Source organism: Catharus ustulatus, chromosome 7 (genome assembly GCF_009819885.2).
Source record: "Catharus ustulatus isolate bCatUst1 chromosome 7, bCatUst1.pri.v2, whole genome shotgun sequence".
NCBI classification, from domain to species: Eukaryota; Metazoa; Chordata; class Aves; order Passeriformes; family Turdidae; genus Catharus; species Catharus ustulatus.
In genome coordinates, this window is record NC_046227.1 from 33,840,009 (window position 1) to 33,912,097 (window position 72,089).

Consider the following 72,089-nt stretch of genomic DNA (forward strand, 5'->3'; position numbering starts at 1 on the left):
AACTTCTAGATTAAGTTGCCTGCAGTCATAAAGTGTCATTGCCCACTCAAGACAACTTTTAAAAAATGGTATTTAATCATTCAAGTTTTTGTTTCAAAATCCTTTGAATGAGAGCCATAATAGTAAGAATCTGAAATTTGTCTGAAACAGGAAAATGTTTTTAAAACCAGGGCCTGTTCTGTGTGAAATAAAATCACATTTAGTTTTGTTTACATGGGCAGCATGACATCTGACCTAATCAAGCCTGTCAACGTTGCATTGTATTTTGCTTACCCTGCTGGGTGTAAATAATTTTTTCTTAATCAGATTTTGACTGCAGTAAGATTGTAACTACTTTTTTTTTTTTTTTTTTCCCTGTGATGTTTTCAAAATTGATCTGAAGGAAAAACCAACCACCTGCTTTTAAGCTGTTTCATAAAATGTGGTTGGAAGAGTGGTGGGGACTTGTAGGGTCTGATGGAGCTGGGTATCACAGACTGGGCTGAGATTCTCCCATGGTTTGAGTTTTCCCTGGAATCCTCAGCCTGGGAAGTGGCACAGCCAGGGAGGAGGAGAACCCAGCTCCCCTTTTGATGGGGAACTGACCAAGGGCTGAATCACCAGCAAGCTGCTCTCTCTCCCAGCGTGTTCCTGCTTGGGAATGCTGTCCAATTCAAATTTTCCTCTTAATTTTTAATGTACCTGGTGCAATTATTAAACAGTTAGTGCTTGTCTTCGTCAAAACATGCGCTGCATTTCTCAAATATCATGGAATGCTGCTGAACCTACTCTGCCTGGGCTTGTGCACAGTTCACTATAGCACAAATTTACATATCCTCTAGAAAAACAAATTCCAGCTGGGCAAAAATGTTCAGTGAGATGTTGCTGGGCCTTAGTTTTATTTGTGTCTTCATGCATGCAAAATTTAAAACCAAAAATCAAGGAGGCCACAAGCAAGTGCCAGATTTAATAAACTCTCTTTATTTACATACAAATACATGTACACATATGTTCTGTATATGTACACATATTTAAGTGTATATACATACATGGTTTCCACATACTCTACAATAAATAGCATGTAGGGTTTTCTTTTAATTGCCTACAGTGCTGATTAAAAACACATGGCAATAAAATCATGGCTTACAGCTAAGTTACAAAAGCACCAACCACTGAACTCGTAGCAATAAATCCAAGCTCATGTACAGCTGGGGCGAGGACACGCTATACAGAATACAAAGTAGACCAACTTGTAGGAATTGACAGGAATAGGCAAACTAAAAAACATCCTTATAGACCAGGAGAGACTGTATGAAATAAGATGAAGGAAAACATTTAGATTATTGATCAAACTAAACCACACATTTAAATTTGTCACATAAAGAGGAAAAACAAATCACCCAGTTACTTGTATATTTTTAACAGAGTAATTTTTTTTGTGAGTCTTTACCAAGGAAATCAGAATTAATCTCGTGAGTGAGTCCTTCTGAGCTGCCACAGTCACTTGTCTGTGTCACATCACCAACAGGATTTCAGTAGTGCTTTATTTAAGCTATGTGTAACTTTGTGAACCCTGTGTGCGAGTCTGATTGGACGCAATCAGCACTTCCTCAGCCAGCTCCTTCCACAGGACCTGTGACATGGAACTGTCAGCAAGGAGCAGGAGAGCAAACTGCCAGCAGCAGCAGCAGCAGCAGATCAGTGCCCAGTGAAAGCACAGGGGATGGCCAGAGCCAACCACTCCTGGCTGCAGTGGGACAGCAGCTGGTGAAGCACAACCACAGCTGGAGCCTCCCTGGCTGTAACTGCAGTGCAGGGAGCTGGCAAAGCCTGGCTCAGTATTTGTACTAACAACTGCAAACCTGCTTTATGAGGTGAAGGTGCATAGGTTTGTGTTGTTCCCTCTGTCATGGCTGATACTTTGACTTAAGGTGTGCAGTGCTGGGGGAACAGCTGGTGCCAAGGAGGAGAAAGCTGCTTGTTCAGGTATCATCCTTGTGCTGTGATGTGTTTTCATTGCTGCACTTTAATGCCCAGGGACTGGATAGCAAAATAATTGCTTGCTTTGCCTGGAAGGCAGCCCTTGTTACAGTTCAGACTTCAGAGAATCACAGAATGGTTTGGGTTGGAAAGAATCTTAAAGATCATCCAGTTCCATCCCCTCCTCTGCCATGGGCAGGGACACCTTCCACTAGACCAGGTTGACTTAAACAGAGATTATCTTTTTCCCAGGTATTTCTAGATTCTCTGTTGCTGCAGAACTAATACTGGGGTGTGCTTGTGTGAATGTGTGAGAGGAATCAAACCCAGTGGTGGGCACAGGAGGAAGGAATGTACACCACATGTGCACTCCTGTGGGGTCTAATAAACTAAAGCTCATCAAAGTCTAATTACATCATTGCATATCCATGGGTAGTAAGTGTGAAGGAAGAACTACTCACTCTTCACTTCAATAAACACCTACAGCTACTGTAACTCATAAAAATGCAGATTTCTTTCCTTTTTTTCCCAAGAATTAGCACTTCCTCTTAGTATTTGGTCTTGACTACTTGAGTCCTCTGTGTAACATTCTTTATGAAATCAGTGGGAGAGCTGTTTATTTGAAGTATGAACAGCTTTGAGGCTGCTTCATAATTTGTTTTTTCTATTGTCACCTTAAGTTCCCAATGAGAAATAGGACCTGCTAAGTGCTGTCCAATTCAAGTAAAAGACAACCTCTCTGCCATGGAGTTGTTTAAAAATATTATTTTTAAGATCAATGTTCATTACAGACATAACTTTGTTTGATTTTTGTCACGTGCCTGCCTGGCAGTTCCCTTACGAACGATGAGAGCGCTAAAAAGCAACGGCCTCAAATGAAAACGATCGTTACATAAACAGCTGGATTAGTTACCGTACAGCACGAACACAGCTACAGTTTGTAGAGACTTTTTAACCTGATAGGAAAACATATTCTTCTGCAAAAGGTGCATGGGAATGGTTGTGTTTGTGAGCGCTCCCCAGGCCGGGTCAGCCGGAGGACAGGTACGGCGTCTCGCTGTGGTAGTTGTAGTCGGGACAGACCTTCTGCACCAGTTTGTAATCTACGCTGTAGAAAGCGATGTAAATGCAGATGACTTTGAAGGGTTTGGAACACAACCAGGACACATGGCTTTGGGTCTGCTCTTGGTAGCAGATCTTGGAAGGGTCAAAGTTGCACAAGGCAGTTTTTTTAGCGCGGTCTGTTTTCTCGTACTCGATGCGGCAGTTGAAGGACTTGGACTCCTTGGTCTCCAGCGTGGACTGTGGGGATGGTTCAAACTCCACCACTTTGGAAGGTGGCACCAGGCTGACAGAAACGTTCCCCAGACCCGTGGAGTTATGTCGGAAATAAACGCTGAAGGTTCCATTGCCGTGATCGACGATTTTCCCCGTGATCAGGAGGTTCAGCTTTACAGTTTTGATGTTGGAGTGGAAGTCGCCCCATCCAAACATTTTCTTGAATTTCCCAGTTTTTACTATAGGTCTGCGTTTAGTTCGTGCCAGAGATTCCTGAACCTCCGTGATGTTGGACAACCAATCCCAAAAGTTTTCTATGCTGTCCGAGTAGGACACCTGGCCGTGTTTCAGCACTGGAGACGGCTTCACAAAGAGGCGCAAAGGGTTGATGATCCTGGAATGGACCACGTTGTCAACCAGTGTCTCTGCAGCATCCTTGTCTTCCCAGTCCAGCACATCCGTGGCCTGTACAGCCCGACTGGTGTCACAGAACACCTGCTCCAAACAGAAAGGGAGAGCAGTGTGAAGGGGGGAAATCAAACAGCCAAGACACAGAAGGAGGCATTAATATTGATTTTATACCATAGTCACCTGAACCACTGTAATGAGTAATTTCCACTACCTTATCAAAGTTCAAGGATTTTACTCAAAACAGATTATGGAAGATGCAAAAATCTCAATAGGAGCCATCCACAGGGACAAATGGCTAATGGCTGTGATGTGCAAGGGCAGGCAGGTGCCCCATGCTCACAGATTTGTTAGATGAATACCTGACTGAGGAAAGTGAAGTGGCCCCTCTGCTGAAAGATGGAGTGAAATAGAACAGCATGATTTTCCAATCCCTTCCTTTTTCTCCCCACCACCTTCCAGCTGGTTTAGGCTTAAAATCCTGTTCTGTTGGTATATTTGTCTCCTAAGCCGTTCATTGTACATTTGTCTTTTCTGGTGTTGCTTTTTCCATTTGATCCAAACTTAGCCTGCACATTTGTGCCCTTAGTTTGACACAGTGAACGTGGCCCTGTTTTGGTGTGCTGGTTTCAGCCGCTCAGCTGCCTGTGCTTAGCAAGGCCCAGCCTTCCAGAAGTGCTGAGCATTCCCAGCCACACAGAACAGCTCAGTTTTAAGATCTGTGACAAGGCCAAGCTGAGTCTGCAATCAGAAAGCAAAACCTCCTTCTGGTAGTGACAGAATAGCCTTAAGACTTCAAACACACAGGTCTCAGTAAAACCCCCAACTCAATGCACACACACATTTCCCAGGTGTGTTCTTCCTGGCAGAGAAGTCCTGCTGGAAATGCAGAACTCGAGAGTATGATTCAGAGGTCAGAAGAAAGATCTGTGTTTCAACAGGATAGAAATGATCATCTGATTTTTTAGGTACTTTAGATCTTGAGTAGAAGTTTTGGAGAAGGTGTTTTTGGGGTCTGTTCTGTTTAGAACTGCTTCACAACATTGTCCTGATGTACAAAAGAAAAGCTTTTTCAGCTTCAACTATTTCTACAAAATATGTGAACAGAATAAAGAGATGCTTAAAAAGGGAAGAAGAAAGGACACTTTCTTGTTGTCCTGCCTGTTCCCCAGTGACAAACTGCTCCTGGCCCTTCCTCCAGCCAAAATGCTGCTCTTGCTTCATCACCAACAGTGCCAGGATCCAGGTGGTGGATCCCAGTGCAACTAAGGCAGGAATGGGGTTTTCACTCTCCAGAAGCAACATGACAGGGTGGAAGTTTGCCTAAAGCAGCCAAAACATGGAGCACAGACATGGAATGTGTGGGGTGGAACACTGTGCTTCCTGTCTCAACAGGGAAACCTCAATGCTGGGCTTCTTTTCTCTCTGCTCCTGATCTCAAAGGGTCTCCTCAGAGGGATCTGTTTTTACAATATCCAGTTGTTATTTCTATATAAATTGCAATTTTTAAATTCATCATCTGGCAAAGATTAGAAACTCCAAAGCCCTTAATCTTCACTGGGGCAGCAACAGGCTCCAAAACAGAGCCCAAACCCACTACCACGTCCTTCCTGATCACCCCTAATGCAGTAATTAAGACGAAATGGGGAACAGCACCAACATTCACAGTTTGAATGTTGAAAGGTGACCATCACTATTGCTAAATCATAAAATCACAGAATGGTTTGGGTTGGAAGGGATCTTAAAGATCATTCTGTTCCAAACCCCCTGCTATTGGCAGGGACACCTTCCAACCTGGCCTCAAACACTCCCAGGAACCTGTTCCAGTGCTCATCGCCCTCACAGTAAAGAATTTCTTCCTAATAACTAATCTAAACCTGTCCTCCTTCAGCTTAAGGCCATTCCACTTGTCCTATCAGTTATATTTCACTAGAAATAAATCCATGGCTGTGTGGAAATGCAGTGGGCCAGGTGTGTCTGCAGAAATACCTTATTTCCTTCTTCAGATTAAAAGCGGGGGAAGAAAAGACAACAGTGATCACTCTCAGCCCGAGACCTTGGGTGTCAACTTTGTGCTTCCATCTTATATTTTTTTTATGGCTGAGCTATGAACCCGGGGAAATAGGAGATTCTAATGGAAACAGTGACAGATGCTGATCTGTACCAGCCCAAATAGCACTGTCATAACGATGCTGGGGGAAACATCGCTTCTGCTGTGATGGAAAGTTCCTGGTGAAGCTCTGTCATGTTTATGTGTGGTTCTTCAGCCACTCTTAAGCCTGTTCCCAGCCCAGGATCAGCTGTGTGATGCTGAGAACGCTGGGCACCCCCACTGCCAGGGAAATCACTCCCCTGCTGCAGAGAAGCGACTGCTCACATGAAGCAAGCAGTGCTGCACACATTCACCCATCCCAAACGTGACCTGAGGCCTTCAGAAGCACAAAAAAGAGGCTTTGCTGCTGCATTTCCAGATTACAGCTGGGCCCAGAGGCCTGGAAGTGCTGGAATACCAGGAACTTTCCTCATTTGCATGGCTAAATGAAATGCTATTTACAATGCTAATGATCACTCAAACCATGGGCACCTACAGCTGGTACTGCTGTTAGTAACTGAGTCAGAGGGGAAAGTGGTTGGATATTTTAAGGGGAACTGCATGGAAAGGAAGCTGTTTAGTTCACAGGGCACTCTGGCTTTGCTGGTGTCTGCACCCAGCTCTGAGTGTCCTCTGGCAAGGGCACAGGAACACCTCAAATATCCTTCTGGGCTACTTGAGTTCTGCAATGCTTATTGAAATCCGTGCAATGGCTCTGTGGCTTTTCTCCCCTCGCCTTTTACGAGGAGATGCAGAGGACATTGAGCCATGTGCTCAGTGTATGTCTCTTCTGGGGGCTCTCACACCAGATGAGATGGCAGAGTGCTGCTTTCCCAGGGGTGCCCTGCTGAAGGCTCTGATAGGAAAAGAAGAAATATGTGGGTATAGGGTTGGGGATGGCTGAAGGGTGGGAAACATTAACACATGCTAAAGCCAGGCGGCTTTGCCACATCAATAACGTATCAGGGCACAAGTATTTCAAGACCATGATGGTGAAATCACAGAATTGCACCTTGCTAGACTATTGCTACTTTTATTTATGTATGTGTTGCACCAAATGACGTTTACTCATGGGATAATGAAACACATCCCTGAAGCTACAGTGACCTGGGCTATTTCATGTGGCAACAAAACAGCTTTCATAACACAGGAACGTGAAATCATTGATAAATTGAATTATAAGGATGTAATACTCCTGTTTAAGGCCCAGACAGCAATCCCTAGGCACTGCAGAAAGCTGTACCTTACACTTTGCTTGAGTATTTTTTTCCTTCTCTTTTGTGAAGCATTTTGCCTTAATTCTTGACTCTGCTCCATCCTAGTGCTGTCTTGTTCCACTGATTTCTTTACAGGGGTGAGATTAGGAGCTCTGTCAGCTCAGAGGTTTGCAGGGAAGGGACCTCTTGGCTTGGGGTGGTAAATTGGTTGTGTCTTGCAAATATTCAGTAAAAAAGGTGCTTAACAAAGAACTGCTTGGTTCTGTGCTCAGGGCAGGAACGAGGGGACACCGTTCAGAGATGTGAATAATGTTTGTGCTTTTGTAATGTAAAACCTTGGTGGTGTGCAGATTTTCTTCCTGTTTTGAATAAAGCTGTTTGCAATATAAGAGAACCCAAGTCTAACACTCGGTTTTCCCAAGGCCCTTCCCTCACATTTTGCTGTTAGTGAGGAAGGGCCGATGGCTTTGTTCAGCTGTTTATTCACATTGGTTAGCAATTTCCGGGCAATAAAAAAATCTGTATTAAAAGAATGCAGCACATGCTGGAAAAAAAACTACTTCCTCAGCATCTTTCCATTTCACTATAATACATTGCTATAGTGAAAAATATTGCTGGTAGGGTATTTGAAAAATACCAGCTTAGAGAAGTTAGTGTATCCATTTAAACAGATGGCTATTGCTGGAGTTCTCCTCCGCTGCACCGGTGTTTTCCCATTCCCTCCAAACCATCAATTTCCAAACAGAAATCACCTAATCTTTTTCCCTATTACACAGGCTGTAAAAAGGCACCCAGTTACCCTAAAATTTCCATTAGCCTGTAGATATTTTCCAGTCACAAACACAATCTTGGCTCTCTCCACAGTGCGTCTCGCTGTTTTCTTTCGCTGTGTAAACGGCGAGAGCAGCTCAAATCAGTGCGGTGTGGTTTGTATTTGTGGAGTTGTAAACTTCAAACCTTTGGGTCTTCCTGTGCCCTCCTCTAAAAGATGGTGATTGCTCTTCAAAATCTCCCCCTTCCAAGCACGATCCTGACCATGGCAGAGCAGCACAGGGTTAAATAACATTCCCTGTGAGCTGTTTTTGAGAAATGAGCTGACACTGATGAGACACTGGTATCAGTAAATGCTCTGTTCTCTCTACCTGCCCAAATTTGGGTTCATTTGGAACTCACTCCAGTGCCTTTCTCTGTGGGCAAGGCACTAAATAAAAGCAGGTGTCCCCATGCAAGAGTTAATAGTTCTGGTGCTTTGGGAATTTTATCCAGGTTAGTCATCAATCACCAGCAATCATTCCTTTAGCTTCACCCCTGCCAGGAATCATTTAAAAACTCTCAGCAATTAGCTGAAATGAATTGGTCTGTTGGAATAAACAGCTCTGAAGCACCGTTGTGCTGCTCACTGAGAGCTTTTTATCCCAGTGCTGGAGAGGAGGGGTGCCACCACTCCTATAGTCCCCAGTTTCACCAGTGAAAAATCTCATATGGGGGAGGATCCCAGTGCTCTCCTCACTCTCTGCTGCCTCCATGGCCAAGTGTCCCATGGGTGTCCCCTCTGCAGCAGCACAGCCACCTCTCTGGGCTCCCTGTGCTGATTTTGGAGCCTCACAGGCCATCAGACACAGTGGCACAAAAGCCCCAGTTTGAAGGGGAGTGTGTGGCGGGGAAGAGAAATAACTCTGCTTTATCGGTTTGAAAATTCAGTGATTTCAACACATTTATCAAATTTTAAATAATTTATGTCTTGACAGGGCTTATCAATTTTGCAAAGCACACACATTAACCAGATACAATGATCTCATATTAGCTTTTTCAGCATCTTACACTGGAGCCCAGAAATATTAATAAAAACTCAGCCCATCATCAATTAAATGGAAAAAAACATAAAACTGTGTTCCATTATAGTCTTTTAGTCTTTTTTTCCCCCCAAGAAAATGATGACGGGCTCTAATAATTCATCACAACAAGCTGAGCTTGAACTTTACTGATTATTAAATTTTTTTTTTCAAAGACAGAGGCTGTGGAGGGTTTTATGGCTGCAGATGTGACTGCTGTCAGAAATGCTGAGAGGAATTTGGGAGTTAAGCAACATCTTTCAGCAGGACTGTGTAAGAGTAGTCCATCCAGTCACAGCCTTATTTTTCAGGATGCTGTGGAGCTGCTTTGCAAAGAAGCAAAAAGGCTGAGCTGGATGTGGCCTGGAGCAACCTGGTCTGGTGGAAGGTGTCCCTGCCCATCCATGGCACAGGGTTGGAATGAGATGAGCTTTAAGATCCCTTCCAACCCAAAATTTTCTGTGTAATCCACCAACCACTGAGCTGCTGGTGTTGGTGGGATGTGAATATCCAAAAGAGAGGCTGAACTTGTAACTGAGGGTGCCCTCACTCTCCAGGCACCCAAAATGTAGGTTCTACAGCCTCCTCCTGCTAAACTGTAAGTAAATAAACTTAGCAGGTTCTTGTGCCTGGTTTTCTCTTTTCTGGGACAATGACTGACTCTTCAAAACACTCTGGTTGATGCAAAAATGAAATTAAGTCACAAATTCAGAGTTCACTTGCTTGATTTCTATTTAATTTTGAACTGGATTATACAGAGGGACTGTGGGGTTCAGCGTGCCAAATCCAGCAAAGGGACCCATTCTGGGGGGAAACTGCAGAGCTGGGGGTCAGGGGTGCTGATCTCTGGCTGGACAGTGGCAGAGTACTCAGATTTCTCAAAGTCCCCCAGACAAGTTAGGAAGGTAACAATTTAGGAATCTTTAAATGCTATTGCAGTTTTCTGTTATTCAGGGAGAGTAGTCAGAAATCCCCTGTTCGATAACTAACGGAACTGGATTATTTTAACAATTTTACTGTGTAGTTAAAAATACAATGAGAAGATGCTTCAGCAGAAAAGAAAGCCTTCATGATTGAACCTTGCAGCCCATTACATTTTCTGCTTGTAGACACAATCATTGAATCATTAAGGCTGGAAAAGCCCTCTGGACTACAACCTATGACCAAACACCACCCTTTGAGTCAGACCATGGCACTGAGTGCCACATCCAGGTTTCCTTAAACACTTCCCAGGATCTATCCAACTCCACCACTTCACCATTTCTGTGAAGAAATTCCTCCTCATGCCCAGCCTGGCAAAGCTAAGACCATGACCTCTCATCCTGTTGCTGGTGTCCTGGGGGCACAGCCTGACCCCCAGAGCCTCCTTTCCTCCAGGCTGAGCCCCCTGAGCTCCCCCAGCCCCTCCTGGTGCTCCTGATCTTTCCCTTCTCTGGATGTGCTTCATCCCCTCTCTGTCCTTCCTGAACTGAGGGGCCAGGACTGGACACAGCACTCGAGGTGTGGCCTCACCAGTGCCTGGTCCAGGGGCAGAATCCCTGCCCTGCTCTGCTGGCCACACCTTTCCTGACACCTGGGCTCAGGTTCAGCCTGACAGGACCACTGAAAGGGGCATTGCCATTCCTCCACAAATCATCTGAGGCAGAAAGATCTCTGTGCACACCTGAAATTTCCAATCCAGATACAATTTCACTGCATGTTTTTTAAACAAAATTGACACTTCAAACTCAGTATCATGTTTTACAGGGAAAAAAAACCCCTACTTTAAAATTCTCCAATTTGTGCAAGCAAGCAAATGCTATTTTACTAAAACAGTACTTCAGTAAAAAAACAAAACTGGGAGGGAAAAGCAGCAGAAGAAAAGAGTGAAAATTAAAAATAAAGCCTGCAAAGATTTCCTATATCAAAAATGTGCCTTTTTCACAACCCTGACAAGTAGTTTTAGGTTATCTGAAGTGTTCCCTCCAGCCGCAATCGGATAAATTGCTTAGAGCATAGATTGCTTTTAAATTATATCCATGCATTGAATTGATCTACCTTTTTGCTGAGAGAACAGAAAATTTGTTCTGAGAAATGTTTCTTGCCAAAAATGTGCACCAGTTCTCTTCCTGAAGACTCTTTGGGTTCCCCTCCCCCCACCTTAAATCTAAATTAGAGATCTTTGAGATAAAATCTAGGTCTCTTATTTGTATGTTTGTTGGGGAACAACTTTTAAAATTTTGTCTTAGATATCACTAAGTTGTTTTTAGTTCTTCAATACATATGAGGCATTCTCGAAGGGTGGGGAGCTAACAGAAATGTAAACCTTTCTGTGAAGGGTCCGAAAAAGTCTTGTATAAAAATATCAAATTGAGATACAGTAGATACAGAAAACTTAGATGATGATGATGATTATTATTATTATATTAGCACCAAATAACCCTCACTGATTCTCAAGTGGGTTTTTTTCAGTCACTCTGCATTTTCTTGAAATTCAGGCTGAATTCTCACAGTCTATTTTGACTGAGCTTCATTGGTACTATGAACACATGCACTGTTATGGGACTGAGATGTGCTTTTAGGGTGGAGATCAGGCATTTGGTTATTTTTAGCAGATATTTAGAAGACAATCCTGTTCATCTGGAAATCCTGTGAGATGTGCCAGGTGTTTTCAATCTACACTGAAGTTGTGCTGCTTGCAGGTGCAGCTCACGGAGTCATTTAGGTTGGAAAAGACTGAAAAACATCGAGTCCAACCATTGATCCGGCACTGCCAAGTCGCACTAAACCCTGTCCCTAAAAACCAGGACCAAACCCCAGCCCAGCCTTCTGTTCCTGCAAAGGGAAGCAGGGACACCCAGCCCCTCTGCCAAGCCAGCACCTGCAGTCTGCTGAACTTTACAGTTAATAATTTCCCCTCCTGCTTATTTCCTTAATGCCTGGGAGATTTTGCTTTACGTTTGCCGCGATCAGTTCATTAAAATCCTAATTTCGAGCGGTAATTATCTGTGTGAGCTGCCGCTGGAACCGGTGCTAGTGCTGATACGCTCTCTGCTGCAGGAACTGCCCAGATGCTCAGGTCCCTGGAAGCTCTGGGCAGAACCCCTGGTGCTCAGATGGAGCCTGGCTGGCCAAGATTTCTGGGGGGAAATGTTTTAAGAATCGTGGTTAACAGTGAAGGCTGCTTGGTGTGGCAGGGAAAGCGCGTGAGCAGAAAACTGCTGTATCTGTTAGAAAACGAACCTGATGTTACTGAAGTTGTCATGAGAGGTTTCCATGCCTTGTGAAGTTTAAATTAAAAATCAATTATGGAAGAGCCCTTAATATTCTCTCTGGAGTTGTTTCATGTTTGGATGTGAAATGTGAGACCCCAGTGACCTCCCTCAGTGCTAAATGCGACACAGCAAAGGCTGGCTTTTCTCTCTTCCCACTCATGTGCAATTATTCAATTTTTTACTGCATTATGAAGAGCAGAGTTTTAATAATCGAACCAGATTAAAAGAATGAAAGGATGCTTCAGATGAGTTAGAAACAGAGAGAAGCTGTGCATTTCTAGCAGATTTCAAGCTCTGTATTATTACAACGCGTAAGATGATTAACAAAGAAAAATATTACAGTTATCTACTCCCTTTGAGAGCTTAACTAATGAACCTCTACCAGCTGCTCTTGAAAAATCAGTAACACTATCACTATCAATTTCAAGACAAAGCACAGCTGACAGATGTTTGAAGTGATAAATCAGGCTGCACAAGGATTAAAATAACAAGCCCCAAATGGCCTTTAAAAGACAAAGGTGCTGCAGCGAACTATTTTCAGCCACTTTGGATCCTGTCAAAAGTTAGATCACTGATACAATTATCTTGCAAAACAGTAATGACCAAAGTAATATGTTATGAAAAATCTAACAATGGTGATACTGGAGCCAGGCTTTTGAAAAGAACAGGTTTGATAGTCATTTGTGCTTTTAATGGCAGAACTGAGAATGCCTGCTTCCCTGAATACTACTTCTGGGAATGAGTGATGGAAAGTGAGCACTGGGCTGAAGCATTAAATGTAACTGAATTGCATTCTTGTACATTTTAATTAATCTTTTTTTTAAAGCAAGAAGTTACATTTTAATAGGCAATGAACACCATTATTTAAATCAAGCATAAGATTTTTGTGTTGCTTCACCGCAGGCTGCGTTTTCTAACAAGCTGCCGGTGAGGTGATGGAGATAAAGATCCTGGAGAACAACATGTGTGCTTCCAGTGCTTCTGATGGGAATCAACTGCAGCCAGGGGAGAGTGACCAGAAACAAATCCCAAGGTTCTGGACTTTGCCCCAGCTTTCACAGTTTAGTGCATCTTGTCAGAGCGTGCACTTCCTTCCTAACCCTCAGCTGGGTAAGGGAGGAAATTCTCTGTTTAAAGCATTAAAAGGTGTTTTCTGGCTCAGGCAGGATCACCACAGAGCTCCCAGTGGAAAAGAGCTGCCCGAAGTGCTTTTGGCACTGACATCTCAGGAAAGCTTTGGTCACCTCAGGTACCTGGGCAAGCAGAACCAGTTATCTGGGGATATCCAGTGACGCTTGAATTCCTCCTGAATCCTCCTGCTGTTTGAAGGAAGCATGTGGATGCATCCAAGAGTCCATCAGGGAGATTGACTGATACTCTCAGGTTAAAAGCTCCCTTCCAGAGAACACTTTAATTGTTTTCTTCAGGGGTGATGTTTCTTCCTGGAAATCCTGCTGCCACGTGCACTGTCATTAATGCATGGTCAGACCCAGGCTCTGGGAGCTGCTCCTGGCATCTCCCTAAGAAAAATATTTGTGCTTCCAAGTTTTGTGACAGAAACACGTGGGAAGTGCAGGAGCAGGCTGGACTGGAACTGGCCCAGAGGAACAGAGGCACAGGGGACCCACTGCTGCTCCAACAGTGCCTGGTGCTGTGGGTCAGGCTGCCCAGGGAGCACAGCAAGGCAAACCATGGGCTGAGGCTGCTCTGGAAATGCAGCCCAGGGATTGAGGGTCACACACAGGGGAGAAGCTCCCCCACTGGCATTTTTTCAGTAAGATGGACACCCAGGAAAAGCCTGGTGGTGAGCACCACCCCAGGACTGCACCAAAACCTGTCCCTTGTTGATCAAGCCCTACCTCACTGCCCTTCCCCAGGTGCTCCAGATGACAGCAGAGGTCTGGGATGAAGGCCAGGCTGAGGTTGTCCTCCTCCCCACCATGCAGGCACTGCCTGTCCCCACACCTGCTCACAGCTTGTGTCCTCTCTGCTGAATGCGTGGAAGGCCACAGCAGTTTTCTAAATTAAATTAAAATTCTTTTTCCTTTCAAAGCACTTAGCTTGAGGTAGCACACTGGGGCACTTGGAGGTATTTCACTGCTGCCTACACACAGGCATGCATGCTGCTTTCCTAAATGAATTACTCTCTTAAAAGAAGAGAAAATCATTGACTGAGGCTGCCTGATTATTAAGTTTTAAGGTGAAACAACATTAGCTTTTGCCTGGTATGAGCCAGCCACGCCTGCAGTCATTGTGTTCTTCATAATGGTGTACTAACAGTGACTTCATACTGTAAGGTCCTATTTAAACCCAATTTTAATCCCTTTTAATTTATTCAGCCATTTTTTTATGTCCCCAAGAACAGGAAAATCAGAATTCCTTTTCAGAAAAAACAAAATGACAGGTTTAAGACACTTTGAAAATGACAAGGTTCAAATCTGAAATCCAGTCACCATGTAAGTTTTAACAGGGCTTAATTAGAAGTTGGTCAGTCATCTGCCCTGATATAATAAATCCATGACTTGTGTTTAACAAAGGGAGATGAGTTTGACACCTAGATTGCCCAGAATGTCACAACATGTGCCTGGTTTGCTCCTTTGCACGAATTTACCAAGATAATTAATATCTAAGATCATTGTAAATGCACTGTAAGAACAGAAAGAGGATGTGAAGACAGAAAGGCTTAGATCAGATGAAAATGTTACATTCTAGCACAATAGGAGTTAATACAAATTGCTGTCATTTGCATGCAAAAATATAATTTCAAACCTATTTGCTCCACATCTGTATCAAACAGGAAGGGAGCACATTCAACACATCTTTACATCTTCCAATCTTCCTTTTACTATGAATATCAGCACATAACCCCAAGTGTTAATTTGGTCTCATTTCAGTATGCATCTGATGTATTCCAATTGGCATATAAAGAAAAGCATTCCCAGGTTGTGTAAAAGAACTGTACTAGCAGAGTGCTTGCAGTTGGTGAAACAAGCCCTGACAGCAGATAAATCATCCAGGGGGGCTGGGGGTGAGGGGAATGGCACTTCAGCATGTGGCTTTTAAGGTCTGAAAGATATACCCTAGAAAATGTACAACCCTAGAAACAGGGCAGGGGAAGTGTTCTCTTCGGAGGCACACGGGTGATGTTTTACAGGAAAGGCTGTATAAAAGCATAACCTGAAAAAATCTTTCCTGTGTTAGCACAAATCATGCAGAGTGGAACACAAATATCAGTGGATCCCAAATCTGCAAAACCCCCAAAGGCCTGAACCTGAGGTCAGTTCAGATAAACCCTCAGTGAGAAATCTCAGCTCTGTTGGCTTTTCTGTCTTCATTTACAGCAGACTTTTTTCCCTTCCTCAAAAGTTTAGATAATCATAGAATCACAGAATGGTTTGGATTGGAAGGGATCTTAAAGATCATCTTATTCCAACCCCTAGCCATGGGCAGGGACAGCTTCATCCAGGAAGGTTCCATGGATACTCCTACCAACATTCCCCCAACAGCCCCTCTGACTGTTCCCTGCTCCAGGACTTGACCATGCAGGGTAACAAAACCAAAGTGCTCCTTAAACACCTCAGTTTTCAGATTTCTTTTGGGGTTTTTTTTTTGTTTGTTTGGGTTTTTTTTGTTTGTTTTTTTTTTTTTTTTAGCTGCAGTCTTGACTTCCCTGGGAAATAATGAATTTGCTTCCAAAACGAACTTTGCTGATTTAAGATTTACTCTGAAAATTACCAATTTGCAGTAGTCAGTTCTCACTATTATTTAAAAAGTTGAATAAACCAGTTCAGAAGGACCCAAAATTGCTAGTAAGAATTATAGTCACTGCATAATTCACACACTGACTGAACAGGACAAAGTGAGGTGTTTATCATCAAACTGTCAAATTCTGAGTCTGTATAAGAAACCTAAGCACTGGTCATGAATGGGTTTGGGCATGAATGTCAACAAGTGGTGTGAGTAATCTCAAACCCCAAACATTCAGGGGTTAGGAAGAGCAGGTTTTTGGAGCAAGAGATGTGAGCTGTGAGCTGATAAAGGGAAGCTACAAGAACTGGTGATCTTTAAGTGATGCCAGGCTTCAAAAGTCATGCAATCCTTCTTGTTCCTAATACGTGTTTTCCCACAGATTGTGGAGATCAAAGAAGGAAACAAATCTAAATGTAACTGCCTAGACCAAGCTGGTAATAAGCGTATGACTGACATAAAAGCAACTCCGCTGTAAATGTTTTAAAGTGTCTCCTGTGGATACCAAAGGTGGTTCTACAGGGACAGGAAGTAATTCCCTGTATTAAAATTTAATGTGTTGCCCTATGTGATCAATTACAAAGCTATAAATATGTATGTGCGTGACTGAATCGGTAATAAAAATGTCATTTTATAAGTCTCTGAGTCTCCATGATCAGGCCAATAAACTTTTTACAACAAATTACATTGCAGCTTCTGATACCTACAGGAGTGCCAGTTCTTGTGATGAACCATTTTAGGAAGGGTTTGTTTGCCTGTCCTACCTGCCTGTAAGGATAAATGGAGCATAGCCCTGTGTGCCTGGATCACCCACTGGTACAAACCTAATCTGGACCACTCACTACCATCAAATTCACCAGAGAATATGCAAGGTAGACTGCTACAGATTTTGGCTCAGAAGCTGGTAAATAAATCTGGTTCTTCTTAGCTGTGTTTGAGGCTGGGAACCTTCCAGCTCCTGTTTGAGACACAGCAGCTTCTGCTGTCCACAAGCTATGCATGGAGGAGAGCAGGATGGCTGCACTCAGTGAGAAACAAGGATTGGTATCACCCACCTTCAGGGAACAAGGAGCTTGATTATGTTACTGCACTGAACAGAGTTAGCAGCTCTACATCATGCTCCAGTGAAGATCTCAGCAGATGTCTGTCCAGCCAGCAAAGTGAAACACCTCATTAGTGCAGATAAGTTGTGTGTCTTATAAGATAAGCTATGGTTTGAGTTTGCGTGAAACTCTTCAAAAATTCTGACAGCTGAATATGAATCAGAATTGCCCAAAAACCTGTGATGTGCAGTTCATTGCTGCTCAATACTTGGGAGGAGATGTCTTTTGAGGAGTTCCAACAACATGCTTCACTTGGCTGCTTTTCTCCATCTCCAGGGTTACTACATGGGATAAACAGGCTGGAGGGAGAGGAAGGGTCACAGTGCTCCCAGGCTGCTCCTCTCTCTGTTTGGGATGCTGCTTCCCTGGCCTCTAGCCAGGCACTGATGCTCCCACCACTCTGTGGAAGTACTGAAAGGTCAGATCAGGTCAGGTGTTCTACATTTAGAGAAGTACTTGATTCCCTGTACAGTAAGTCCAAAGTTAATGCACTACACCTGGGTCATTTTTTTATAAAATACTCTTGCATTTTGCATTACTGTAGAAGGAAAATATTCCTTACAGAAGTCAGACCCATCAGACACCCATGATTTTCAGTAGGAGGTAACAGGGAAGCATGCTGGCTGCAGGTTTAACTTCTGTCTGGTAGCTACAGACTAGGAACATGCAAAGAACTGAAAGGTGTGATTGTGGCAAAAGTGAATTGCAGCACCAGCTAGTCCTGAGAGAATCTCCTCTGTTGCAGAAATGGCAAACCACCTTTGGCTTTAAGATTTATATGATGTGGTAAGTGAATGAACAAGATACATGCTGTTTATATTGCTCCACCCATGTCCTCAACTGACCATTTCTTTTTTTTTCATCCTGTGGCTAATATCACAACTAAACTTTGGTGTATGGTCTGAGAATTGATAAAAAACCTTCTCAGCTGTTCTGCACAAAATACTTCTTACAGAACCATTCCTTCCCGATTTCCTTCATGCACATACTGTTTACAGAGCAAAGAACCAGAGGGAATCAAATCACACAAAAAAGTGAAAAGGAGGGCCTTACTTGCTCTCAGTTGTGAAAAAATGTAATGTTAAGACTTGAAACTCATTTCCAATTTTCTGTGTTCTACCCTGGTCTCTAAACAGCGCATTATCTCGCACACCAGATGTGCAGCTGTATCCAGGAACCACAGGGTGCGATAAGTACGGAATTTCAGCCCTATTTCTTCTTTAATGTTTTAAATCAAATCCTTATTCTGATTTTAATTTAGGTTTTTTTCTTGCTTTTCATGTGCTTTGTGGGGTGGGAGAGAAGTGGGGAGTTTGCTGTTCAATTATAGAAATGGAAAAAGGAAATCCTGTGGGACACAGAATATTTTAGCTTAACAACACAAGAGAAATCAACATCCACACCTCTAGTTTAATTTCAATTGGTGTAAAATTAGAGTATAGAAACAACTTAATAAACACTTAAGTGGAATTTGCCCACAAGTCACTCATTGCCCACTCTTGGCTGCATCTGGAACTGAAATAAAATGGAGAGATCTTGAAAGTGATTTGAACCTCTGTCAAGTGCAATTCTAAAATACAACTTGCATATTAAGTAATTTGAACACATTACAATAAATGCTACTCTTATGTAACTAAGAGATTTATTTTTATTCTTATAGCAAAAATACTAACCATAATGATAACAATAATAATAATAATAATAATAATAATAGTACTGTTCTGTCTCAGTTGGGAGGTGGTGACCTCATGAAGGTGTTGCAAATGCCTGTTTTTCATGTATGAGTAGTAACCCTGGAAACAAAGGACATAAAACTTTGCACCAGGATGAATATAAAACCTGGATCCAGCATGCTAGTTTTCTGGGAGATGTTAATAGTATTTGGGAGCTGGAAGGTGGAATATCAGCCCAAGAGAAAATAGAGGCCACAGAGGGAGAAAAGGAGTTTTATTCTTCAAGGCACATTTTTGCCTTGCTGTTTCTCCCGGAAGGCTCCTGAGCCTGCAGGAGTCACAGAGCATTCCTTGGATTCCAAGGAAGGTTTCTGTGGGCTTGGACAACACCTGAACACCAGCATGGGGCTGCTGTTCCCTGGCTGTGAGCATGGTTTCTGTGGGAGCTGACAAGGGTGGGTTCCTCACAGGATCAAAAGGCTGCTCACCTCTAAAGGAGCTGAGCCTATGTGCAGTGCTTGCAGTCATCCACAAACAAAGGAGCTGATTAAATTATTTTTTTTGTGCTCTGGTATACTGCATAGTCCAATTAAGTTGCTAAGCCAATCATCTTGAAATAAATCAAGCATATTGTTACATAATTCTTTTTAACAAACAGAGACATCATTATATGAACTAGGTTCTAAGGGTGCCAGATGCTCCTAAACAGGGAGTCTAATTTATTTCGTTGATTTTAAGAAGCAACCCATTCATGTGTGATAGCTTTTGTCATTCAAAATGCTAATTCTTGTCTGAGTTTAAAGTAGATTTCTGTCTTTCTCATCCATAAATGAGAGCACAGAAGAGCTAAATATGGACCCTCTTTAATTCCCTGTCATACAATCACATAAAAATCTTGTCCCAAAACACAGCTAATAAGATTGCAATAGAAAAGAGGCCAAAACCATTCTCAAAATTATTGTTCCCAAGATGAAAAAAACCCATCTGATCTCTGAAAACAAAGGTTTTGCTGAAGAAAGAGCACTTGCTAAGAGGTTAACATCATGTAGTGGGAAAATGGGATGGATTCAACCTTAGAGCAGAGCAGCCTGGCAGAGAGCTCACAGGCTCTGACAGACTGGGAAACTTCTTTCCCTCTGTAAAAAAAAATAAAAAAAATTATGTGCTTTTGATTTGATTAACGTTCCAAGGATACTATTAAGGGAGATGGGCACCAGAGATGTTCCCTTCCAACACTGCCAGTGACACAGGCTCCTCCAGAGGAGAGCAGAATGCACACACCTAACCCTGCAATCAAGCAAGCCTCTTTTATTTTTTTGCCCTTGGTTAACGCTTTTTTTTCTCCCAGAGAGAAGATTACAGGAAACAAAAAAAAGTGTTGGTTGTTTTCTCTGATGCCTTCATTGGAAGGAGTGACTCAGGCAGAAGTCAAGGTATGCAAAGCAGCTTTGGCTCTCCTAACCCACCTCTGAGGGTTTCCTGAAGAAATTGCTCTGGACCATTAATAACCTGCACACTCAGAGATGCACAACAGCCCTGAGGAGAAAGAAATGGGCATTAATGAATATTTTCTGTGCACCTGTGCTTACCATTCTGACTTGTTCCTGTTCATTTTGGACCACAATAAAACAGCCTTGCTTTGTATTTTCACTTGGCCAGTGATGATTTAAAGTGATTTCTCTGGATAAAAGCTGAAGAAAAAAAACCCCGTGGTTTCCATTTGGACATTAGAAGGTTGATGTGTTTTGCTGTCACATTCTATTTTTAAATGCATGACACTGCACAGGTGTTCAGACTCCAAATCCTTAGTGGAATCTGTCATCTCTCTGCAGCTTGTCACTACATCAGCTCACAGACTGAAGGGAGAATGAAGTTTCTCTATGGCAGAAAGCTGCAAGTGCTTGACTGTGGTTAATGATAATTTCTTTCTGTAGCTAAAAAATATCCCTACATTTGATAAATTTTTCAGGTGTTATAACTGCTTTGAGGTTCATTTGCCTAGCTAGAATTTCTCAAATTATTTTTCTAAAATCCCTCAATGTGTAGGACACAAACTAACATTAAAAATGTGAATCGTTTTTGCAGGAGCAAAAGTTTGTCTGAGTCAAAGACCAGGCTGGAGTTTGCTCTCCATAAAATTCTGACTGAATTCAGAAAGATGAGATTTACAAAGAATCATACATCTTCCTAGTCCTGCCTTAAGCATGTGTTACTTATGTATCTGTTAGCATTGCTAACATGTAATACAACAAATAATTTAATAATCAGTGTTTTAAGAAAACCATTTTTGAATTTTCAATCAGAAAAAAATGGGGTTAACCCACACTAATGCTGTTCCCCAGATGTTTGCTCAATCTCATCCAGTGCTAATGTAGAACAGTATCCCACCCCAACTGACACTGTAGAGAAAGGTGGGGAATGAAGCAGCTCTTACAGGACTGCTCCAAAAGTCACCAAGTGCCCATTTCTGCCCCACCCTGGCATCCCTGTCCACAAGGAAATTTCCTTGCCTCTGTGGGCAATTCTCTGTGGATATTGGAAAATCAAACTCAAGACCTGCTTATATCTCCTAAACAGACATGAAGTGAATCATCCATGTCCTTCCAGCTAAATGAGAGACAAAATTGTGAATGAAAACTATTCCTTTGCAGATAATTATTCAAATTTTGGCTTAATGAGTCAGCATCCATCACTAAACAAAACCAACGGTGCCTGTCTCAGTGAAATCATATTGAACTCCAAGGAATCCATTTGGTCTTACACAACTGATTCAAGTCCTGTGAAATTTTATTCTATTCCCAACTATCAGTCAGAGAGAGCAGGGAATTGGGGTCCCCTGAGCAATCTGAATCCAAACATGGCCCAGAGAGTGGGTGTCATTCTAGTGTGCTGAAAGAACCAGCTGATGTCATTGTGAGGCTGTTCACTACCAGATTTGAAAGATTCTGAAGACTGGGAGAGGGCCCTGACAGCCAGGAAGACCCCAAATACAGCAACTGTTTTCAAAAAGGCTAAAAACAATCTGGAGATCACCAGCTGCTCAGACTCACTTCAGCCCCCTGGGAAATCATGGAGCACATCCTTTCTAAAGTCTGACGTGGTAAGGAAGGGGAAGATGATGACTGGGAAGAGACAGCATAGATTTACCATGGATTTACTAAATTTACCATGACTGACTCAACTGGTTGCCAAATATTTATCAAGAAAGATCTGAGGATGAGGAAGCAGAGGAACATCACTTACTTTGTCCAGGTTTTTGACACAGCCTCCCAAGCACTTCTGCCTCCAAGCTGGGATGTTGCTGCCTTGATGAGGGGACATTGAGTGAAAAGCAGCTGGACTGAGGCTCAGAGGGCAGTGCTTAATGAGTCACACTCTAAGCAGACATCAGGAGCAAGGGGGGTGGTGATCTCCTGTAAGACTGGAGACTGAATTCACAGATGGACTTTGAATCACTCTGCCCATAATCACTGTCACTACTGAAGAGATTTGACGCAGTTACTGGAAATCACAGTATAACAAAATAACTCCCCCTGGAAACTAATCTTCCCAAAGATGATTTCAACAATCTTGTTTGCTTCAGATTTCATTAAGAAGTTATTTTCAAAATATATTGTTGACAGTTGTTGATGTTGGACCAAAGGTGATTATATGAATTCTAGGTTTTGATTGGCAGCATTTAATTGAATTTAGCAATTTTCCCTCTTGTTTCTAATGTACACATTTCTTGAAACAAGTCATATTTGTATTGTGTGGTAAACTTAAAGGACTGCTAACTTCCTAGGATGTGCTTTATCTATGCATACTGAATATGTCACAGGAGGAGATGTTCTTCCTTGCTTGGCAATGCATCCAGGACTGCTTCTGCTTCCTATTTGAGTTGTCAGAAAGACAGAGCATTTCTTGAATAGATGGCTCAAAAGCATTTTGAATGAAACAGAATTCTTTTTTTGCCTGGTTGCTTTCAAAATATCATGGACACAGACTTAGCATGATGTAAAAGAAGAATTGTGTCAAAAGTTAATTTATGATATTTATATTTAAGGAGATTTTAGAAATTATTTTAGCCCTGTGATCTCCTGGTTTAATCTTTTACCCTTCACTTGGATGTAGTACCTGCAGACCCCACTGCTTTCAGGATTCTGACACACCACACAGAGGGCTCAACCAATTGAGACCACATCATGAAATTAGCAACCAGATCAGAAAGAAAGAGACAATTATGGGCTTTTATGAGTTACATCAATCACTTGGATTTATTCATATTATCTTACAGAAGATTAATAGATATAGAGAACATTAATATACTTTTACAGCAGTGTAATTTATAAAGGGAAAAAACTTTCAGGAAAAGCTGTGATGCAATCTACTATTAATATTTTGCTGAGGGGGGATGAGAGCGTTAAACGATTCACCTTGCAAACGCTACTTAAAATTGACAAAGTACAGCCTAGGAAGGTTATTCTATATCTTATCCTCCAGGGTCAATAATTCTACACTTGGAGCCTTCTCTGAACTGATTTGTCTATATTTCAGATAGGAACACACTTTGATGTTCCTAACCAAATTGATGCATTTCCCCCACACATTTATTGTTCTTATTTCTAACTGCTAAAAGAAAAAACTAGCACCTTCTCCAGCTCTTAATGGAAAGCTTATCTATTAAAGATGATGACTTGTATGAGAAAAGGTGGTGGTTCCAGGCAAAAGGACTATTTTACAGACTACTCTAAATGTATTTCTTTCAGTAATAGGAAATTTGAAGCAATATCAGGTTTATATCAACAGAACACGATTCTTTAATAGCATCTTTCAACAGAAGCTTTTCTTACACACTGACAGCTACAAAGGTTGTCACTGCTTGCAAAGAAATGTGTCCCTTGGGAATTCATGGGATATTTCTTTAATAGGAAATTAAGGACTGAGCAAAAAAAACATTTAGGTGTACAATCTGTTTATCTGTATTTCCTGCTGGTATTTTTCTTTTCAGGCACTATCAATTTTACTCAGAGCACTGACACCTCTGAAGAGCTTGCAGTGGAAATGCTTCACTGGAGACACTGGTACTGTTTCTGGGAGATACAAGAATGTTCTCCCTAAGCTCTGAGCTGACCAAAACCTCCCATCTGTATTCATCTTTTTCTGTGGCTGTGCCTGTGAGCTCATGCATGGTGCTAATCCAGTCACGTAGTTCACATCTTCAGAATATCCACAGAGCACACACAGTGCCCCGTCCTCATGGGCTGGCTGAAGATGTCCAGGAAAAACCCAACCTGTCCTCATCACATGCCCATTAAAAAAAATTGGCAGTGAAGGCATCACAATTTGAAGTAGAAAAAATATTCCAAGAGAATTATTCGGAATATAATGTCTTCCTTCTGAATCTAGCCCATTTTCTAAATCTGAGAAATTGCCATATTCTCCAAGACTTTTAACATGTATTAGTGTTAAAAGATACCGTCTAAGCAAATTGGGTCAGCACATATCTTTCCAGTAAGATGTTCTATGAAAACAACAGGAAAGAGGAAGGGGGAAAAAAAAGTAAATTACTCCAAACACTCAGAAACAGAAGAAAAGATTAATGAAAAGGCAAAACTTGCTGTGACTCACAGTGCTAATGTTGCAGATCTTTGAGGAAAAGGTGCCTAGGAACAGGCAAATAATGCAGCCTGAACAGTGTCTCAAGAGTGAGAGAAAAGAAGATAGCTAAGCATAAAGGCAAGGAATTAAGAAAACTTTGTGCACAGTACTAGGAAAAAATTAGACAATATAATACCATCAGCTGTGAGATTTCCTAGGGATTATCATGGGACTTTCTAAAAAAACATTAAGGAAGAATACTAGGAAGTGTTTAGCACCAGCAATTCTACACCACAGGAAGGTATTGGGTAGTTTTCCAGGTATCCATCTGATAAGGAGAACAACAAAAGCAGGGAGAGTCTGACAGATAGCAAATGCAGTTCTTCCCCAGCTTCATAATTGGTGCCTAAATCTATAATTTCTAAAATCACACAGTGAAACACATGACCAAGTGGCCCTTACATTTTAAGACTGCAAGTTCCCTTTAGTTTGTTTAAGAGCACACCTCACCAAGCACCCATGCTGCTAATCCATGGATGGGCTCTCCCAGCCATTCCTTCCTTCCCTTGTGTTGAAGGATCCAGTCCAGGATGGGTTTTCACACACCTTTGACTAAGGTTGCGAAAAAGAGGAAAAAAATGCCTGCAGAGATGGTTCTACCATGTTTTATTTTCTAGTGTCTCTTTGCAGGAGCAGGAACATCCTCAGGTAGGTGCAGGAAAAGTCACTTTGCTGCTCTCACTGAATTTGTACATATTTCATCTCCCACCAAAATAGATGAACACACATTGGTACCTATTGTGTCTCTTGAAGGTAGATCCAAGCAGGTTTCAGTCCTGCTGAGGGCAGGGACTGAGCACTCTGCTGTAGAATACTGTCTCCCCTGATAAATTCGATACTGTCCTGAGAGATCCAAGCTCATTTTCCCTTCTGCCATCCTAACCAGGGGATAAGCACTGACTTATTTGTGTAGAGAGACTGGAGATGCCACCTGCTTGCCCATCAGTCATTACAAGCTGTTCTACCTTAAGCCACTCAGCTACCTTTTAAAAGTCTGCTAATCCAAGTGGGAACAGGCATCCCTGCAATCCCTGTTCTGGACCTTTCCTTCTGTGTGGGGAGCAGGCTGAATCTCATTCTCAGGTACCACACACAATCTGCAGGTGTTTAATTCAAAGTCATGATATCCATAACCTCTGTATTATCTTTTAATGACTGAATTTTCCAGAAGTGTGTGTAGAAAACTCCCGACCACATTTAGCCAAGATGCTATCCTCAAATTGAAGAATCAAGGGAAATAACCCAAACAAACCAACTGAATTTATTTAGGTTTTCTTGCCCCGCTCAAATTGATCACTAGGTCCTTTTCCAGGTGAGTACTATGAGGAGTCAGAACCAAATGAATTATACAACAGTCCATGTTTCTATTACAGCTAAGGAAAAATTAAAAGCTCTTTTTCAGCTTCTACATGTCTGTCCAAAACACCAAAATGTGGCCACCCAGGAAATCCTGGTGAACTTCTGATTGCAATGCAGGTGTGTTTTGGCTTTCAAATACTATTTTAGCCCATTTCCTAAGAAAATCAAGCTTCTTGTGATGCTGTTGCCCATCACTGAAAGAACTGTTCAGCCATTCTGTGCACTTCAGTTGGATCACAGCTGTTGATCCCAAGGATAATTTAATTTCTGTTAGATAATTGTAGTGGATGAGACAGGAATAGGGACACAGGGCACATGTTCAGCAGGCTTTATTAATAACTGATCACAGACTGAGTTTATCTCAGTACTCCCTGAAAGCACAGAAGGATTTCACTGGTGTAGGACAAGTCAGTCAGTGACCACTGAGTTGTATTATCAGGACTACAGTTTCAAAAATCTTAACAGAATAAAGTTCCATCTCCCTCACAGTTACTGGCATTATTAAAAAAAAAATTAAAAATAAATCTAGTAGCTACTCTGGATGGACAAGACAATCCAATCCATCAAAAACACAAGAAAGATACAATAGCTATTTATGTTTGTCCCCATATTAATCCTATTATTCCACCAAAAATAACTGTGCTGTTCATTGAAAGAATATTGCAAACTCACCAGAAGGCAAATTTCTGCAGAATGGTGTCCTTAGTCAGCATAAATACAAAGTTTGCTGTTTTAAATTCATTCTTTCCTCCATTGTTCAACATCAAGTATTAAAAACAGCAACACTGAACCCTCAGTCTATGCAAGCAGAGTAAAACATCCCATCCAATACCCACAAAAAGGTTTTGTTGAATAAAAGATGGAGTTTAAATTCCCTGGTTAGAGCAGCATTAGGCTGCCCATAGCTGATAACACATAGGTCACACGTGTCTGAATAAAAGGATTATGGGGTGAACACCATAAAATGGATCTGAGTATGAGGTATGTCATGTTTGTTCATCCTTACATTTAGAGACATTTTATTTAATTTAAATCAAATAGGTCCTAACTCAACAATGCATTTATTCCTCTGTCAGACACTCAACACACTGGTATTATTTTAAGCTAGCTTAGCTTGGTGCTAGAAAATGGATACTGAATTCTAGTCAGAAGAAAAATAAGAAAAGACTTGTATAGTGAGATGGATGAGAATGTCTTTCCCACTCTTTAAGAATTTTAAGGAAAGGCATTAACTGTGACTTCACTAAAACTGATGTAAAAAAAAAAAAAATCTGGGATTATGGGTTCTAGGGGGAAGGAGAGAAAGCATAAAAAAACCTAAAAACCTTCTTTGCCCTGGGAAAGTAATGTGGTAGAAATGCAGTTTGTTGATCTTTGGTCTGGATCTAAGTTTTACACAACACAGCTCACTGACACAAGACCTTCACAGGCAGACAGTGTCCCTACAAAGAGGAGAAAAAATAGATTTTTAGAAACAAATGTTTTTTAGGGCAGAATCTACATTTACAATTCCATAAAACTTGCTCCTTAAAAACCAATCCTCACATCATATTCCAGTCATGTGCTTTAAAAGAGGATATCCACACAGACTTGGAATTGTGACTAAAATGGACAACTGGAAATGGAAACACTCTGGAAATACATTATACAACCTAGGACCCAAAGCTGATAAACCCTTGGATTGATTTGCTACCAGAGAGCTTGGACAGAAGCCTCAGCAAGGGATGAACAGATGACCACTCACAGATTCTGGAAAGGAAGCTCTAACAATTTGTTTCCTGCAAAATAAATTAATAAAATATTTCTAAAAATATTTTTTAAAATATTTAAATTTTAAAAACTGAAGCTGAGCAGTATAAAGGAAGGCAGTCCTTCTACCTGCTCTTGGGATGCTGTACTTTGGATCCAGGGGCATCTCCAGGAAAAAGAGGAAAGCAAGGAAGCTGCTGGGGCATCTCCAGGAAAAAGAGGAAAGCAAGGAAGCTGCTGGTTCTCCCAGAGGAACTGAGCATCCTCTGCTTTGAAAAAGAACCTTTGGGAACATGGAATACAGAGGGAGAGAGAAACAGAGGGAACAAGCAGGCAGCTCACAGCAGAATGCAGCTTAGAAAAGCTCCCTGGAGGGCCAGAAACTTCTTCACAGCAGTGAGCAGACCCAAGCCAGGGGAAGGCAAAGAAGACTGATGGATTTGTCATTCAGCACACAAGACAGTGCAGTTTGACTCAGAATTAACTCAAAAATGGATGCTTCCAGCACTGGAAGGGTAATTCAATGCCTGGGAATCGACACAGCAGCTCAGCAGAGGGTGCAGCAGAGGCTGGCACACAACAGCAGCTGCACCACAGGATTTGTCCCAGCCCCACAAGTTTAGCACTGGTCTTTTCTTTGCCTCAAATGGTGACAGAACTGAAAGTGGCCAATGAGCAAAATTAAATCGGCTTCAAAAAAGACTGAGGTGTTTCAACCACCTAAAGTGGCCCAGGCTAACACACCCAGTAAGTCAGTGGTGCCACAGTAACATTATCTCCTGAGAATCTTTCCACAAAGCTGATTAGCATTTTGTTAGTTTAATGAGTGGAAAACAACACAGGCACTCTGCTCGAGAAACTGAAGGACCAGGCTTCACTCCTGCCTTGATCCACTTGATCCAAATTCCATCACTCCAAAAATGCCTGTTGTCAGCCAGTTAAGATCAGATTCAGCAGCTCTTTGCCTTTGTATGGAGATGGGCCAGGGAAGGACAGTCAGTCATGCAGAATATTCCTCTGGTTTACTGGGGTGAAGGTGAGAAATTTGCCTCTAGGCTCTGTTTTATTTCTTTAGTTTCCCAAAATAATACTGACACACATGTAACACATCTTGACTATGAAGTGCCACGAACTCCAATTACAGTGCACTAAAAAATCACTGTTATGTGCTTATTCCTGTACTATAATTTCAGAAGATTTCTTCTAGGAACCACCTGACTCCCTGGAGCAAGGAGAAAATTCAACTTGGGAATGCCTTGCCTGGGTTTAGACTCCCAATGGTGGAGACACACACTAGTACCAGCTACAACCAAAGAACTGAGAACAAACCACTGCCAATGAGACCCACCCTTAAATTCCCACTGGGAACAGGATTTCCAACTTCCCAAACACATATTATGAACAACAGAATCAACAAGCAGGCTGCAAGGAGAAGAGAGACAGGCAGCACTGAAGGACAAAAAACTTCAAGGTCGGATATTTCACCCACCTGGGTCTCACACACAAGTAGAACTCTGTTACTGTGGGAGTGTTCCTGGTCACTGTCAGTCTGTCTGTCCTTTCTGCCTGCAGTAACCACCTGCCCACGGGGCTGTTTTACATCCATCATCTTTCTCTCTCTCTTATTCCCTCAGCAAAGTCCCAGGGCTTTTTTTCCTCCAGGTCAGCCTCAAGCACAGCCAGCTCCTTCTCCATTAAAACCCCTTAAATCTACTCAACAGCAGAACAAATATAGGAGCACTTCCATGCACAGTGTTTTATTTTCCTAGATAATGGTTAAAATAAGATGAAATTAAGGTTGTGTTTATGCTGGTGATTGATGATATTAGAAATATCATCTAAAACAAGTACTATAATGTCAAGAAATTTGCAACTGATCATAAACATAAACATAAAACCAAACATGCTGGATCTGGAGGAGAAGCAGAATGAGGGCTTTTGGAGTAGCCTCAAATCTGTACTGTAATGATACAATAACCATAATTGGCCCCAATGCACATAAAACTTGATTTTAGAGATGTTAGATTCTTTATTTTTTTATTTCTCCCTATTCTTTCATTTTCACTTCCCAGCTAATAATAGCTTCTATTACTACCAATCATTTGGAACAAAGAGAAAACCCATCTCAAGAACTACAGCTCTTTAAATCTACCTTAGATTATAGTCAATTGTTCCAATTCTATATTTACAGTAAGCACTGCCATTCCAGGGAGAGCAGAGCATCACACCAGCACTGACATCCCTGCTGCAAAGACAAAACTACTCAGTTTTAACTGCTGACCCAACTTCATAGCCCTTCATTTCCTCCCCACTCCTAATTTGCTTCCTTGAAGCTCTCTGTTAACTGCACCTGAGCTCAGAGCTGACACAGAACACCAGCCCACAAGGAGATTCCTGACAGGAAAGGAATTAGAATTGTTTTCCAAGTCCTGACCTGCAGACAGGACTTACTTCATATTAGTGATGCTCTGCTGGAAGCAGAAACTGCCTAGCAGGACCATCCCTTATTTTCATTCTGCTTGATCCTTTAAGTACCTAAACACACTACACAGACTCTAGCTACAAACCCAGTGGGGAACTGAGTGAATGGAAGGATGAAGAAATAAACAAACACATCTAAGATTCCAAGTGAAAGGCTGCCTCAAAATAAGGCGTTTTTGGAAGTCAAGTTCAGGATGAATTTATAACAGCCACGTGAATGGGAACTTCCACCATCCTGTTTTCCAGTTCTGGTAGATTTGATCTAGATTTGATCAGCCAGTGTTTGTGCTTTAAAACGCTATAGTGAAGCGGTGTGTTGAAGTGGGCAAAAATCAGGATACAAAGATTAGCGGAGCAAACGGACTGTCCTGCTAAATTCGTTGCACAAACCCCAAAAACACCCTTATTTTTCCATCTCAGTCTCTGGTTTTGATACACTGACAAGCAGGTGTGAAAGATCCAAAGCTACAGGCTTCCCTGAGCACTGAACAGCTCACTCTGTTTCCAAAAAAGATGCAATCCCCACCTATGGAATCACAGCCTTTTTCTTAAAACAGCACAGAGTAGCACTGAGCTTTCCTTACTGCAACCCTTTATCAGAAGTGCTAATAAGAATTACTGAGTCTTATTGAATACCTGGACCAAATAAAGGTCAACACCTCACCCACAGACCACAAGCAACTCGCTGGCACGACAGTGCAGATTTCCCAAGCAGCTCTTGCTTGTGGAGTTGTGTTTGTAAAGTATTGTTTAAGTGTAAAAATTCCAACAGTATAGGAGGAATTTGGTGTACCTAGGGCAGAGTTGCATTACTCTGATGCTCCTACTGTCCAGGTCAGTGAGTGGTTTCTGTTGCTCCCTTTCAACTCCCACTCTGGAGTTCCCTTCTTGCAGAAACCAAAGTGCAGGAGGAAAACCAGAAGGGTGCGAGTGATGAGAGAATCCTAATTTAACACTGGGGCTTCACCAATATTTCCATTTCACTTCCCTGTCTGTTACACTTCCAGCACAGCTCTGACATCTCTCAGAATGTTTTACAATGGCAGAAAAGCTCTTTGCATGTTACAGATGCAAAGTTTGAGACCTGGATTTTACCTGCCCTGTGCTGGGGGTGCCTGGGGAATCTTGTGGCCTACTGGACATCAGTCAGAACTCTTGCTGTACAGATTTTAAACAGGATCTGTAATCTTTCTGTGCCCCATCAACCTACAAATAAACTGACAAAAGATCATGGAACCAGTTTCATGGAACTGGGTCAAAAGATGTGATGTAAGGAGAGGCAGAGTTGTGAACCTCCTATAAATTGAACCTGGCCCCATACACAACTCCTTATTCAGGGCAATAAATTCTCAATCTGCTGGAACCAGCACTTAGTTGATGTGTCTTCAAATTACCTGCAATTCTTGGGTTACCCACATTACTTTATTATACAAGGTTTGTAACGCCTGCAGCATTAAAAAAAAATACCAGAAGAAGCCAAATGTAAGGTTGGGTCCAATACATTTTATGACAAAGTTCTCTCTGAAATTAAGGGGAGGATAGAATTTCATCTCTGCACGTCAAGATGACCAGAGGGAAGCATTTACCTTTCTGAAATGGAGCTGAGAGTCTTGCTTGGTGCCTGTTTCTGATTCTCTCTGCAAGGGCATGCTACCTGGACCACATTTGCAAGGCTATGGAGACAAAATTAAAGTGGCCAGAAGGAACAGATCTCTGTTTTTCTACACCTCATAGGATATGCATATTTTAAATGGAAAGGCAGCTTTAGCTCAGCTTTTAAGATATTTCTTCTTATGAAGTGGTATCTTGTACTATATATAGCAAATATTCTTTCAGCTCAAGTTGCTAAGAACCTTAAATTCTGTTAAAGAACAAACAAAAACCAAACCTCTGTAAAAATTTTGTTTATTGTCAAAAATGGTTTTGGTTATAATTAATTTCAGCCCTTGAAACTCCAAGACAAACAATCTGTCATTGAATTTCACTCGTGTCAAATGCTGTATTTCAAACTTGGTGGAGAAAAAAATTAACAATAATATTTTTTTTCCTAATTATTTCTCATCAATATAAACAGTGCTGGGGAAAAAAAAAATCAACTGCTTTTAAGGGTTTGTAAAATGATTGATTCCTAGATTTCTAATGCAGTAACAACTCTGCCCAATGCCAACATTAAAGAGAGTTTATTGATAGAACACTGAAGTAACTTTGGCCATAAGCACTGGAAAATGCTGCTGTGATCCTTTCTTAATTTCAGACCACAGAGATGAAAGAATAAACCAAGAGTTTCAGTGCCTGATTACCCTGCAGAAGCACAGGTCCTGCCTGGGAGTGTGTGTGTGCAGCTACACCTTGCCTAGACAAAGGGATAGTGGCAGCTTTTTTTGCTCCAACAAGAATTCTTTAAAATGACAACTCATATTTGCAGGGAAATAGAAACCCTTCCTGCCTCCTCAGAGGTACTTAAAGCTGACTTAACAAAACACTAGCAGGGATTCTATAAACTGCATTATCCTAATGCTTCACTTACTTAATTCTCAACGTGTAGAACTCCATTACTTCCAAAGAGATAACTAACAGGGCATTCAGCAATTATGTGACAACTGGAAAAGCTTACTGAAAATTAATAGTAAAGCAAGCACACCTATTAATGATAACACAACACAGCAATTTTTCATCTTCTTATCAATAACAGCCCAGACATACACAGACTGTGCATTGCAAATTGTTGTTTTGCTCCATATTGTCAACAGAAGGTAAAACTGGCTTTAAAAATTAATGTATTTATACAGGAGCAAGCTTGCACCTTAACCTGACTCAACAGCAGCCTTCCTTACTGCTTAATATATCCAAATATGCAAAATATTTTAGGAAATATGTATGTGCTATTGCTGCATACTGCTACCCTATCTATTAATCCAAATAATAATCTAGAAACATGCTATAAAATACATATATGCTGAATTTAAAGTATTAAACACGAACTTCTGACTGAACAATGTCAGACACAGCATAAAAAGAATCACCTAATACTGCCTTCAGAAATTCAGTGAGACACTGCCATAATCTCCTCAAATTTGTGAAGTTTCACATGGATTTCATCCTAATTTATGCATCTTTAAGAAGTAAGTAAGTAGGCAGCACACTTTGATATCTGAAAGACAGCATTTGAAGTTCAATCTATTGAAATAAAAAGCATGTCTCCCTTCACTGAAAGGCAGTGCCAAAATATTCCCCATTCTAACACCTCTGATTTTATAAAAAATTAAGACTGCCTCAGGAAGGGTTTGATGCTAGCATTTCTGGCTTACTAAAATGCTGCTATATTGCATCACTGAAACCCAGGATTTATTTTTTTTTCTGAAATGCTGAGCCTTCACTTTATTATTAATATTATCCACATTGATTTTTGATTAAAAAAGAGAAAGTCAAGAATCGGTAACACCAATGCCTCCCTTCTAAATCTGCTAATCAGATTTCAGGAAGCCACCAGTCCCTCCAAATTCTGGCCAGAGAACAAAGAATAGCAGACTTGCATTCAGTGCATTGCCAACAACATCAGATATTTCCTAATTTATAACAAGATGTAACTTTAATTAGATGGTCTGGTAAGAGCATGCCAAAATGCATTTACACAACTTTCTAGTAGTAGGTTAGCATTAAAAGGTACACCTAAAATGCCTCAAAAATCTCACACATTCTCATTTTACTATACTTTATTATTTTAACTAACTTACATAAGCTATAAAACTAATTGACTCCAAATCTTTGTTGGTTTGTATCTAAAGAAAGCAGGAATGAATCCTCCTGGGTGAGCAGAGTGCCACATCCATCTGAGAACCTGCAGTGGCTATTTATGATTTTTTTGTCTGATTCAAGGCAGCAACTTTGCTTCATTTAGTCAGTCTTCACTCACAGCAAGCAACATCCCAACTTCATCCATAAAACATCGCGTAACAAACCCCATCCCCGATGGTACAAGTTTCAAATGATCCCTTCGGTAGCTCTTAAAAAAAAAAAGAAAAAAAAAAAAGGAGGATGTGAGTGAGTGAGAGAGGTTGTAGGTGTGAGGAAGGACTTTTTATTTAGTTCCCTTCAGCTCAGCAACTTAGTAATCCATTTGCTGCTCTCCTTTCCCATCTCTCACCCCTGCGCGTTGTTTAGTTGGAAACTGGGCTGCAAGAATGTGAAGAACGTAAACAGCCTTTTATTGTCCAAAAGGATGGGAGTGTGAAAGAAATGCGCGCCTTATCGCAGGGCTGCAGCTCGCTACTTCATTGCTATGATAAAGTGCTGGAGCAAAAAACATTACACGACAAGCACAATCCAAAACCGGATTAGAATTTGACATAAGCTTCCTCAAAAACTAATCAATCACCTCACGCTGTAATACTAGACTCCAGTTCTTAAGGAGGGTATTTAATCCCTTCAAGGTTTATTACACACTCCCTATTGACTACTTCGTGACAAACTTTCACGTCCAAGGCAGCTGGGAAAGAGAGGCATAACTTTTGCAGCAGAGGGATTTATGAGAGTAACACCAAAACTCCCCCCAAAACAGCAAGTGCAGTTAAAATCTTTTTGAAACAAAAGTGAAGATGGCCAAACTCTTCTGCAAATACTTTTTTTTTTTCCCTCTTTACGACACGAGCATCAGTCCATTTGTACCAGCGCCCCACGGACGAGGCGCTGGGCGGGGGAGAAGTTGAGCTCCTCGCTTCGCCTCCCTCCCTTCGCAGCTCGGAATTTCGCAGTCCGCATCTCACCTTGCCATCCACGTCAGTCCCCGCATTCCCCCACCGCATGCAGAGGAATATTCAGCACAACGCCGGCGTGTCCCACAGTTTTGTGACAAAAATTAAGGAACCACCTGGGGTGTGTCGCTGCAGCAAGCCGAAACTAACGGGGCAGCTCCCCGAGCGCAAGTGGCTCTACCTGCACACCCAGCTATGTCTTACACGCGGAAAAAAAGGCGTTTGGGGCCAGCAGAAAACTTTCCGGGAGCGGGCAGTCTCGGCGATGCTCGGCACACACACACACACTCTCACACACATCCCTCATCCCTGCCCCCGGTATTCTCCAGCTCCCGGCGGCTCCCGGCGCATCCCGGCCCCCGGGGCCGCGCGGTGCTGGGGAACGCCAGCGTCCCGCATCCCCAAACGGGGCGAGCACAGGCAAACCGTTAAAATAAAATTAGAAAAAAAAATAGAAATAAAAAATAAAGAAAAAGAGAAAACCAAGAATATGTTAGGGGCTGTGCGAGGGAGGTTTGGGGCTCCAAAAGGAACCGCGCCCGCCGCGCTCCCCGGAGGAAGGCACCGGTGTCCCCCAAGCCCCCCGTGAGAGTCCGGGGGCCGCGGGGATGGAGACTTACGAGCTGGAGGACGCCCTGGACCACGACGAGGGGCAGGGGCTGCAGGGGCACCATCCTGGCTGCCGGTCTAGGCGGCGACTCCCCCGGCGCGGGTCTCGCTCATCGCCGCTCCGGGAGGAGGACGGGGGGCAGGACCGAGCGCAGGGACACGCCGCCCGCTGTCCCCGCTCACGGGGCGCTGCCAGGCAGCGGCCAGAGCCCGGCACTGCCGCGGCGCTCGGCTCGGCGCCGCTCGGCTCGGCGGGCGGCCATGGCGGGCGGGAGGCGGGCTGAGGCGGGCGGGAGGCGGCGGCGCTGCCCGGCTCCCCCCGCGGGGCACGGCGGGGCCCCCTCACAGCCCGCGGCCGGGCCCGCCGCTCGCCGCCCTCCGTGCTGGAGGGACCCGCAGCGAGGGGAGCGGTGCTGGGGGCGGCGCGTCCCCGCCGGGCGCTGAGCGGACCCCGCTGCCCCGGGCGGGGCGGCCCGGCCCTCACGGCAAGTTTAAAGAGGCGGCGGCCCCTCCTCCGCCCGCGGCCGCCCCGCCGAGCCTGGGTGCGCCTCTGCCAGCCGAGCTGGGCTGCTCGGCCCCGCCGCTGTGGGGAAGCACAGGCAGGTGAAGAGACTCGACGGCATCCCCCGGTCCTGGCTCTGTAGGGCGCTCTGTCACAGCTCCGTTCTTTGGGGGGATCTACCCCCCGGTACCCACTGAGGGCTGGGCAGCCGCGGCCCTTGTGGGGAAACCCGACGTGTTTCTGCTTTGCAGCTGGGAGCAGACACGGTGGGGACGGCCCGGGGCCACTGAGCCCACCATGGGGCCACTGAGCCCACCATGGGGACACTGAGGCTGTCCCGGGGACACTGAGGCTGTTCCAGGGACACTGTGCTCGCTCTATACCCCACACGCCTGTCCCCTGGCCGGTGTGCACTCGGACAGGCACAGCACAGGGCCATTTTCCAGTGGGCTCCTTGTGTGGGGCAGGGCCGGGGTGATGGTGGCCCATGTGTGGGGAGCCCCGAGGGCTGCAGGACCCATCTCCTAAGAAGTCACTGGGGTCAGATCCATTTAATAACATAGCTTAATGAATACTCGCCAAATCCATTGTTGAGATAGTGTGAGCAGGCTAAAGCAGTTGTCCCTGTGTTTTTGAGCTGCTGGAGTGACAACCATGTAAAGTGGCAACATCGAGGTGGGGGAATAAAAGTTTGGTTGCAGGAGGCTGGGTGGAATGGTGACCCAGGTTTGGCACATCTGCCACACACACAGCCTGGGCTGAAGCAGTGCCACCACAGCAGGGACACCTGTGTCAGGGCTGAAGCAGTGCCACCACAGCAGGGACACCTGTGTCAGGTGTGTCAGGGCTGAAGGAGTGCCACCACAGCAGGGACACCTGTGTCAGGTGTGGCTGAAGCAGTGCCACCACAGCAGGGACACCTGTGTCACGGCTGAATCAGTGCCACCACAGCAGGGACACCCGTGTCAGGGCTGAAGCAGTGCCACCACAGCAGGTGCACCTCTGTCAGGCCTGGCAGTGCCTGTGTTTGTTTGCTCATCAGTAATTCCATGGTGTGATATGTGAGCTCTCTGCCACTGGGCTGAAGTGCAAGTAGTGGTTTCAGTTTCCAAACACTGCCTTCCATTTGTTGATTACTTTCTTCTTAATTCTCGGCCTCATCTTCTCAACTAGGTCTCTGTTCAGGTTGCATTTTGACAACCCTAGTATGTTCGACTGCTAAAATCTTTGTCAGTGGAAACACCTTTGCAATCCCTCTTATGATACATGAATGCAGCCATGATTTTACCAGGTAGTGATTGTGGTTGTTTGGTTACATCCCACTGCTTCCCTTCCTAGCTCTGCTGCAAGGTATCTTGTAAAAAGTATCATGAGCATGTGATGAGCCATAAGTCACAATCACTCATTTCAGTTTAGACAAAATGCTTTATCTATAGCAAAAGAATCTCCTTAGAAAAGGGGCAATTTAAAATGAGTTCATTGCAGTGCATTCAAAGATTCAGAGAAAACAAATAGTGATGGTCACTGAGTCAATGTATTATAATGGAATTAATTTAGTTACTTTTTGTAACAGTATTCAGAAGTTCTTTTTCGTAGAATCATATACTCTCAGAATGATTTGCATTGGAAGAGACCTTGAAGTTCATCTTGTTCCGTCCCCTGCCTGGGGCAGGGACACTTCCTGCTCTCCCAGGTTGCTCCAAGCCTCATCTAACCTGGCCTTGAATGCTTACAGGGATGGGGCAGCCACAGCTTCTCTGGGCACCCTGTGCCAGGGCATCACCACCCTCACAGGGAACAATTTTTTCCTAATCTCTGCTCTAACTCTGCTCTCTGTCAGTCTGAAGCCATTCTCCCTTCTCCTGTCACTCCAATCCTTATCCAGTCCCTCTGCAGCTCTCCTGGATCCCCTTTAGGCGCTGGCAGGGGCTCTGAGCTCTCCTAAAGCCCAGACCACACACCCTCAGCTCTGCCAGCCTGGCTCAGAGCAGAGCTGCTCCAGTTCTCAGAGCATCTTTGTGACCTCTCCAACAGGTCCATGTGCTCTGTGCCTTGGTTCCACAGAGCTGATGTGGTGCTGCAGGTGAGGTGTCACAGAGTGCAAGGATCCCCAGCTCAACCCGCTGCCCACGCTGCTTTTGAGGCAGCCCAGGACACGGGACAATTTTTGTTCTGCCAGAGCTCATTGCTGGCTCATCTCGACCTTTAGATCATCCTTCTTCTTGGGGATGCCTTCGATCCTTTCTCTGCCCAGCCCGCACTTCTGCTTGGGATTGCCCCGACGTCATTTTAGTGCCACCGTTTGATATCCTGTTTAATGCAGAACGAACAGAATAAAATATATTAGGATTTAGCCGTACTAGAATTTAAATCCGAAAAGTTTCGTGGATGGAAAACAGTCAGACGCTGCTGTGCGTGTGTTTAATGCTGAGGAGTGGCACTTTCTGTGGTGCCGAAATTGCGATTTTTGCGCTCGGCGTTCCGGGACCTGTGGCCAATGGACACATCTCGGGTGCCCTCTGCCGGCTCCCAAGCCATTAGTCAGGACTGGGAAGGCTCCATTCGGATGAAGTATTTAGATAGATCTCATCTGTATTTAAAAAAAACCAAAAAAACCCTACTCTATAAATTCAGGGAAAGCTGAATTTCTGTAATTGGCTTTTAATGGAACAATACTTTTGAAACTAAAGTACTGCAGTTCTATCCTATTAAGTACAAACAGAGTCGATTCAAATGACATTAACTTTGTCACACAAGCTACCAGAAGCCGGCCTGAAATCATACTTTTTCCACATTAAGCAGCAGTAAATAATTGTAAAGCACTTTGAAGATGAGAAGCATCATGCACAGTAAGTGCTAAGTATTATTGTTATTTGCATTATTTGCAGAAAAGTCACAATAGTGCTGGCTAGGAAGAGAATGGAAGGCCTGTGCTTTGCATTCCCTTGCTTTGCCATGTTAGCATGATCTTCAGACATCATTTAAATGGGGATGGGCAAATTTTCTGATCTAATTTTAAGGCACAATAACTGATAGTTTGTTCATCTCAGGAAATAATGGTTGTATACCACAGGAAGTAATCCTAATCTCCCTAGAAATGGAATGAGCCAGCTGTGGAAAAAACAAACTAAAAGTTCAGGATCCTGATAAACCATCTTGGCTGCTACAAGACAGTAAAAAATACCTGATTTACACATGATCCTAATGCTTGTACAAAAAGTCAGTAGTAATTTTTATTCCTTTATCAAGTAATTTGTCCTCACACACAAGTTTGGTGCCTGTAGTTAGCATCAAACCCATCCCTTTTCAGCCCCAGCTGAAGTCTCAGATCTCATTCCTCTGAGTTCATTTAAAGCATTGACATCAGCTTTAACTTCTCTTAGTCCTGACTCCTCACTCTGTTTGCAGCTGCTGGGAACAGTGGACTGGAAAGAGCTGCCTGTGTCATTCAGTCCATCTCCCTTAACTGCAGACAGTGAAGTGTGAGGTTTTTTGGAGACTCTTCAAGATCTGCCTTTAAATTAACTAGTTAGGAGTGGGAGAGTTTCATGCTCCAAAAATTCACACCTCTGGCATTTTAAAACCTCTTCCTAACCTCTAATTATTAAATTTACTGTATTTGCTAGCTGGATCCTTTTGCAATCCTGCTTTATGTTAATGAGCTCTTCTTCTTAATTATAATGTGTAGCCCAAAAAATTTATAAGCACAGATTCCCTCTCAAATTTTATTAATCATGTGAGCCAGGCAGTCTCTCTCAGGCAATAGCACTCAATTTCCTATATTAGTCTAGTAAAATTCAACTTTTATTTGTTCCCATTGGAATAAATATATATATATACATATTTATTTAAGTGTGGGTGAGCATTCACATTTAGATGCTGGAGTCTTGTAGAATATCATTAATACCTAATTTATCTCTGTTCAAAAGAGTCTTTGATACACGATGTGACTGTATTTTCCTTGTCTAGAATTTTCATTATATTTTCTCTGGATTGTTCCAGTATTCCAATGTATTATCCACATCCTTCACACTCCTGAGTGCCTGCTGCTTCTGTGTGAGCAGCACATTTCAATAGCAAGGTCCTACCTTGCTGGAATTGCTAATTAATTTATTGAATAGCTAATTAATTTATTGAACACCAGTGGTCCCAAAGATCAATCTTTAAAGAAGCTGATCAGTTATTTCCTCCCAGACCTTGAACACAGTCTGTTAAACCATACCTTGCCCTCTTCACAACTTTTTCCTAATCACCCTCTCCAGCCTATTTGTTTCCCTCCATGACATCCAATCATATTTTGATTGAAGTGCTGATAAATTACTCTATTTCTTTTGTCTATAAAATTAGTAACCTAATTAAAGGCAGGTAATGAATTATTTGTCATCCTAGAACAATCTACCTTTCTGAAAAAAAAATCCAAACCTTAACCCAAACCAAAATACAGATGAATTTATCCCATATTCTATTTCTCTGTGTTTCCAAGCCTTTTTCCTCCTCCTTCAGGTTGCTTTCAGCAGCTTTGCATATTTCTAAAGCTCATATTTGCTGATACTGTGTTTTTCTTCATATTATTAGGAATTAGGTTTGCATTTGCTGTTCTACATTTGTACCATTCCTGATTTCATAACTTTATTGCTGATCTCCTCTCTCTGATTTGCAGTTTCCCAGGTTGGTTATTTCAGAGTTCAGGACTGAGGAGTTTCCACTTCCACATCTCTGCTTGTCTGAGCACATCAGCCTTTGGAATTCCATTTTACCAGGGTGTTGTAACTTCCATTTTCTCCTGCCCTTTCATTAGGAATATTCACCCTAAGATTCAGGATATTCATTCACATTGAAAGCTAAAGTAGGAGATTAATTTGTGGGAGATTGATTTCCTTCAAAAGAGAGAATGCTTTGGGTTTTTTCCTTTCCATGTACTTTTAAATGAGGCTGAAGAGTCCTGGCTACTTTTTAATGTGATCTTTTATGACTCTCAGTTTATTACACTTTCTGACCTCCAAAAAAAATCAATTAACTTTGATTGTCAATATTTTGCCTTATTTTGGTGATCTATGCTTATCTTTAAATGCTATTTTTTATCTAGATAGTCCCAACTTGGCACTGAGACATGAAGAACCCAAGTTAAACTTCCAAAGTTTATAAATTATTTTAGAAATGTCAAAACAGGAAAATGGGAAAGATTTTGGAAGGAACATTAAAGCAAAGAAGTAACGTTGCAAATCTGCTTTCAAGGAAAGTGGGTTGTCTGTAACTGGTTAAAGAGAACTATTAAATAAAATTGTTTTTAAAAGTCATATCAGCTAGAATTATTGCAGAACTAAATATGCAAAGAAAGCAATCACAGCATTTGAGGGCAGAGTGACTGCATTAACACCCTCGGGGTTTTTTCCCTACCTTCAAAATTTTTAATATGTTTTGCTCATCAGAAATTGATACATTATTTAATCAGTTAATTTCTTGCAAAGGAACATTTTCTCATTTATAATGAACCCTCATGTGAGATTCATTTATGCTGTGGTTACCCTGTTTAATTTATCTCTAAGGTTCTAAGTTCTAAAATTGCTTTGGTTTTAAGTTTTGTTTTTGTTTTCAGTGTTTTTTTTGGGGAATCTAATTTTTAAACTATTTATTTTCCCACAGAACATGTGTGTAAATGTGTACCATGTGCTTTATATTTAACCCAACAGAAAAAAAGATGCAAATCTGCGTTATGACAAAAATATTTGCTGTGTAATTCTATTAAAAAAATCCAACTTTATAATATGGGAAAAATCAGTCCCAGAGCTGTGCTAAAGTTTTGTCTGTGACTTGAGAGATTAAAATTTGCTGTTGCATTCATCTAGTACTGAAAAAAATACTGTTCTGTAGATGCTTTCAAATCCACTTCCCTTTCATTTTATTACATTTTAAAGTCATAATCTTTATATTAAAACATACATTTTTTTATTGTCACCTTTCATATAAGGAGTGATAAGAAAATACCTGTACAAAACATGTGCAATTACTAATATAAAGGTGAACTCTGTCTAGTTCTAAAAGACAACTATAAAAGACAATATAATATTTTTAATAGATTTTCAGCAAGGTAGGGACATAAATAGCTTAAAGGGATGATAACATGCCCTGGTAAACTTTTTCAGAGACAGAGAGAAATATATCACCTTATGCCCTAAAGAGGCCCCATGTTGTTTTTAAACCCATCATTTTTCTGGCCAAATTGGCCAAAATAAAAATGCCTTTATTTACATAATTTCCAACATAAGTGACTTGAATCACCAACAAAGATGTTGTGCTCTGCATCTCTTTTCACATTGTTTATCAGCAGATGTCAGATTGTGTTACTCTTTTTATTGTTGTTCTAAATCTACCCAGGCTAGAGCACAGCACATGTCCCAGTGGCCTTTGGTGCCTTGAGAGATAAAATTGTTATAAAACATCCAGAACGTGCCTTCTGTTATCAGAACAATTAGAGCAGGTTGACAAATGCACGGGCTCTTAGGTTAAATATGTAATTGGTTATTTTTGAAAATTGACACAAATTCTTTATTCTCCTTATCATCTTCCACAAAGCCAAAGCAATTATCCACAAGGTTTTTTTGTATCTCAGAGAAACAGGGAATTTTTTGAGCTTTCCTCATGTCAGGCCACTTTGAAGGAATTTATGTTTCCCAGATGCTGCCTGTAATCTTGTCACCAGGAAGGTGAGCTGGAGAGTAAGCACAATTCCTTCCTCTTTCCCTTTCAGTTATGGCCCAGGTGGGGTCAGAGCTGTTGAGGGAGGAGGGAATTAGGGAATAACCTTTGCAAGGTTTGTTCAGGAGTGGGGAAAGCAACACAAGCCTCTTTTTCTTTAGAATCCAGACCAGAAACACTGAGGAACTTGGAATTTGGAAGTAATACTTTGATCCTCTGGAGAAACAGCTTCCCTCTAAGGATGAAGAGTGTGAGAAAGGCAAACTTTAATTTCTGGCACTGTTGATTTGGAGAACAGGCATAGCTGCTGCAAAGGTGCTGTGTTTGTTCAGCACTGGAATAAATCAGAGGGCCTCAGGAGTCTTCCCTGAAACGAGGTAGTTTATGTTGGTTTTTTTTCCATTTTCATTTACTGGGATTTTTCTTTTAAAAAAGACCAGGTGCTTGAAATACATAAAATAAATAATATAAAAAAAAGTGGGTTTGAAGAAGCCTGGCTTGGATAAATTGTTTTGGTTTCTTATTTGACCAGCAACTCAGGACAGGGGCATGAGTTAATTAAGTTTGCCATGTATTCCAGTCAATGCTGTTTAGCTTTGCCTTTTGCTCTGAAACCCATCTCAATAAGGGCAAGATATCTAAAAATGGTGCAGTGAGACCAGTTGGGTTATCTAAGGAGAGCAACAGTGATTTTTGAGGAACCTGTTGAATTCCTGTATGAGGTCACACCACTGTTTGTTCTCTGTTGACAGATTTACCAACCAGCTCAGGGCATAGATACCCATATGAAAATTGTAATTCTACAGGGAAACTTGCATAATCTTTGAGAGAACTTCAACAGAGCAAGTTTCCTCTGTTCTGGAAAATATAGTAGAAATCAGCCTAGGTTGGCTTTGAGAGTACAGGAGTCCAAAATTGCATCTTGGGGTATCATCAGTATCACCAGGCCTGGTGCTGCTGGACTGAACAGTGAACATCCTCTCTCTGCTCATGGGGAGACAAAGCTGTAAACTTGGTGTGACTGGGGGATGAGGAACAGAGTGTTCCTGCTGGTGACTCTGAAGAGCTTTTCTTTCACTTACAGCAGAAAGAGGCATATATATGTCTTGTTGCATTCATTTTTATCCACTGAGTCTTTGACAAATCTATCATGCTCTCATTTTTCTTGCAGAGATCTGTCAATTTTTTATGGTTGTAAAACTAAGTTGAAAAGACCCATGAAAGCCTCCACCAATTTTAAAAGTTTCAGAGTTATAGAAAGAAAGATTTGACAGATCAATTTTTCTTTTCTTTTGAGAGTGGAATCAGGAGGGAAGAAGACAAGAAAATATCTAGGTGGATGAGAAAAGTTAGGTTTCTCAAATCAAAAGACATTCTTCAGAAGTGTTCCCAGAATTAAAACCTCAACAGACTTCTTTGATTTTAGGATTAGTGGAGGAAAGTGCTACTGTAACTTTTCAGCCAGCCAATGTTGTCAATAAAGTAATGAATCAAGGAAAACAAGATCTGTGGGATTAATAATTTGTAAAAGATTGGGAATTTGTGCCATCACGTAATTCCCTCCTTATTCTCACATCACATAAGGCACATTGTAGCCAGATTGCAAATATTTAAGTGTAACAAGTAGAAATTTGCAATAGTTTTTTCAAAATTCATTATAGAATCGAGTACATTGGTATAACAGGTAGTGCTCTGTTCTTTCTCATCAGTAGTGATGCTCCTGTCATTTCAGGGAATAGTGGACATAAATACAGACAGGTGAAATCTGATACACACAGACTTCTTCAAAGTTATGTCCAAAAGCTTTGATGCTACCAGGGTTCCTTGTTTAGTAATTGCAATTTCCACAAGCTGACAGCATTTGTGACAGTTTTCTAGAAACGCTTACCGTAGTTAATTTTCTGTGACAACCAATATTCAGGATAAAATCAATTGATACAAGTGCTTAACAGAATAGGTTTTGCAAGACAACCCTTGCTGTAAGGAGTAAATGGGTGCTGGGACACTGAAAACAGAAAATATAGTTGTAGTGAGGAGCTTTATGTCTGCCCTGTTTGTCTGGCATGTTGTCCAGAGGTTTATGGATTTCTTTTCAGGGGTCAAGAAGAATAGCTTGGATAAAACACTATTTATAAGTTGACTTACATTTACAGTATTGGAATATTGTGATGTTTTAAGAGCCTTCCATCCTGAGAAAAGATGGTAAACACTTACTTAGCTGTTCAACTCAACAAAGCAGTGGGGTCATGCAGTTAGATGTGATTGCCTGGTAGGATATGGAAATTTCTTCATCTCACAGGAGAGACAAAGTGCTGCACATAAGGTTGTTACATCCATGATGACTTTTTTATTTCCTGTGCTTTCCTGCAGTGTCACATCTGACACATCTTGCCTAGGCTGTTTGCACACACGAAACTTTTTTTGCTGCTGCATTCCCAGAGCGTGCAGGTTCTTATCTGTGAGGGCTGGCAGTGCTTTATCCTGCTATTGCTCATCAGGGCAGAGAGAGTTAGCTAGTGCCTCTTCCCTTCCATTTGTGACTGCCTAATGAGACTCAAAATATGATCAGTCACTCTGTAGATCGTGCTCAGTATTAAAAGCAAATCACTGACTGTAGGCAGGAGGTCATTCAGCATTGCCACCAGCAGCTTTTGATATTCCTGCATTAAAACCCAAGCCAAGCATTATAGGCACTGAACCATCTGCAGGCCTAAGTAGGCTTATTGTTGCTTAACTTCTTAGTGCAAATGAAGAGGTCTGTTATGTACTTCTGTCTGCTTTTGTGTGAATTCTCTGCTGCTCTCACTGCTGTGTCAGAGTTGAATGAGATGCAAAGAGGTTCTTTTATTTTATTAAGTGTGTGTTGCTGCTCTCTGCTCCCTCGCAGCAACGTGATCTGACAATAAAAGTGATGGCTCTTCATAAGATAATGCCAATACTTTTCCAGAATAGCCTGTTGTCCCTGTGGTTCAGCTACCTGTGATCCAAGATCCACCAATGTTTGTGCAACCCCAGCTCAGACTTCTGGCAAACCTGCTGATCTGGTGGCAAGAGCTGGAAAAGCCTTCACAGAATAGAGCTGTGCAAAGAAGGTGAAACTGTAGAGATAGGGCTGGTGAGAAGGGCATAATTGGCAGCTCAAGGATTCAAAAGAAAAAAAAAACCACCTTTGGAAAAATGCACAGCTCTAAGGAGAAAACAAGATCTAAGATGGCAGCTCTGCAGCACCAACATTCAACCTGTCCCAAGGACATATAGAGAAAAGTCTCCTCATATGATCTTCCTGGCTGGCAAATATTGTTTGGAGCAGTCATCTGGAGTCAGCTCTGGAACACTGAACTTCCCAAGGATTGGATTGGTAGCTCATTATTCCTAGCAATCATTTTTGTGTGTTAGACAGTAATGAACTGGTTTGTACATGGTGTGTCCCCTGCTTCCCAAATCTCTTTGTGCCTGTTAGAAGTTGCCTAAAGTGACCCAGAGTGTGAGTGTTATGTACCCAATAATTTGACTGCAGAGCAAACTGCATCAAATCATGCCTTTAGTTTATCTAAGCTGATTATCTCATGCCTCATCTTTTTTTGTCCTTTTTAATTCCTACTTTTCCTTCAAGATGAGTCCAGGTTATTAAAAATAATCCTCAGACCTTTTGTGCTTTTGAAACTCAGTGCATCACTGCTGGCTTCTGCAGCTGCACTACCTCTTTGTAATCCAGGCCTGATTTTTGAGATGTGGCTTCATTTCCAAACCATTGGTGAATGAAGGGAAAGTACAAGAGGGACTGATGCTGTATTTGAAACTTTTCTGGCAGTGTCAGGACTGAGAAGTTCTTTTATAAACAGTTAAATGAAATAGTTTTTAGGTACAGGAACTTGCATAAGGACAAGGACTACCTAATGCAGACAGTGTCAAAAAATACACTATGAAAGACTGGGTGAAACCTGAGACATTTTATTTAACAGTAAAGTTGTGAAGGCTTAAACAGGACACTGAAATGTTCTGTTCTTGATGTGGAGCAGCTCTACCCCTCTAGCTGGTAATGGTGGCTATATAGTGTATGAAGTGTAAAGTGCATTTCCCCCTCCAGCGCTGCCACACAAACCAGGTTTCCAACAATTTTCCAAAGTTAAATCTTGCCTGAGGTTTCTGTGTCTGTAACAGAGACTTCATCAGGACAGCACTCACTACTGAGTCTGGTTGGACTGCTGAACTGAAGGTATTTCATTGCCAAAATCTTGCACTGATGACTTCTGGCACAGCTATGGAAGCTTGCTGAAGGTGTTACACATGTTATAGGCTATTAACCTAAACAAATTATAAGGGTTCTGGAGCTAAAGGATGCTTATATCATACAATAAAGGAGCAATCATATAATTTCTCTTGGGTGGAAAAAACTCTAGCTAAATAACAGATTGTCTGACTAGAATTTAAGAGAAATTTTTATGATACCAAACTTCTTTTACTGAAGGTCTGAAGGAAAACTGGGAGATACAGGCACAGCAGGCTTCCAGAGAGCATTTTGTCCCAGAAGGTTATCCAAGACAAGACTAAATCCTTCCCAGACACAATCAAGAAAAGTGTTATATGTTGCAACCTGAAAAAGCTGATTGCAAACACTAGAAGTTGCACATCCATATGAACATTGCCAAAATTAAATGTATTCTTCCTATTCACATACTACTCTAGAAATTTATTATCTTTTTTATTTGTAGGTCCTATATTTGCTTCTTAGTAGTGAGGTCAGAGAGTGAGAATGTGACTCCTCATAAATTTTGGTCTGATGTTGTCTAGCTGCATTTAGTTGCCAATTAACCTAAACATTTGAAACTGTCTAGATCAGATATCATTTCCTGCAACTCAATGACTGTTCTTTTAGCTGGATACAGCACAGTTATCTTATTGCCTCTGCTAAATTGTGCCTTAATTTCTTGCATGTTTCCATGTTCCATATTTCCCATGTATAAATTCCCATTCAAATTTATGCCAAATTCTGCTTATTCTGCTTATTTAGATGTTATCATAGTTGGTCCATACAGAAAATATTATTTATGTATCAGTTTTATTTTATATATATATATATATAAATATTTAGGTTGTATATACAAATATACAGATATATTTTCCATATACACAGAAATATCTATGAAGAATCTTCTGTTATGCTACTTCATTCACTCTGCTTTTAACTTTACTATTAAACTTCTTCAGTGTTAATTCTCTGTAAGTTTGAGTGTAATCTTTGAATTTCTAACTCTACAGAAAAAAACTCTGAACATTTCTGAATGCAGATAAATTAGACTGGTTGTAGGGAAGGAGGTTTTACAATCTATTTGTGCTGAGGTATGTTCCAGCAGAGGTTAAACTGGGCTATCATGTGAGGAGGCAGAAAGCTGGCTTGTACCTTTAGGGACAGCTGGTGAATTCTGGCATGCCTGCTCATGCACTATTAGCACTATTTAAATATATAATGACATTAGATCCTGTTGCCCCTCTTTTAACCTTATCTTTGTTAAATGTTGTTTCAGAGAAGATCCTTCCCTCCCCCCAGTGTTGTTATAGATCAAATTTACTAAGACCTGAAGAAATATAGGAGAAAACATCTGGAGAGTGAAGTCAGGGAGGAAATAGAGATTTATGGCAAGGTAATAAGGAAAAAGAGGTCATAAAAAAGAAATCAAAGGATGGGAAGAATATTTATCAAAGACATAAAGAGTTGTGTTGTCAGTTGCCATGTTGCTTGTAAGGTGTGCTCAGAAACTGCAAAGCAATAGTTGCAAGTAGGATGTGCTGGGCTGCATTAGAACCTGGAGAAGTGGAAAATGTCCTGTGTTTCCCTGCATTGACAGTATTAGGTTGTTGCAGACCTTTCACTGCCATTCCTTGCTATGATTGATGCCATTTTAATTGTCATTACCTTGGGATCTTTAAATCCCATCATTTTACTCCATTAATACTGCTTAGCAATACAAAGGATTTTTGCAACCTTCTTTGTTGTTCATCTGTTTCAACTCACAGCACATTGAATGTCAAAGGCATATTGAAATTTGGACTTTTTGACATAGTCTGTGGCAATAATTGCCTAGTGATGCTCTCCATGGATGAGCAGCTGGTTTCAACTTCTGTTCCTTGACAGATGGACTTTTGGAGATTAGATAACCTGAGGAGCTGCCAGGGGAAGCTTGGGGAGCACATGCTCCTCCTGACAGACACTGGGAGTCCTGGAGCAGCAGGACTGGGTAGGGAGAGGCCCTGATCTGGGTGCCCAGAGCTCAGAGGCTTGAAGGAGCCTGTGGCTCAAGCACATGAGCCCCCCCAGGAGCCCAGGATTGCCAGGCAGTGCTTCCATCAGTGCTGTGCACTGCAGCTCTCCTGCCTCTGCTGTGGGAGCCATGTCCACTCCCCTCACAGGCTCCAAACAAATGCACTTGCTGCTTTAAAAACATCTCTGAGCTCCCACGTGTCAGAGGGCCCTTCTGAGGCCTTCTTTTATTAAGATCAATTGTGTGATATGTTGTAATTTAAAAGCGCTATGTTGTTTGACAAAAGGGCTTTCTTTCCCCACAGTGCTGAAGCAGCTCCTGCTTGCAATGAGGAAAATGTGAAATTTTTCCTGCTGCTGCTTCTGAGGGACAGAATAAGGCTAATGAAATCATGTCAGGTAAGAAAAACACACCACAACCTAAAATAGGTTCTTGTTTCTTTAGCATTTATTTTGAAATGACCAAGTAATTCTGGCTGTAGAAACAACATGACACAGGAGATGCATGAGCTGTTTGTGGATTCTTAGCACTTTTATAAAATTTTCAGAAAAATAGACTCTTAAGCTTCTATATTGTCAGAAAGTGAAAGGGATATATCCAGGTAGGAGAGAGAGGGTTTCTATCCACTGTGAAAACTCTGTTATAAATACAGCCTAGACACCCTAACCTGAAAGAACCATATCACATAAATTGAAATAAAACTTGCAAACAGAAATACACTTTTTTAAAATGTTGCCCACAGCATTTAATATAATTACTTACTCAGAGAAGCAAACTGTAGATTGCAAGTGCAAAGAACTGTGTACATTTTCTCAAGCCCATTTTGGTTTTGGTAATGTAAAGAATTAGGAATTTAGAATTAATGAAATATGTACATGGTACTTGGGATTTGTTTCCATTTAAATTATCATATGAAAACCAGTCGAGAGAGGAGTGAAATTTTGGAATTCATTATTTTAAATTTTCTTAGGTGTATACTCCTGGATACACTGCTGCATCCTTTTGTACAGGTAGGAAAGAGAGAAAATATTATATGTGTGTGTATTGTTTGATAGCAGGAAAGCACCCTGTATAGGCAAGAAATGTGAAGAGGCAGGATACAAGAATTGATTTTGTTCCCAGAACATATCTTGAACTTCAGATAGGGGGCTGGAATTCCAAATTTACAAACCTTTCTGAGAATCTGTACCAAGAGACTTTGTCCAGATTATCTCTGCTTTACAGAAATCTTTTAATTTCTGCTGCACTTTTGTTTGGGAAAAAAAAAAAATTCTCAACCAAATACTAAACCAAAAATCAAAGAAAACTTCACAGTTTGACTCAGGTCCTGAAGGATTTTGTAAGAGACATGACTGCAGTATTTTGCTGGGAAAGATATGCAGGGATAGGGGTTTACAAAGACTCTGTAAGAGTTTGTTTCACCTGTAAGAATTTTGGCAGAGTCTGTGCACTTAGCAGCCACATGCTGCCATCTACTGACAATAAGCCTCTGCAACAAACAGTATCACAGAATCTCATAACTTATTTAAATTCATACACTGTAGGAGAAAACCCACTAATTTAAATACAAAGTAAAAACAAACAAAAAATTGTCCAGAGTAAAAAAAACTGCAATGAAAAAAAAAAAGTGAGTGAAACGAGTGCTATAAATCACAATTCTACTCATTCCTATATATGAAGGATGTAAAAGTGGTATTTCATGTGAGAGTAAAAATATGGGAGAGAAGAAACAATTTATTAATAAGTTTCATATCTTCACCAACACACTGAAAACAAGAGAAATACTCTGCATTTCCCTCAAGGAAGATAGTTAGACTGAGATGGTTCTGTGACTGTGCAGCCAGAGGGGACAGTTGTGAGAATGTGTGCAGTGAGCAGGACTTAGCGTGAAACAGATTCAGTGGGAAAAATGACATTTGTAATCCCCTCTGAACATTTTTAACTTCTCATACTTGGATGAGTAATGTGTCTTCCCACTTTTAACTCTCTCTTAGGACTAGGTCTGTGAGGAATGAAGGCTTGCATATATGATGTACAGTCAACACATCATCTGGGGAGAACATAAAAGCAACAAGCACTCTTCAGTGTTTTTAATGAATTGTTCTGAAAACTGTTTTTCAATGCATGACCTGTTTTGGTTTCCCAGGCTGCTGTACAAGATGCTAAGGCAGACAGCTGGAGGGAAGATGTTGTGTTTCTGTAAGAGTTTCCTGCTAATTTTTCCTAAATATTCTGTATGTGAATGAAGACATAGATGTAGCTCTTCCTTAATTTAAATGAAAAAGGAACTTATATAAAAATCCTGACAACTGGATGTTGACCAGAAAGTAAAATCATTCTGTTTGTGATCACTCCTGCCATCTGCCATTGCAGAGCTGATGTAGTTACATTTGCAGAAGAGGAATCCCTCTCCAAAGTGGTGAATGTGAAACAAGCATTTTCCTAAAACAGCTTAAAATCTCTGTGTTCAGTTGAATATTTGTTGCCATGAAGGTCACCTTCTTTCCTGTTTCTTGTTTAGGACATATCCATTCTTGGAGCTTCCTATGCACATGTGAATGGATGTTTTGAAATGAATGCATGCAATGCTGGCACAGCTTCTCCTATAATTTGAAACAGTGAATGTATTTTCTAAAACTTATAATTTGAGGAACATTGGCAAACCCTTTCATGAGTAACCTTCAATGTTTTTTTCCTTATCTCAATCAGAATACTATTAGAAACACAAACTGTATTTTAGTAGTAGATAATATCTCTGGTTGGATAGAGGAGTAAATTCTGTGGTGCAGATAAAAGATTAGGAATAAGATTTGTAGGCTGACTTTCCTTTGATGTATTTTGGCTTCCTATTAATTTTTTGGTGTTATTTTATCATGCCAATACCTGGATTTTGTGACACCAATTTACAACTGGGTGTTGATAGTATGTAGTCTGAGTCCTGGGTGGAAGTTGGAGATGTGGAAACTGGACCTGCAAGTGCTCAAAGTTTGGTTGAGGAAAGGCTGAGCAGAAAGAGGAATAGGATCTGCCTCTTTCTATGTTTGTAAATGCTGCCAGCAAGGTTTGTAACCTTTGTGTAACCAGAATTGTTTAAATTCCTGACGCTTCTGGCTGCCTGTAGACTGCCAAATCACACCAGTGGTCTGGGAAAGGTATTAGTTATTGAAGGTGCCTCCCTTTTTGGTGGCTTTCTCTTCTACCCTTGTTTGGCTAAAGGAGCACAACAATTCCTGAATGATACCCAGCTGCTGATGAAACTTTTCCATAGAAACTCAGCACTGCTATGATGGGCCAGTTATCCAAGGCTGTGTCCTGATTCAGTGTCGGGGTAGAATTGCACAGGACATGAGGACTGGTCAGAAGACAAACCTGGCTTGTATCTGAGTGGATTTCTGTGTATTTGTTTGTATCTGTTTGGAGGTTAAAGAATTTGGCTCAGAGATGGGGGCAGCCTGCTGCTCTCAGCAGAGATGCCTGCACTGCTATGGCATAAAAAGACCAAGCAACCAACAGACCCTTGACTTGTCCCACTCCTTTGGCCCCTTTGTTTTCTTCCTTCTAGAATCTGGCTGTTGGAATCCCCTAAATAGAGTTTATCACTTTATTCAGATTTTCAGGGTGAGGGTGAGGACATAAGAGTATCTTCCCTACTCTTTTTGGGTGAAGTCCAAAACTGGATGGCACCTGTTTTCTAGATCTGGATGGGCTGCAGTCCAAGTTGATAGCTGATGGAAATGTCATGAACAGCTGATCTGGAAGCAAGGACTGTCAAAACACTCATGGCTTACAACCTGAAGCCCATTTTTAGCACCAAACAAATAATGTTCTGTTCTACTGAGCAACAGCAAACCTCCTGTTTTCTTTCTGTGATTTTGTCTTGAAATTTTGTTGTGAACTGTTTCAAATACTGCTGCTTTTCAAATGTCAAATGCATGTACTGGTACAGTCATAAAATTAAACCTTGATCTGAACCTGCCCTGCACTAAACCCAGGTCTGATTCAGGCTGTTTCTGATGAACAAAAATAGTAGGAATTGGATTATGAAAAAGATACAAGCTTGTTCTAAATTGACTTCTTACTGAAGAACATTCTGAAAGAAGTTAAACCCTATGCCATAATTTCTGCAAGTCTTGCTGTAAAGGTGCAGGTCAGCCAGGTACAGAAACACACACATACAATGTTTTACTGCTGTGCCCAGCCCTAAGTAATTTAACATGACTTTGTTCTGTATTAAAACCTGTGCTTTCTCCTGCTAAATATTTTCTCAGCTTTTGTATGTGGCTTCATGGGAATATAAAGAGTATGAGAGATGCCATGGTATTGCAAATTTTATAGACATGTTGCTGTCTTGTCTGATTTTAATCAGACCCTTTGGATACTGGGTTGGTGGACTTCTCTGGTAACAAGGCAAACTCCTTGTTAATCAGGCTTTAAGATGAGAGTTTGGTTAAATTTATGGGGCAGAGTATTTTATTGATAGAAGAGCTTGCCAGACCTCTTTGGCAATGCTCTCTTTTCACTTAAAGACCTTGGTGTAAATCTTTTTAATGCTTCAGCTACAAAAAAAAATCTGAAAGGATCTTTCCCCGCTTCTTACCATTGCACTATCATCTGTGTAAATCATCTTGCTTACTCATTCTCTTAGCTACTTTAGATTGTTAGTCTTAATGACAGGACTGCAGTAAAAGTGGGGGAAAAAGTATTTTAAACTGTCATTAGTCCATAAAACTTTGATCATTTATAGTAAGTGGGAATTCATCTTAGACTTTTAAGAGAAAGGAGAGGTCAGTCAGAGCATCCCTACTTAGTTGTGCACCTGTGTAATGAAGCACACCTCAAGGGAAAAATAGAAGATGGAAATGTAATTAAGACTTGGATACAACTACTTTCTAATTTATAATATATGATGCAAGAATAAGAACCAAGGGTTTTTCTCCTTGAACTTTTCCTGTACTTGAGAATTGCATATTTAGAGTTATTTTAGTGGCCCAAATTTTGCAGTAAATAATTTTAGAGTTATGATTATTATCATTGAGCAGCTCCTGAAATGTAGATGCTGTCCTTATTGTAGTAGTGCAAAAGAACTTTTTGTTTTTTTGTTTTACATTCATTACTTACATTCATGTTTAATATCTGTGACAATGTGTGGGAAGCTCTTGCAGGGTGAATGTGGGTGCAGCGCAGAGAAATCTTACAATTGCATTAGCATTTTCTAGTTAAATCTTTAGAAAAGCTTTTAGTGAGACAGCAGGTCTTTCCTGGACCTTGTGCTATATTGGCATGAACTTCAACCACAACCTCTGTGTTTGCCAAGCTTTACTGCTATTGATAAACTGCAATGCATGACCAGATTAAAGTATTCTAAGAAGAGATTTTTTGCTGTAGTTTCTAAGATTTATCATTTGACAGGTTAAGAGTTGGTCACTTGAAATGCCAATACTTTATACATGGAGCTCTTTGAACTTTCAGGTGAATTTTGGATTACTGCTGAAGTGTGCAGGTCTCTTTCAATTAAAACACTTTCAGAGTTCAAAGCACTGCAAAAGTATTTAGGAACTTGTCTTTTAAAACTGGGAGGGGTATATTGTTATATATAAGTTGTTTTATGTGCTGAAGTGTTGGACTAGAAGTATGTGTGCATTCTGGTTGGTTTGTTGGTTTCTTTTCTTTTCTTTTCTTTTCTTTTCTTTTCTTTTCTTTTCTTTTCTTTTCTTTTCTTTTCTTTTCTTTTCTTTTCTTTTCTTTTCTTTTCTTTTCTTTTCTTTTCTTTTCTTTTTTCTTTTCTTTTCTTTTCTTTTCTTTTCTTTTCTTTTCTTTTCTTTTCTTTTCTTTTCTTTTCTTCTTTTCTTTTCTTTTCCTTTCTTTTCTTTTCTTTTCTTTTCTTTTCTTTTCTTTTCTTTTCTTTTCTTTTCTTTTCTTTTCTTTTCTTTTCTTTTCTTTTCTTTTCTTTTCTTTTCTTTTCTTTTCTTTTCTTTTCTTTTCTTTTCTTTTCTTTTCTTTTCTTTTCTTTTCTTTTCTTTTCTTTTCTATACATATATCTTATAGCAAAGCTGTAGATTGCTTGCTGCCATTCTGTCAAGCATTACTCCAGTTCACTCTGTGACTTTATCCCAGTCTTTCCAGAACCCAATTAGACTATTTTCATTGTGCTTAGTTTCAGCACAGAGATGACTGTAATAATCAGATGAAAATCTGGTTATTCCTTCTAAATTTATAGAATATATAAAATACACTGTTATACCTGCTACTAAAGGTCGATTTTGGGATGCTGCTGGACTTTGTGTAGCCAGTATGTTTGTGAAACAGTGCAGCATGACTCTGGTGTTCTGCACTTTCATTTTACTGTTCCTCTTACATAAAATTCAACAGGGTTTAACAGGAGTAACCATCCATACAGAACAAAACAGCACATGGATGATCCTAAACACACAACTTTTGGGCAAATGCAGGCATTGTTTTCAGCAGAACAGTACATGGTGTGCACTATGCTGAAGAGCTTTGCTGTTTCACTGATCATTTACAGGTTGCACAAAAGAAGAGGTAAGCACTGGGATAATATCCTTATTGAACCTCAACCTGGATTATAATAGTTATTTTGAAGTATTAGAACTCAGTTTGCAATATATGAATTTCAAAGGTCTTGTTCCTAGCTTGCTTTATTTAGCATCCTCACAAATATTTTTTTATTATTGATTTTGTGTTGTGTTTTCTGACAAGGTTTACTAGATGTACTGGAGGTGTCTTTGTACAATTTCATTTTCTTTTATTGTCTCCCCTAGGACATCATTATCCTTTGAATAAGCACAGAAAACAGTGTTCCCTTTCCCCTCTTTGGTTTTATTCTACACTCTTTACTTCTATTTGAATTACTAGATTAGTCAGGGAATTCAGAATCAAGACTTTGTTTCACATTCTCTTTTTTGCCCAAGTGTATTACAACAAATATTATCCTCAAGGTATTTAATAAGTGAGACAGGAATGCATCCTGGCAGAACAGTAAGGCCACATGTGAGTGGCTGGGATGCATCAGATCACAAAATGGTGTGAAAATGTTCCTCAACTCAAAAGAGATGGTTTGGAAAGGTTGCAGTCAGAATTGCTCTGTGAGGAGGAAGGATGTCAGAATTAGAAAAAATAATCTACAAAGCAGGAGAAAACTCTTCTGAGGTTTATTCTTCTTGTAGATCCCTTATCCTTTTCTGACCTGTCTATCTTTCTGTATAGTCTGAATCCTACATTGCATTTATTAAGAAAACTCTTTTAAAATGAAGTTATAATCAAGTGGTGCAAGCAATTTCACTTCAGTCATGAGAAAGAGAACAAAAGGAAGTCTTCTTTCACCTTGTTTATCCAAAAGGGATGGATGGTTTCTGCCATATTGTCAGGAAAAAGAGATACAGTAATTTCACGATTATAAGCCGCACTGAGTATAAGCTGCACTTCCAGGTGCCAACAACTTTTCATTCTTTGTCCATACATAAGCCGCACCTGATTATAAGCCGCATGTTACAATACAGAGTGTGATAAAAGGTATCTGTTCTATCACCAACTGTTGAGGGTGGGGGCAGTGATCCTTATCTCAATGCCAGATATTCTGCTAATGGGCCATCCATTGAAACCAGGCAGGGCATTGTTCTTTATCTTTTCACAACCCATCCTTCCTCCAGCCAGTCATTTTCTGCTCATGGCCATTGAGTCCCACTGTGGGACTGATAAAATTACTGCATCCCATTGGGAGTTGCTCCAGCCAGGGGGAAGAGCCCAACATTTCTTACCAAGATAAAAACAGAGGTTTTGGGACACTAAGGGAGCCCCTTTCTCCACTGGACTCCAGAGCCACATCACCACTGGAGCTCCAGAGGGAAACTGCACCTTGTACAGGAGCACTGCTCCAACTGAGCCACATCTGTCACTGCAGGAGGATGCAGCCACCATGGGATGGGACTGCTGCCAACACCCTGCCTGACAGGGTGTCAGGTTGTACTCTGACTGTGTCAGGATTTGGGGTTTGTTCTTTGTAGTGCTGTATTTCTATTTTAATTTCCCTAGTAAAGAACTGTTATTCCTAATCCCCATATTTTTGCGTGAGAGTCCCTTGATTTCAAAATTATAATAATTTGGAGGGAGGGGGTTTACATTCTCCATTTCCAAGAGAAGCTCCTGCCTTTCTCAGCAGACACCTGTCCTCCAAACTAAAACAGCAACTTTTCGTTCTTTGTCCATATATAAGCTGCACCTGATGATAAGGCGCACTTCGGGTTCGGACCAAAATTTTAGTCAAAATGGTGCGGCTTATAATCGTGAATGGCACATATACTACTGACCCTAAGATTTCAATGAAATTAAAAAAAAAGGAAGAAAGTAAATTAAAGCAGAAAAACCTTTAAATTAAAAAGCTGAGCAAGAAGAACTTTTCATCCTCATTTTATTTGTTCTCTAAAGCTTTGACTGCTGAAAAGCGAAAAACAAATCCATATTTCATCTGGAGTAGGAATGAAAGAGAAAATTGTCAGACCTTTTGAAAAAAAACCTCAAACCAAAAGCAAGGTGAAAGGCATCATCTTAGTGCAGGGTGTCAGGGATGAGCCTTAATTGCAAGGATGCAGACAACAAATTGCAGAGCTGCTTGAAATTGGTGCATCACGCAAAAGCAGAGTCAGACTGTGCCATTGCAAAGGGTCTTTTCTTTAGCTTTAATTGTTTTTTAATATAAACCAGGTTTACTCAGATTTAATTGTATGCTGCTAGTCCTGGTTTAAGCCATGAACTCTCACTCTACTGGAAGCGTCAGAGAAAGCTTTAAGTGAGAAGCACTTTTAGCAAAACTCTTGCTGTTCCTCTGCTTTGGTATCATGTCAAACCCCTAATGTTTACTGCTTTATTATGCATTTGTGTCTGAATGAGCAGCTTAGCGAGGCTCCATCTGCTCCCTTCTGGTGGAGCCCAGGAGGATGTGAAGGATTCGGTTTCAGTGTTTGAAGAGTAGTAGATGACTCCAGTGCTGTGGCCAACACTGCCTTCCCTCAGCCCATAGCTCTGCAGATTAACTGGCATTAGTGCAAGCATTCACAGCTGCACATTGAATATTACAGAAAACACCAGGGCTCCAGCTTCCACTTGCATATGCTCATTTGCCTACAAATATGGGTAGAGTCTTTTTCTGATTTTCTTTTTTCTTCTTTTTGTTATTATTTTTTCTTTCCCCTTTGTATTTTCTCTCTTGAGAAAATATACAAGTGAGAGCTCTTCTGGTCATTGTACAGGACCTTCCCTTTTATCTCCATTTATCTGTATTATATCAAACTTTTCAGAGTGTGTTCTAAAGACCAACAACCTACTGAGGTTATACTTGTGAATTTGTAGTTCCCAAGTGACTCCATTCAACCTTTTTAAAATACACACAGTTTATTTTCTCTTTTCAAGCCTGAATTAGATTCGTTAGAGAAATCATGCTATCAGACTTTATTAATGGTGAGTGTTGGACATGTTCAAATTGAGAACATCAACCTTTACTTTCCCTTTGGGTTCAATGATATCCATTCCTCAGCCTCACTGCAGTTCAATATCTTTACTCAGACCTTGAGTATGGTCATCTTGGTGAGTACTCAGAGATTAACTTGGGTGTCTCAATCTAGAACTATAAACTGATGCTTATTTCCTTGTTCTCTTACATATTACTGTAGAATATTTCTATATTTTGCTGAAGGCTTTCATTCTGTGTACTTTTTAAAGTTTTCACCATTTTTTGGATCCTATTTGATCCTGAGAAGGAAGCAGCTTTCTTTGCTGAAAGAAAGGTCTTTTTTTTGTTTTTATTCCCCATAGCCTCTGCATATTTATAACACCATTCTGGGTTGGGTTTAGCTCAGTGTGAGACTCTTTTTTACCAGCTTTTAATCTTTACTTGAAACAGAAGTGCCAAGAATATTTTGAATTTAAAGCCCTTCTAAACCTAAAAGATGGTTTTGGCCCTCTAATAGGTAGTAGTTTCAAAAGGTTAAGCTGCCTGGAAAATGTGACAAGATGTACTTATAAAATTAGGGACGAATCCAGCTTGTATAAATTCAGGTTTTTGATGTACATTTTAAATGTACCACATCATGCAATTTTAAATCAGTCTTCCATGCTGGCATCCAGAGCTGGCGTAGATGACAGTCAGCTGCTGAGTCCAGCTCTTGTTTGTACTCCTGCAACCTTTACAGAAATGTCATGGCTGGGCACAGTGTTGGGTGCATTTGAAAGATCTCTTCTTCCTCTGAAATGAGGCATGAAGAATATCTCAAAATTAAGTATGTTTTCCCACTTTGGACCAGATCTTGACATAACTGGTGCTGGGATACTGGCCTAAGTCTTCAGCTGGTGTTGAGCACAGCTCGATGTTGTGACCTGCATTGCACAAACCCTGTGATACTGGGGTGTCCTGGTTGCTACCAAACCACTGATCCTCCCCATGCTGCTTTCCTTCTGGCAGTTAATTCAGTTCTTGCTCAGTGAGGAGGGACACAGACCTCTCCTCCCTCTGTGCTCCTGAAGGAGAGGGCCATCAGCAGGGAATCAGCTTTGGGCTGTAAGTATGAGAGTGCTGGCTTTGAGGGAGAAACAGGAATTCCACCAACAGCTACCCAGTTTCATCCTTTGGCTGGCTTGGCTTTGTCTGATAGCACAAGGAGAGGCAGCAAAGTGTAGTTTTGCAGCACACTGGGACACAATCCAATTTTGGATGGATTCTGTGTACTGCTGCAGGGAGCTGTCGAATCGTGCCATTGCTGGTTGCACTATTTTGCTTGAGGATGTGCTCAGATTCTGTCTAAACAATAATTAAATTTCATTTGCAGGGGATGGCTGAATGTGTGGAAAGAGAGATAAAATAATCAAGGACACGATTATTCACAAAATCAATAGAAATTCTAATAGTCTTATAAAGTACCACTTCATTTCTTTCATAAAGCTGCTGGATTGTTCATATTTCACATTTTTCTCCTGTACAGGTCAATTAAATTTTAGGTAATTAAATACACTTTTTCACTCTTACTTGCCTTCAAGGGCTACTGTACATCACCAATTTATATAAACTACACTTGCACAGGCTATTTTTAACTTTCCATACTTGAACACAGTGCCTGGCTGTCGACCTTTGCAGGGTCACACCTGTGCATATTACTGAGTAATAGCCAATTTGTTGCTCTGATCTGTGTCCTACATGTTTGATTAAACCTACAAGCTAATCTGAGTTAATTTTATTTGAATATGCAGAATTATTTTTGTTGGAAGATCAGGGAAGTTTGTGTTAACAAATCAGAAATTTTTGCTGGGACTCACAAATGCTGTGCCTGACAATTTGAAGAGGAAATATCACTATTCTATTATTTTGTGACTTTTGTAATACTCAAATTTATTTCAAAATTGCAGCACCTCCATATAGATGAAAAACTAAGACAGTGTAGCTCTTAATTTAAAAATATTAAACCTTGGTAATTTGAGTGCAGTATAACAGATTAAAATTTATCTTTATGCATGTACTAATGGCACCTAATTATCAGATACCTGCTGATATTGTCTTCATTCACTGGAAATTAATGTCTAAATGGATTATATAAAATGTAAATATTTTCAGATCACCTATTCAACTAGGAATTAATCTCTTTCCACAGGTCTACTTGCCAGATAGAAAGAGACCCCAAAATAAAAGCATATAATTCAATTTCTGCATTTTAATTATACATCCAATTATAAAATGAAGAATGATACAATGATTAAGATACAGAAATATATATTTTTTTCATGAGCTATTAAGCATCAAGTTATTTAATGAAATGGTGGGGTATGAAGATGGGCAGAACACATAGTCCAACTAAGGCAATAGACTGCAGCACTGCTGTTACTGTCAGTCATGGGTTTAAAATACTCCTCATCACAAGCCTTTCTGTCAGCAACCTTGAATTAAATTCCACAAAGTTCCTAATTAACACAGAAATGTACAGTAACCTCCTGGAGCTGGAGATTTGTTACTGTTTGAAGGACTTGCTAAATCTTGCATTGATTTCATTTAGAGGTGAGCTCCTAGAGTAAGAGCTGCAAGTTAGTGTGTGTATTATTGTTACTCATATTATGCTGCCTGCATTAAACTTATTTATTTTGGCAGTGTCAAAGTAAAGCAAACAAACCCCTCACAAAACCAGATGATTTCTTTTTGCTAGATTACAAACAACTATCCAAGACCCATCTGCAGAAGGCTCAGGCACCTCAGAATATTGAATGCTTCAATTTCCTCTCTGTTACTACATCACAGTGCTCAAGGCCACTTCAGTGCCTATTTGTCATGCTTGTGAGCACCTGAAATCTGATTTTTCTTACTCACCGTGCAGCCTCCGCAAACACCAATATAGAAAGATCCATAATGGGATTGGAAAGTTTAGTGAACACGACACTTAATCAGTGCCATGAAATTTGTTTTAGCTATACTTTCCCATACAATCAGAACAAGAGGCACTATTTTAATTTTCCAAGGTGACACAGAGTTATTAGAAACCTATCTTACATATTGAGGCGAAGCGGGCTGCAGGTTTCATTTCCGCCAAAACTGGGAGCATAATGGAGTGCCAGTCCTGAGAGAAGATTGGGATTGGGACATTATCTGGTGTAATATTCCAATTCTGCTTGGTAGTTGACTTGACAGGGATTCACAAGGAAGCTCAAACCATGTACCTTATGTCATCGAGTAGCCAAACAGAAGGGGTTTTTGTTATTTGCCTTGGTCAGCACTGAGATTTCCCTTTTCCTTCTGGGCTCCTGAGCTCTCCTTTTCCGTCCCAGGCCCGTGTGTGGCTCATCTGCTCTGCTGACATTTGGTTGTGGAGCAGCAGTTGTGTGTTGGGGACCTGCTCAGTGAAAATTACAGAATGTGCTGTTTTAGCTAAGTTACTGAAACATGCATTTCAATTCTATGTCTTGGGAATGGAAAAAGGAACAAGCACACTGAGCAGAGTGTCTTCCCCAGCTCCTCCTCCCTGTGCATGGTTGGTCTTGTTCAGCAGGGATGGAGAAGGATGCTCTGTCTGTGTCTCTGTGGAAGTAGGCTGGTAGCAAACATGCATTCTCTGTTCATCACTTCTTAGTTGATGTCCACCCCTTCAAATTACTCTGCATTATTTTGATCATTTTCTCAATTTGGAATACACAAAGATGATGCCTGTGTTCTGCTCCTTTCCAGACTGCTCAGTTCTTGTGTGGTTCAGGTAATGGTTGGTCTGGAAGTCCGTGCACAGAAGGGAGTTTGTGTGTGTGTGTGTGTAGATGTTGATCTTTGGATGCATTGTGATTTTTATTCAGCTTCTGAATCCTAGCAAATTTTCTCCCATAAAGCCTTAGTTTCATTTTTAAAGACCCAAATCTTGTTGAAAATCAGATGAGTTTGGATATTGAGAGGTAAGTTCCAGAAATTCCCAACTGTCCAGTTTTAGAAGGTATTGTCTTTGCCTGTGGCAGATTAAGGGACTAGCAGAGCTGGCAAGAGGAAACAGAGCCTAACCCACCAGAACCAACTGTCTAATGCAGGCTTTGAAACTGTTTTCTCAGTCCAGGAGCAGTGGTGCCTACAAGATTTGATCTGTTTCTGCTGGTACAGGCAGAAACTTTCAGCAGAGGGAGGTGGTGAGCAGCAAATTCTGAATCACTGTTTCAGCAATTGCTCAACCTTGTATTTTAACAGCTTTGATTTTCTGCATTACTTTGACTCTTAATCTTTCTTTTTATTTAAAAAAGATTTTTTAAAAAAACTTCTGGCATCTGTTAAACTACTTGTGAAAGAGAAGCAGATCTGGAGGGTAATGGAGTGAAATTATTAGCCTTTTAGAATCAGACAATAATTAAGCCAAAATGAGAAGATCACTAGCTATAAACAATGCCAGTGAAAATAAATTCATTAGTTCTTATTTACATTATGGAGACTTTTGGACCCTTTTGTACTCTTTGAGGCCATAAGATCACTGAAGTCCATAATGGAAATGAGAATAGGTCTTTTAAATAGTTTTAATTAAGCAGCTTAACCATCTTAATTAAAACATTTCAAGAGCAGCGGTGTTTTCTTAACGATAGTGATATTTCAAGTAATTTTTCCTGTGTATTTCTCATCCTGGGGAAAGCTGAGCCCCTTGAGGAGAGGCAAACACACCAAGATGGCAGAGAGGAACAATTCCTGCAGAGAAGAGGATCTGCTTGTTTGCAGTGACAGCTGCCATGTGCCAAAGGATTGTCTGGTGTGATGGAGGACGCGGCAATGTTGCGGCATTTGCTGGAATGCAGAGGCTCCCCATAACGTGCATTTTGTTTCTGCTCCATCTCATTGCGGAGGCTAAAATAAGCACTAACATGTTTTATGTAGCAGAAAAGTGGTCTTTGATTTTCCTCCTGCCTCTGGCTGGTTTCAGCTCTGTTTTGTGCAGTGCAGGAATTGTGTGGGTTGCTGCTGTTGGCTGTTTCTCTTTGTGTCTGTCCTGCCGACCACTGCTCGTGCTTCAGTGGGCCTGACCTATGCTTGGCTGCTCCAGGGTTGGTGTTTCACACTGCTGTAGATACTGAGCGTTCCAGAGGCTGCCTCTTACATCAGCCAGAAGCTCTCACTTATGCTGTTATCTTTCACAGCACCTGTTATTAAAGCCTGTCTTTTCCACTCAGGTTTTCTTTGAGCAGTGTGGCAAATAAAAATAATCGGTTGCAGTGGTAACAAAACAACACACAGCAGGACCTTGCTCCCTGCAGCCTGGTGCCTGTTTCCCGTGGATATATCTTGAATCACTTTATTTTACCTCTTACCACGATGCTAAAACTTCTATTGTGCATTTCTGATAGTCTAATTGTTGTATATGCATATATTTAGCATATTCTCAGGCTTCAATCACTAGCAGCACCACAGGTTCTTTGAATGTGCCCTTGAAAACTTCAGGGGTCTCATAACTTCTTTTTATACCTCTGCTGGTGTCTTTGGGAGACATTTACTAGTTAATAAGATACAGATATCCTCTTTCACTGTTACCTAGTTTGGCATTCACAATCTCACGTCCCTCTCCATCATTTCTTTTGCACAGACGCTGTAGTTAAGATTATGTACTTCTCTACTTGCAATATTCTTCTAAGTTAAAACTTTTAATAGATTTTCCACCCAGCCAGATGTTTCAGACAAAATTCAGGGAAGTTCTAATAATCACAGAAAATATTGCCAAAAGGGGTCTTGGTGAAATTTGCATCCAGTGTGGAGTTTGCTTTTCTTGTAAAGGCGTGTCATTTTCCATCATATGTTTCTGTGGTGCTTTATTCCTGCCAGGTGTGGCACTACCAACATTTCTACATTGAAATGCATCTTTTTAAGGACATTTCTTGTTTTCTTTTTCTATGAGTTAATCTATGATTCTGATTGGCTCTCTGAAGTTGTCACCTGTAAATTTAACCATGATTGAAACAAATAATTGAGAACTCTTTACTAATTCAGACCTGAGAGGTCCTTCTGATAGAAACATATCCCTGCCTCTGACAGTTTCTATTTTTGGAAATCCCCTTTATAGGCCTGTTGAGTTCCTACTTTCTCCCAAAATCTTTTTTGCTCTCCACTTGATGTGCATACTCTTGTCTGGCATAATAGATCCAGGTACTGACCATGGTTTTTTCTGTGAAGTCCTTGCATTCTTCTTTTTATTCTGTTCTACAAACTTTCTTTCCAGAGAGCCCTAAGCTCATAATTTCATAAAATCACAGGAAAAATTAGGCTTACAAGTTCTTCTATTCAGAAGAATAACTTCTGAGTTATTCAATACATCTTCCATTTTCAAAGCGAGTCTGACTTCAAAGTTAGACCCAACTGGGCCCTTGGTCTGTCAGGTTCTGAGGCTCTGCAAGGAAGAGGCTTCCACAGTCTCCCTGGATGAGAATCTTTCTTAAGTCAAAGAAAATAAAGATTCAATTATTGCAACATGTGATTTTTGCTGCTTGTGTTTTCATTGTGTGTCCCTTGGAAAAGCCTGGCTCTACCAGCCCGTGTAGCTGTTGAGACACTGCTGTTGGATTTCCATCTTCTTGGCTTTCTTGTCTGTGTTTTAACCACCCCTCTTCCCACAGCCTGTGCTGGGTGTCCTGTGTTCCAACTCTCTTACTGTCCCAGTGGCTCTCTGCAGTGATTATTGTTGCTAAAATCACCTTTGTTTATAATATAAGGGATTAATTTGAGACTATAGAGCGAAATGATCCTTCTGCCCTTTATTTTTTGCTGTTTGGTAAAGATGTTATCCTTCTCTCATCCTGAATCTTTTCACATGGTATTTTGAATTAAAGTGAGCTCTGAGAGTTCATGTTTTCTCTACTTATCTGTTCTGGGACTTCACTTCATTTTGCTGCTTTTCATACCGAAGATGTTATTTCCCCAGGAAAACTGAGCTCCATGGCACCATTTCAGGATAGAGCACAGCTGTCTGATCTTATCTGGGCCTGACAGATGCCTGCCCTTCCCACCAAGCTCCACTGTCTTATTGAAAGAATTACCTGTTTCTGCAATCTTTGCATTTAAAAATGATCTGCATACATATGCTTGGAAAGTAGGGCTTATTTTAATAATGCGAAGGAAACACAATAAGATGTTGGAGAGAGATACCATAGCAAGTAGAATTACTTTTATCACTTTCTTGTTCCATCACCCATTTCAGTGTAATTGTCTTATGTGTATTGGCTTCTCCTTTGGAAGAACACATAGCAATTTCCAAATGTTTAATTAAAATCTCAGAACACTTCTGTGATGTGAAGGTTGTAAATGAAACAGAGTAGATAAGGCCTCTCTAAAGCAACTTTTGTCTTAAGTATTTTGTTGCATTTTATCTATCACCAAAACAGGGATCTCTTTCTTTGGTGCACCATAGTTTACTTGTATCAAGATGTCAAAGAGGGAGATTTCTTGGCATCAAGGGGAATATCTTGTGTGGTGGGCTGCTGGTTACTCTTCTTTATTCATCCATGCCTTCTCTTTCTCCTTCCTCTTCTGAGGAAGCCTGTATTCCTAGCTGTACACATCAAAAGTGGGATGAATCTTCAAGGCTTCTAAAACTTTGTAGTATGTTGTAACAGCTAAAGGATTTCACTCAAAATAAGATCCTAGGTTTCTTAGATATGAATGCACATTCAAATTTTGGGAGGGTTTTTGAAGAAATACACCCAGAGCAGCCAGTTTAGTTCTTCTCACTATTAAGAAATGGCTTTTCCCCCCTAAGCTTTCATGGAAGTCCATGGTATTTTTAATCCCAGTAATAATTTTCTTTTCTTCCCCCACAATAATCATTAAAAACATTTTTGTTCAACCTTCAAAGGACTTCTGGTGCAAGAGATCTCCCATATCTCTTGCATTTGTAGCTTGCTGTCTATTTTAGCTAATTTGATATAAATTCTTTCTCCTCACCTTCTATTATCCCTTACTATTACTATTAATCTTAATCTCTTAACCAAGATGTTATTCTCTCTTTTGGAAGGTGTTATTTAGGCAGTCAGTTTAGGTTTTATATAAATCTTAGTGCTATTCTCTCAATGCAGTGTCAACAGGCTCACAGTGCAACAGGCCAGGGCACAGAGACATGGCAGGGACTGCTCCCACTCTGGGTCCTTTTTCTTGCTGCCCTGATGAACCTGCACTGAAGAATCAACCTCCTCCTTTCTTCTCCCTCCATTCTTGCCCCATCCTTTCCCTCCCTCCATCTCCTCCTGTGTTTGGCACTTAGGATATTGTACAGGCCCTGAGCAGAGGAGCTCATTTTTCATTTTCCCAAGCTTTCCACCCACTTCCCTTCTCTCCTGCCAATGCACACCCATGGTGCATTCATACATGTCAGTATGCTGCTGAAATCCTGGAGAGATACATTTGGAAAAGGTAAAGAAAAAGATTAAATACTTGCATCTTGAGATGGCTATAGAACTTCCATCTTAGTGTTTGCAGTTTATTCTTTAAATCAGTAACAAAAATACTGTTTATTTTAGCAAATATAATCACATTTTGCAAACAAATACAGATTTTTGTAAAGAAGCAGATTTTCCATGAAAGGAAACTTCTGTTTTGTAGAACAGAAGTGAAAATAGAAGCTAACATATGAAACTACTTTGGCTTACATTATGATTAATTCATAAATAACCAAGAACTATGTTCAAATGCTTCTTTAAACTTAACCAGTAAAATCAAACAACATGATTTATTCACTTTGCTTGGTTCTGTTTTTATACAGTGATGTAGCAGGCTAAGTACAATGATTTATACAAAGTACTATGCTTGGATTATTTTAACAATAATTTAATAGGATCAAAAAATGGTGTATATCTCCCTGTTTCTGCTTTATTCATGCATCATGTAAATTGAATAGCCAAGTGTTTAGAGGAAAACAAAGCTGGGCTTGGCATCAGGCATGCCTCTGTTCATACATACAGAGCAGAATGCACTTACAAATAAAATACCCCAACTGGTCAAACCCCAGTGTCTGCAGAACAAGAGGCTCTTTGGCACCTCTGGAAAAACTCACATTATTCCAGTGCCTCACCATCAAGTAAGGTACTTGGTCTCAGACACCCTCAAGATTTTGACTTGTATATTTGTTCATGTCATGAATAATGCTGCTCCATGATTAAAAAAATAGGATTGATAAGACACACAAGCTCATACAGTAAAAACTCAGTGAAACACCTAATGAGCTCTTTATATGTGCAGTCTGAGCTCTCAATTCATCTGTGTCTCCAGAAATTAAATTCTTTTTCCCTTGATTTATATAAAACCCATTACAGAGTAACAGCTCAATATTTTTTTTCCCACCTGGGATTAGAGAAGTTTTTACATTACAAATAAATTTCAGCAAAGTTAAGGATTTGCCCCCAATTTTCCTCATTTAAATACATAGAGTTACACATATATAAATATTCCTCAGAGAAATCACTGCTATAATTGCTTTGGATAGAGATTATCTGTCTATACCATAAATATTTGGGCCACAGTGCTCTGGGGTCTAATTTCTGCCATGATTAATCAGTGTTAGTGAAATTTCTGTATTATTTAGTAATTAAAACCCTGAGAAAATCTTCAAGCCCAGTTGAATTCAACACTTTACCCTGAGTAAAGAGAGAAGAATTTAATGTTACACTGAGCCACATTAAACAGGAGAGAAGGCTAAGTTGTTAGGACCTACTTCTTCTGTTTTTGTCATTGAAAAATATCTTGTATAAACCCTTTACAAAACTGGGGAGATAAAAGCACGTTTATAGGGAGAACACCAAACTCCTTGTAGCATTGTAGAAATTATTCATGAGAGTTTCATATCATGAGATTTCAGCTCATACTTTGGTACAAAAGGCGACCTCACATTTTGTGCTCATTTACTTTAATAATTAAGTATAAAGGTATCTTATTAAATCCAAATATACTTCACTAAAAACTCTTAAAACTGCAATAAAATCACAGCATTTTGAAAACCTGAAATAAATAATTTTATTGTCTTTCTTACAAATTTCAAAATTCAGAGCATACTCAAAGCAAAATTTTCCTAAAATTGTTTGAAGCAGCTATGATACAGCTGAATGAATAAATTAGTATTAGTTGTCTATAAAGAGGTTGGATACTTTAGTTTAATGTGTTCATAAGAATGTAGGGCCTAAGTGTAAGATCAGCTTTAATTATAGAGCAAATAACTTTTTAAAAGACAATTTTTTTTCAAATTGATTAAAAAAATCCAGGAAGATATTTCGTAGAACTCTATCCTCACACACAGAGGCTGACACAAAAATTAAAAACCACTTTGTACAAGGCTGTAAAGAGTTCCAGCTTCATAAATCAGTGCCAAAACAAACAAAGACCTGGATCTGGCAGCAACTGAAAGTTCCCATTAAAAAAAGATTAATGATAGAAACCTTCTGAAAACAAAAATCTCCTCTCAATCCAGGAAAATGCATCCTGTAGCCTTTAATAACTGAAGAGACTGACGTGATGTGGAATTGCTGGGACTTTGCTCGGGTATTTTTCTTGGTTAGAATTCAAAGGAAGAGCTTATTGCACTTCTGTAGGTACAGCAGATTTAAAGTCATTGTGCTACAGAAAAAGTCATTGTGCTGCAGAAAAAGTGGCCACTGTGTGTTGGGCAGGGGAGAAGGGAAACTAAAAGAGTGAAGTTGTATGGGGGTACTTGCCAAGTTCTTCATAACTACTGCCAGAATTTGCTTTGCACTTATGTAGGGCAAGAAGAGAAGACTGTACAAAAAAAAAGTGAACAACACAGGGCTGCTTCTGCAGCCCTCACGTTTGGCCAGAGCAGCAAGGCTGGCCAGGAGCACTTCACAGATGGATCAGGGGAGGGAAAAGGAGACACGTTTTCCTTGCAGCACTTCTTGGAGTGGTACAGTTACCAAGCTCTTACAGAGTATAGAGTGCCTCCCAAAGTAACAAGTTAAGATTAATTAAAGCCTAATTAATTATATTATAAATAGCTATAAAAAACATTGCAAAATTAATCTATCTCTGTGTTTCTTAGAATCCAGCATTACTGGGGTTCAAGATTTTAGCCTGCTGCTTCTTTAATGTCCAAATCTGAAAATGGAAAATACTTATTTGCCTTTTAGAGTTCTGAAAACAAGCACTCAAGGTAGTAAACTGCAGTGATGTACAGGGCACAGTTTTGGAACGACATGGGTGATGGGAAACCCTCCTTGCCAGAGAGATTCAGGAATATCCCGTGCTATTTAAAGGGCTGGCAGGGCTCGCAGTGTTAATAAGGAAAGAGCATCGCTTACACTGCTCATCTCCCCTTTCCTCTCCTGTGCCGGCTCCGTCCCGTGCCGTGCGCTGCTGCTGCGCCTGTGCACTACGGGGCTGCTTCCACTGGAAGTTTTCCGACTTTCTGTGAACACCTCAAAATAATCTTCCAGCATCGTTGAGACCTCTGAAGCATGTCAGCTGTCGGCATCAGCCCCTGTCCCCGAGGACGGGAGTGCAGCTGGAGGAGTGGGCGCAGCGCTGCGTGCAGCCCGGGCTGCGCTGGAGGCGGAGGGCACGGCGTGTTCGTGACAGCGGCCCCTGACAGGGGACACTGTGTTTGCAAGTTCAAGTTTCATCATGCGACACAGGTTTAGGAGGCATCAGGATCAGGGCTTGGCTGCTGAGGTTTAACATTTCTCGCGCTAAAATAGCTGCCGCACCAGGTGCAACCCTCTCAACAGAGGCAGTGAATTTCATTTGCAAAACAACCTGAAAACACCCCTCACAATACGAAACAAAGTGCATAGACTTAAAAAGTAACTCTCAGGACTGTGCTATCTAAATGTAAACATGCAGCACGAGTGAGGCGATGTTACCCAGAGCAGTGGCACAGTCAGAGCAGGAGTGATGCGAGACCCTCCGCCTGTTCAGAGTCCGGTTACGGCTGGACCAGGTGATGCTTTCTCTTTTTCCCGGTGCTGTTCGATGGATAAAACATACAGGTTAGGAGGCACCAAGGACAGCACCGAGCCCTTGGCTGCTTCAATCCCAAAGCAATAACCACCCTCCCCAACAGAGCGGCGTGAAGCCCTTACCCGCTGCCGCTGGTCGCTGAGGCAGAAGGTGCAGATGGACCGAGGCGCGCAGGCACCTGGCGGCGAGCAGGGCTGAGCGGGATGAGAGGGCTGAGAGTACTGAGAATGCTGTGAGGGCTGCGGGCAGGGCTGAGCGGGCTGCGGGCACGGCTGCGGGCACGGCTGCTCGGCCGCCGCCGCCTCGTCCTGCCGGCGCTGCTGCAGCAGCAGCACGTTGGCCAGGTGCGAGATGTAGCTGGAGGCCAGGCGCAGCGTCTCCACCTTGGAGAGGCGGCGGTCGGCCGGGCGGGTGGGGATGAGCCTGCGGAGGGCGCCGAAGGCCGTGTTGACGCTGTGCGTGCGGTCCCGCTCCCGCGCGTTGGCCGCCGCTCTCCGCCCGCCGCCGCCCCGCGCCCGCCGCCGCCGCGCCGCGCCCCGCGCCTGCCCCGCGCCCCCGCCGCCCCGCATGGCGCCCGCCGCCGCCCCGCCGCTCCATCACTTTTATGCGCGCCAGGTGCCGCATCGCCCCTGCTCGCCCCGTGTCCCGCCGGCCGCGCTTGGCGGCTGCTCCCGGCCGGGGGCCGCTGCCGCCGCCGCACCTGTCGCGGCCCCGGGCTCGGCAGCGGCTCGGCGGAAACCCCCGCTCCTCCTCCTCCTCCTCCCTGCCGGGGGGGCTCGTCTGCAGCATCCAGCGGTGTGACCGACCCTTGGCTCCTCGCGGGGTGTACCAACCTCCGCAGTTTTTACCCATCCCGCACCCCGTATTCCATCCTGTTCCAGCCATGTGTGTGTGTATGACACAGGGTCATTCAGGCTGGAAAGGACCTCAGGGATCATCAGATCCAACCTTTGATCGATTGACAAGGTCATCACCTTGCCAATGAAACCACAGCACTGAATGTCATGTCCAGCTGTTTCTCGAACATCCCTAGGGGTGGTGATTCCACCACTCTCCTGGGCAGCCCCTTCCAATGCTTATCAGTTCTTCATGTGATTAAATTCTTCCTGATGTCCAGGCCATGTCCTCTTGTCCCTTCACTAGTTTCCTTGAAGAAGAGGCTGACCCTCACCTGGCTACAACTTCCTCTGAGGTTACATTTTGGCAGAAATGGGATAATAGATCAAGCATGGAGGTGGATTTCATCACCTTCCCCAGGTAACACTAGACACACATATAAATCCAATTTCTCATTCTGTTCAGAATGAGTGTCTGCCTCAATCATTTACTTATTAAAAGGTCATCATAAGCACTAATTGATTTCACCTCTTTTCTTCATAAAATTTGACATCCTGTCTGAGCTCAGAGACTCATGAAAGGTCATGGCACGGGTTTACTCAAATGAATCATCCCTACTGATTAAGCAGCCCTGACTGACTCTTTTTATGTGGTCCTGGAAGCTTTTTTGTGGTGACCTAAATATGAATCCTTCTTCCCAAATCAGGACTGGATTAGCAGTCATATCTCTCTAATCATGGGTGCACACCCTGAGGTTAGGCAGCTGCTCAGACATGTTTGGCTGGGACTCGTGTCCTCTCAAAATACAGCTGGTACCAACAGTCAGGGCTACATCTCTGCAGCACATTTGTCTGCTGGGATGGCAAAGTGCTGGTTTGTGTTGGTTACACTTTCTGTTTGGGCAGAAGGTGTAGGAAAAGATGGACAAATACATCTGTCAACCAGTTGCAGTAGTATCCTACTATGGCTTATTAATGAGCAACACTTCTTTCATGTGATTTTCCTTTATATTACTTGGGAGAAAAAGGGAGAAAGTATTTGGATTTCCCATTGGATGATGTTTAGGAGATTTTTGTGATTTCTACAGCAAAATATTGCTGCAATAAAAATAGCTTGAGGCTAAGGGCTGAAGAAATGCAAGGCTGGATGGGGAGGTGTGTGCCATGCTATTGATCCAAAGGAATTCTTTTGGGATGA

The 72,089-nt window shown here is 41.4% G+C and overlaps 2 protein-coding genes across 2 annotated transcripts; both read right to left on the reverse strand.

Moving 5' to 3' along the window:
* Positions 1 to 939: 939 nt before the first annotated feature.
* Positions 940 to 35,373, reverse strand: NXPH2 (neurexophilin 2). Its single transcript, XM_033065323.2, has 2 exons — positions 35,164 to 35,373; positions 940 to 3,732 (listed from the first exon to the last, which is right to left on the reverse strand). Exons 1-2 carry the CDS (start codon positions 35,215 to 35,217, stop codon positions 2,989 to 2,991), a joined length of 798 nt encoding a protein of 265 aa, XP_032921214.1. The 5' UTR covers positions 35,218 to 35,373; the 3' UTR covers positions 940 to 2,988.
* Positions 35,374 to 67,219: 31,846 nt separating this feature from the next.
* On the reverse strand, positions 67,220 to 70,907 carry LOC116998999 (transcription factor 15-like). Its single transcript, XM_033065272.1, has 3 exons — positions 70,656 to 70,907; positions 70,178 to 70,552; positions 67,220 to 70,060 (listed from the first exon to the last, which is right to left on the reverse strand). The coding sequence occupies exons 1-3, from the start codon at positions 70,905 to 70,907 to the stop codon at positions 70,010 to 70,012; spliced, it is 678 nt and encodes a 225-aa protein (XP_032921163.1). The 3' UTR covers positions 67,220 to 70,009.
* Between the last annotated feature and the right edge of the window lie 1,182 nt (positions 70,908 to 72,089).

Coding starts and splice junctions, on each gene's coding strand:
- NXPH2 (XM_033065323.2), bottom strand. CDS start 35,217: ATGGTGCCCCTGCAGCCCCTGCCCCTCGTCGTGGTCCAGGGCGTCCTC. Junction 3,733..35,163: donor TCCAGGGCGTCCTCCAGCTC/GTAAGTCTCCAT, acceptor TGTTTGGAGCAG/GTGTTCTGTGACACCAGTCG.
- LOC116998999 (XM_033065272.1), bottom strand. CDS start 70,907: ATGGGTAAAAACTGCGGAGGTTGGTACACCCCGCGAGGAGCCAAGGGT. Junction 70,553..70,655: donor GGCACCTGGCGCGCATAAAA/GTGATGGAGCGG, acceptor GGCGGCGGCGGG/CGGAGAGCGGCGGCCAACGC. Junction 70,061..70,177: donor TCAGCGACCAGCGGCAGCGG/GTAAGGGCTTCA, acceptor TCCATCGAACAG/CACCGGGAAAAAGAGAAAGC.